The sequence below is a fragment of the Chiloscyllium plagiosum genome, unplaced genomic scaffold (genome assembly GCF_037043375.1).
Source record: "Chiloscyllium plagiosum isolate Xiang-an unplaced genomic scaffold, Cpla_swu_hap1 HiC_scaffold_21, whole genome shotgun sequence".
Taxonomy (NCBI): Eukaryota; Metazoa; Chordata; class Chondrichthyes; order Orectolobiformes; family Hemiscylliidae; genus Chiloscyllium; species Chiloscyllium plagiosum.
The window spans coordinates 97025674-97094287 of NW_028270159.1; positions in this window are offsets into that span (position 1 = coordinate 97025674).

A 68614-nucleotide genomic window follows, 5' to 3' on the forward strand; every position below is an offset into this window, starting at 1 on the left:
ATTCCCAGAGTGTTCCCGGGTGTGTGTGAGTGATAGGGAATCCCACATAGTCCCCGAGTGTGTGTGAGAGGTAGGGAATCCCAGTGTGTGTGTGAGAGTGGGAATCCCAGAGTGTGTGTGAGAGATAGTGAATCCCAGAGAATCCCCGAGTGTGTGAGAGAGATAGGGAATCCCAGAGAGTCCGCTAGTGTGTGAGAGAGATAGGGAATCCGAGAGTGTCCCCGAGTGTGTGTGAGAGAAAGGGAATCCCAGTGTGTGTGTGAGAGTGGGAATCCTAGAGTGTGTGTGAGAGAGGGAATCCCAGAATGTGTGTAAGAGAGGGAATCCCAGAGTGGGTGAGAGAGAAGGGAATCCCAGAGTGTGTGTGAGAGAGGTAATCCCAGAGTGGGTGAGAGAGAAGGGAATCCCAGAGTGTGTGTGAGAGAGGGAATCCCAGAGTGTGTGTGAGAGCGGGAATCCCAGAGTGGGTGAGAGAGAGTGAATCCCCGAGTGTGTGTGAGAGATAGGGATTCCCAGAGTGTCCCCGAGTGTCTGTGAGCGATAGGGATTCCCAGAGTGTCCCCGAGTGTGTGTGAGAGATAGGGATTCCCAGAGTGTCCCCGAGTGTGTGTGAGAGATAGGGATTCCCAGAGTGTCCCCGAGTGTCTGTGAGAGATAGGGAATCCCAGAGTCCCCGAGTGTGTGTGAGAGATAGGGAATCCCAGAGTCCCCGAGTGTGTGTGAGAGATAGGGAATCCCAGAGTGTCCCCGAGTGTGTCAGAGATAGGGAATCCACGAGTGTGTGTGAGAGAGGGAATCCGAAACTGTCCCCGAGTGTGTGTGAGAGATAGGGAATCCCAGAGTGTGTGTGAGAGAGGGAATCCCAGACTGTCCCCAAGTGTATGTGAGAGATAGGGAATCCGAGAGAGTCCCCGATTGTGTGTGAGAGATAGGGAATCCCAGTGTGTGTGTGAGAGTGGGAATCCTAGAGTGTGTGTGAGAGAGGGAATCCCAGACTGTGTGTGAGAGAGGGAATCCCAGAGTGGGTGAGAGCGAAGGGAATCCCTGAGTGTGTGAGAGAGGTAATCCCAGAGTGGGTGAGGGAGAAGGGAATCCCAGAGTGTGTGTGAGAGAGGGAATCCCAGAGTGTGTGTGAGAGCGGGAATCCCAGAGTGGGTGAGAGAGAGTGAATCCCCGAGTGTGTGTGAGAGATAGGGATTCCCAGAGTGTCCCCGAGTGTGTGTGAGAGATAGGGATTCCCAGAGTGTCCCCGAGTGTGTGTGAGAGATAGGGATTCCCAGAGTGTCCCCGGGTGTGTGTGAGTGATAGGGAATCCCACATAGTCCCCGAGTGTGTGTGAGAGATAGGGTATCCCAGTGTGTGTGTGAGAGTGGGAATCCCAGAGTGTGTGTGAGAGATAGTGAATCCCAGAGAATCCCCAAGTGTGTGAGAGAGATAGGGAATCCCAGAGAGTCCCCGAGTGTGTGCGAGAGATAGGGAATCCGAGAGTGTCCCCGAGTGTGTGTGAGAGAAAGGGAATCCCAGTGTGTGTGTGAGAGTGGGAATCCTAGAGTGTGTGTGAGAGAGGGAATCCCAGAATGTGTGAAAGAGAGGGAATCCCAGAGTGGGTGAGAGAGAAGGGAATCCCAGAGTGTGTGTGAGAGAGGTAATCCCAGAGTGGGTGAGAGAGAAGGGAATCCCAGAGTGTGTGTGAGAGAGGGAATCCCAGAGTGTGTGTGAGAGCGGGAATCCCAGAGTGGGTGAGAGAGAGTGAATCCCCGAGTGTGTGTGAGAGATAGGGATTCCCAGAGTGTCCCCGAGTGTCTGTGAGCGATAGGGATTCCCAGAGTGTCCCCGAGTGTGTGTGAGAGATAGGGATTCCCAGAGTGTCCCCGAGTGTGTGTGAGAGATAGGGATTCCCAGAGTGTCCCCGAGTGTCTGTGAGTGAAAGGGAATCCCACAAAGTCCCCGAGTGTGTGTGAGAGATAGGGAATCCCAGAGTGTCCCCGAGTGTGTGTGAGAGATAGGGAATCCCAGAGTCCCGGAGTGTGTGTGAGAGATATGGAATGCCAGAGTGTGTGTGAGAGATAGGGAATCCCAGAGTCTCCCCGAGTGTGTGTGAGAGATAGGGAATCCCCGAGTGTGTGTGAGAGATAGGGAATCTCAGAGCGTCCCCGAGTGTGTGTGAGAGATAGGGAATCCCAGAGCGTCCCCGAGTGTGTGTGAGAGATCGGGAATCCCAGAGAGTCCCCGAGTGTGTGTGAGATATAGGGAATCCCCGAGAGTGTGTGAGAGAATCCCAGAGAGTCACCGAGTGTGTGTGAGAGATAGGGAATCCCCGAGTGTGTGTGAGAGATCCGGGATCCCAGAGTGTCCCTGACTGTGTGTGAGAGATAGGGAATCCCAGAGTGTCCCCGAGTGTGAGTGTGAGGTTGGGAATCCCAGAGAGTCCGAGAGTGTGTGTGAGAGATAGGGAATCCCAGAGAGTCCCCGAGTGTGTGCGAGAGGTTGGGAATCCCCGAGTGTGTATGAGAGAGGGAATCCCAGACTGTCCCCGAGTGTGTGAGAGATAGGGAATCCCAGAGAGTCCCAGAGTGTGTGTGAGAGAGAGGGAATCCCAGAGATTCCCCGGGTGTGTGTGAGAGATAGGGAATCCCAGAGAGTCCCCGTGTGTGTGTGAGAGATAGGGAATCCACGAGTGTGTGCGAGAGAGGGAATCCGAAACTGTCCCCGAGTGTGTGTGAGAGATAGGGAATCCCCGAGTGTATGTGAGAGAGAGAATCCCAGACTGTCCCCGAGTGTGTGTGTGAGAGATAGGGAATCCCCGAGGATGAGTGAGTGATTGGGAATCCCAGACTGTCCCCGAGTGTGTGTGTGAGAGATAGGGAATCCCCGAGGATGAGTGAGTGATTGGGTATCCCAGCGTGTCCCCGAGTGTGTGTGAGAGATAGGGATTCGCAGAGTGTCCCCGAGTGTGTGTGAGAGATAGGGAATCCCAGAGTGTCCCCAGGTGTGAGTGAGATTAGGGAATCCCAGAGAGTCCCCGAATGTGTGTGTTAGGTAGGGAATCCCAGAGTCCCCGAGTGTGTGTGAGAGATAGGGAATCCGCGAGAGTTCCCAAGTGTGTGTGAGAGATAGGGAATCCCCGAGTGTGTGTGAGAGATAGGGAATCCCACATAGTCCCCGAGTGTTTGTGAGAGATAGGGAATCCCAGAGAGTCCCCGAGTGTGTGTGAGAGACAGGGAATCCCAGAATCCCCGAGTGTGTGTGAGAGATAGGGAATCCCAGAATCCCCGAGTGTGTGTGAGAGATAGGGAATCCCAGAGTCCCCGAGTGTGTGTGAGAGATACGGAATCCGCGAGAGTCCCCAAGTGTGTGTGACAGATAGGGAATGCCAGAGTGTGTGTGAGAGATAGGGAATTTCAGAGTGTCCAGGAGTGTGTGTGAGAGATAGGCAATCCCAGTGTGTCCCCGAGTGTGTGTGAGCGATAGGGATTCCCAGAGAGTCCCCGAGTCTGTGTGAGATATGGGGAATCCCCGAGAGTGTGTGAGAGAATCCCTGAGAGTCCTCGCGTGTGTGTGAGAGAATCCCAGAGAGTCCTCGAGTGTGTGTGAGAGATAGGACATCTCCGAGTGTGTGTGAGAGATAAGGAATCCCAGAGTGTCTCTAAGTGTGTGTGTGAGAGATAGGGAATCCCAGAGGGTTCCCGAGTGTGTGCGAGCGATAGGGATTCCCAGAGTGTCCCCGAGTGTGTGTGAGAGATAGGGAATCCCCGAATGTGTGTGAGAGATAGGCAATCCCAGAGCGTCACCGAGTGTGTGTGTGAGATCGGGAATCCCAGAGATTCCCCGAGTGTGTGAGAGAGAATCCCAGAGAGTTCCCGAGTCTGTGTGAGAATTCGGGAATCCCCGAGAGTGTGTGAGAGAATCCCAGAGAGTCCTCGAGTGTGTGTGAGAGATAGGGCATCCCCGAGCGTGTGTGAGATAGGGAATCCCAGAGTGTCCCCTCGTGTGTGTGAGAGATAGGGAATCCCAGAGTGTTCCCGAGAGTGTGTGATATAATCCGAATGTGACCCCGAGTGTGTGTGAGACATAGAGAATCCCAGAGTGTCCCCGAGTGTGTGTGAGAGATAGGGAATCCCAGAGTGTCTCCGTGTGTGTGTGAGAGCGGGAATCCCAGAGTGGGTGAGAGAGAAAGAATCCCAGAGTGTGTGTGAGAGAGTGAATCCCAGAGTGGGTGAGAGAGAGGGAGTCCCGGAGTGTGTGTGAGTGTATCCCAGAGTGTCCCCGAGTGTGTGTGAGATATAGGGAATCCCAGAGAGTGCCCGAGGGTGTGTGAGAGATCGGGAATCCCAGAGAGTCCCCGAGTGTGTGTTAGAGAATCCCAGAGTGTCCCCGAGTGTGTGTGAGAGATAGGGAATCCCAGAGTGTCCCCGAGTGTGTGTGAGAGATAGGGAATCCCAGAGTGTCCCCGAGTGTGTGTGAGAGATAGGGATTCCCAGAGTGTACCCGAGTGTGTGTGAGAGATAGGTTATCCGCGAGTGTGTGTGAGAGATAGGGATTTTCAGAGTGTCCCCGAGTGTGTGTGAGAGATAGGGATTTCCAAGTGTCCCCGAGTGTGTGTGAGATATAGGGAATCCCAGAGATTCCCCGAGTGTGTGTTAGAGAATCCCAGAGTGTCCCCGAGTGTGTGTGAGAGATAGGGAATCCCAGAGAGTCCCCGATTGTGTGTGAGAGATCGGGAATCCCAGAGTGTCCCCGAGTGTGTGTTAGAGAATCCCAGAGTGTCCCCGAGTGTGTGTGAGCGATAGGGAACCCCCAAGTGTGTGTGAGAGGTAGGGAATCCCAGAGAGTCCCCGAGTGTGTGTGAGAGATAGGGATTTCCAGAGAGAACCCCGTGTGTGTGTGAGAGATAGGGATTTCCAAGTGTCCCCGAGTATCTGTGAGAGACAGGGAAACCCTGAGTGTCCCCGAGTGTGTGTGAGAGGTAGGGAATCCCAGAGAGTCCCCGAGTGTGTGTGAGAGGTAGGGAAGCCCAGAGTGTCCCCGAGTGTGTGTGAGAGATAGGAATCCCGGAGAGTCCCCGAGTGTCTGTGAGAGATAGGGATTCCCAGAGTGTCCCCGAGTGTGTGTGAGAGATAGGGATTCCCAGAGTGTCCCCGGGTGTGTGTGAGTGATAGGGAATCCCACATAGTGCCCGAGTGTGTGTGAGAGATAGGGAATCCCAGTGTGTGTGTGAGAGTGGGAATCCCAGAATGTGTGTGAGAGATAGTGAATCCCAGAGAATCCCCGAGTGTGTGTGAGAGATAGGGAATCCCAGAGAGTCCCCGAGTGCGTGTGAGAGATAGGGAATCCGAGAGTGTCCCCGAGTGTGTGTGAGAGATAGGGAATCCCAGTGTGTGTGAGAGTGGGAATCCTAGAGTGTGTGTGAGAGAGGGAATCCCAGAGTGGGTGAGATTTAAGGGAATCCCAGAGTTTGTGTGAGAGCGGCAATACCAGAGTGGGTGAGAGAGAGTGAATGCCCGAGTGTGTGTGAGAGATAGGGATTCCCAGAGTGTCCCCGAGTGTCTGTGAGAGACAGGGATTCCCAGAGTGTCCCCGAGTGTGTGTGAGAGATAGGGATTCCCAGAGTGTCCCCGAGTGTGTGTGAGAGTTAGGGATTCCCAGAGTGTCCCCGAGTGTGTGTGAGTGATAGGGAATCCCACATAGTCCCCGAGTGTGTGTGAGAGATAGGGAATCCCAGAGTCCCCGAGTGTGTGTGAGAGACAGGGAATCCCAGAGTCCCCGAGTGTGTGTGAGAGATAGGGAATCAGAGAGAGTCCCCGAGTGTGTGTGAGAGATAGGGAATACCAGTGTGTGTGTGAGAGTGGGAATCCCAGAGTGTGTGTGAGAGAGGGAATCCCAGAGTGTGTGTGAGAGAGGGAATCCCAGAGTGGGTGAGAGCGAAGGGAATCCCAGAGTGTGTGTGAGAGATAGGGAATCCCCGAGTGTGTGTGAGAGAGGGAATCCCAGACTGTCCCCGAGTGTGTATGGGAGATAGCGAATTCCCGAGGATGAGTGAGAGATTGGGAATCCCACAGTGTCCCCGAGTGTGTGTGAGAGATAGGGACTCCCAGAGTGTCCCCTAGTGTGTCAGGGATAGGGATTCCCAGAGAGTCCCCGAGTGTGTGTGAGAGATAGGGAATCCCCGAGTGTGTGTGAGAGAGGGAATCCCAGACTGTCCCCGAGTGTGTGTGAGAGGTAGGGAATCCCAGAGAGTCCCCAAGTGTGTGTGAGAGAGGGAATCCCAGACTGTCCCGAGTGAATGTGAGAGATAGGGAATACCAGAGAGTCCCCGAGTGTGTGTGAGAGATAGGGAATCCCAGTGTGTGTGTGAGAGTGGGAATCCCAGAGTGTGTGTGAGAGATAGTGAATCCCAGAGAATCCCCGAGTGTGAGTGAGAGGTAGGGAATCCCAGAGAGTCCCCGAGTGTGTGTGAGAGATAGGGAATCCCAGAGAGTCCCCGAGTGTGTGTGAGAGATAGGGAATCCCAGAGTGTCCCCGAGTGTGTCAGAGATAGGGAATCCACGAGTGTGTGTGAGGGAGGGAATCCGAAACTGTCCCCGAGTGTGTGTGAGAGATAGGGAATCCCCGAGTGTGTGTGAGAGAGGGAATCCCAGACTGTCCCCGAGTGTATGTGAGAGATAGGGAATCCGAGAGAGTCCCCGAGTGTGTGTGAGAGATAGGGAATCCGAGAGAGTCCCCGATTGTGTGTGAGAGATAGGGAATTCCCAGTGTATGTGTGAGAGTGGGAATCCCTGAGTGTGTGTGAGAGATAGTGAATCCCAGAGAGTCCCCGAGTGTGTGTGAGAGATAGGGAATCCAAGAGAGTCCCCGAGTGTGTGTGAGAGATAGGGAATCCGAGAGAGTCCCCGAGAGTGTGTGAGAGATAGGGAATACCAGTGTGTGTGTGAGAGTGGGAATCCCAGAGTGTGTGTGAGAGAGGGAATCCCAGAGTGTGTGTGAGAGAGGGAATCCCAGAGTGGATGAGAGCGAAGGGAATCCCAGAGTCTGTGTGAGAGATAGGGAATCCCCGAGTGTGTGTGAGAGAGGGAATCCCAGACTGTCCCCGAGTGTGTATGAGAGATAGCGAATTCCCGAGGATGAGTGAGAGATTGGGAATCCCACAGTGTCCCCGAGTGTGTGTGAGAGATAGGGAATCCCAGAGTGTCCCCTAGTGTGTCAGGGAGAGGAAACCCAGACAGTCCCCGAGTGTGTGTGAGAGATAGGGAATCCCCGAGTGTGTGTGAGAGAGGGAATCCCAGACTGTCCCCGAGTGTGTGTGAGAGGTAGGGAATCCCAGAGAGTCCCCGAGTGTGTGTGAGAGAGGGAATCCCAGACTGTCCCGAGTGTATGTGAGAGATAGGGAATACCAGAGAGTCCCCGAGTGTGTGTGAGAGATAGTGAATCCCAGTGTTTGTGTGAGAGTGGGAATCCCAGAGTGTGTGTGAGAGATAGTGAATCCCAGAGAATCCCCGAGTGTGAGTGAGAGGTAGGGAATCCCAGAGAGTCCCCGAGTGTGTGTGAGAGATAGGGAATCCCAGAGAGTCCCCGAGTGTGTGTGAGAGACAGGGAATCCCAGAGTGTCCCCGAGTGTGTCAGAGATAGGGAATCCACGAGTGTGTGTGAGAGAGGGAATCCGAAACTGTCCCCGAGTGTGTGTGAGAGATAGGGAATCCCCGAGTGTGTGTGAGAGAGGGAATCCCAGACTGTCCCCGAGTGTATGTGAGAGATGGGGAATCCGAGAGAGTCCCCGATTGTGTGTGAGAGATAGGGAATCCCAGTGTGTGTGTGAGAGTGGCAATCCTAGAGTGTGTGTGAGAGAGGGAATCCCTGAGTGTGTGTGAGAGAGGTAATCCCAGAGTGGGTGAGGGAGAAGGGAATCCCAGAGTGTGTGTGAGAGAGGGAATCCCAGAGTGTGTGTGAGAGCGGGAATCCCAGAGTGGGAGAGAGAGAGTGAATCCCCGAGTGTGTGTGAGAGATAGGGATTCCCAGAGTGTCCCCGAGTGTCTGTGAGAGATAGGGATTCCCAGAGTGTCCCCGAGTGTGTGTGAGAGATAGGGATTCCCAGAGTGTCCCCGGGTGTGTGTGAGTGACAGGGAATCCCACATAGTCCCCGAGTGTGTGTGAGAGATAGGGAATCCAAGTGTGTGAGTGAGAGTGGGAATCCCAGAGTGTGTGTGAGAGATAGGGAATCCCAGAGAGTCCCCGAGTGTGTGTGAGAGATAGGGAATCCCAGAGTGTCCCCGAGTGTGTGTGAGAGAAAGGGAATCCCAGTGTGTGTGTGAGAGTGGGAATCCTAGAGTGTGTGTGAGAGAGGGAAACCCAGAATATGTGTAAGAGAGGGAATCCCAGTTTGGGTGAGAGAGGAGGGAATCCCAGAGTGTGTGTGAGAGAGGTAATCCCAGAGTGGGTGAGAGAGAAGGGAATCCCAGAGTGTGTGTGAGAGAGGGAATCCCAGAGTGTGTGTGAGAGCGGGAATCCCAGAGTGGGTGAGAGAGAGTGAATCCCCGATTGTGTGTGAGAGATAGGGATTCCCAGAGTGACCCCGAGTGTCTGTGAGCGATAGGGATTGCCAGAGTGTCCCCGAGTGTGTGTGAGAGATAGGGAATCTCAGAGCGTCCCCGAGTGTGTGTGAGAGATAGGGGATCCCAGAGCGTCCCCGAGTGTGTGTGAGAGATCGGGAATCCCAGAGAGTCCCCGAGTGTGTGTGAGATATAGGGAATCCCCGAGAGTGTGTGAGAGAATCCCAGAGAGTCACCGAGTGTGTGTGATAGATAGGGAATCCCCGAGTGTGTGTGAGAGATACGGGATCCCAGAGTGTCCCTGACTGTGTGTGAGAGATAGGGAATCCCAGAGTGTCCCCGAGTGTGAGTGTGAGGTTGGGAATCCCAGAGAGTCCGCGAGTGTGTGTGAGAGATAGGGAATCCCAGAGAGTCCCCGAGTATGTGTGAGAGACAGGAAATCCCAGAGTGTCCCTGAGTGTGTCAGAGATAGGGAATCCCAGACTGTCCCCGAGTGTGTGTGAGAGATAGGGAATCCCAGAGAGTCCCAGAGTGTGTGTGAGAGATAGGGAATCCCAGAGATTCCCCGGGTGTGTGTGAGAGATAGGGAATCCCAGAGAGTCCCCGTGTGTGTGTGAGAGATAGGGAATCCACGAGTGTGTGCGAGAGAGGGAATCCGAAACTGTCCCGGAGTGTGTGTGAGAGATAGGGAATCCCCGAGTGTGTGTGAGAGAGAGAATCCCAGACTGTCCCCGAGTGTGTGTGTGAGAGATAGGGAATCCCCGAGGATGAGTGAGTGATTGGGAATCCCAGACTGTCCCCGAGTGTGTGTGTGAGAGATAGGGAATCCCCGAGGATGAGTGAGTGATTGGGAATCCCAGCGTGTCCCCGAGTGTGTGTGAGAGATAGGGATTCGCAGAGTGTCCCCGAGTGTGTGTGAGAGATAGTGAATCCCAGAGTGTCCCCAGGTGTGAGTGAGAGGTAGGGAATCCCAGAGTGTCCCCGAATGTGTGTGTGAGATAGGGAATCCCAGAGTCCCCGAGTGTGTGTGAGAGATAGGGAATCCGCGAGAGTTCCCAAGTGTGTGTGAGAGATAGGGAATCCCCGAGTGTGTGTGAGAGATAGGGAATCCCACATAGTCCCCGAGTGTTTGTGAGAGATAGGGAATCCCCGAGTGTGTGTGAGAGAGGGAATCCCAGACTGTCCCCGAGTGTATGTGAGAGATGGGGAATCCGAGAGAGTCCCCGATTGTGTGTGAGAGATAGGGAATCCCAGTGTGTTTGTGAGAGTGGGAATCCTAGAGTGTGTGTGAGAGGGGGAATCCCAGAGTGTGTGTGAGAGAGGGAATCCCAGAGTGGGTGAGAGCGAAGGGAATCCCTGAGTGTGTGTGAGAGAGGTAATCCCAGAGTGGGTGAGGGAGAAGGGAATCCCAGAGTGTGTGTGAGAGAGGGAATCCCAGAGTGTGTGTGAGAGCGGGAATCCCAGAGTGGGAGAGAGAGAGTGAATCCCCGAGTGTGTGTGAGAGATAGGGATTCCCAGAGTGTCCCCGAGTGTGTGTGAGATATAGGGATTCCCAGAGTGTCCCCGGGTGTGTGTGAGTGATAGGGAATCCCACATAGTCCCCGAGTGTGTGTGAGAGATAGGGAATCCCAGTGTGTGTGTGAGAGTGGGAATCCCAGAGTGTGTGTGAGAGATAGGGAATCCCAGAGAGTCCCCGAGTGTGTGAGAGAGATAGGGAATCCGAGAGTGTCCCCGAGTGTGTGTGAGAGAAAGGGAATCCCAGTGTGTGTGTGAGAGTGGGAATCCTAGAGTGTGTGTGAGAGAGGGAAACCCAGAATATGTGTAAGAGTGGGAATCCCAGTTTGGGTGAGAGAGGAGGGAATCCCAGAGTGTGTGTGAGAGAGGTAATCCCAGAGTGGGTGAGAGAGAAGGGAATCCCAGAGTGTGTGTGAGAGAGGGAATCCCAGAGTGTGTGTGAGAGCGGGAATCCCAGAGTGTGTGAGAGAGAGTGAATCCCCGATTGTGTGTGAGAGATAGGGATTCCCAGAGTGACCCCGAGTGTCTGTGAGCGATAGGGATTCCCAGAGTGTCCCAGTGTGTGTGTGAGAGATAGGGATTCCCAGAGTGTCCCCGAGTGTCTGTGAGTGACAGGGAATCCCACAAATTCCACGAGTGCGTGTGAGAGATAGGGAATCCCAGAGTCCCCGAGTGTGTGTGAGAGATAGGGAATCCCAGAGTCCCCGAGTGTGTGTGAGAGATAGGGAATGCCAGAGTGTCCCCGAGTGTGTGTGAGAGATAGGGAATCCCAGAGTCCCGGAGTGTGTGTGAGAGATATGGAATGCCAGAGTGTGTGTGAGAGATAGGGAATCCCAGAGTCTCCCCGAGTGTGTGTGAGAGATAGGGAATCCCCGAGTGAGTGTGAGAGATAGGGAATCTCAGAGCGTCCCCGAGTGTGTGTGAGAGATAGGGAATCCCAGAGCGTCCCCGAGTGTGTGTGAGAGATCGGGAATCCCAGAGAGTCCCCGAGTGTGTGTGAGATATAGGGAATCCCCGAGAGTGTGTGAGAGAATCCCAGAGAGTCACCGAGTGTGTGTGAGAGATAGGGAATCCCCGAGTGTGTGTGAGAGATACGGGATCCCAGAGTGTCCCTGACTGTGTGTGAGAGATAGGGAATCCCAGAGTGTCCCCGAGTGTGAGTGTGAGGTTGGGAATCCCAGAGAGTCCGCGAGTGTGTGTGAGAGATAGGGAATCCCAGAGAGTCCCCGAGTATGTGTGAGAGACAGGAAATCCCAGAGTGTCCCTGAGTGTGTCAGAGATAGGGAATCCCAGACTGTCCCCGAGTGTGTGTGAGAGATAGGGAATCCCAGAGAGTCCCAGAGTGTGTGTGAGAGATAGGGAATCCCAGAGATTCCCCGGGTGTGTGTGAGAGATAGGGAATCCCAGAGAGTCCCCGTGTGTGTGTGAGAGATAGGGACTCCACGAGTGTGTGCGAGAGAGGGAATCCGAAACTGTCCCCGAGTGTGTGTGAGAGATAGGGAATCCCCGAGTGTGTGTGAGAGAGAGAATCCCAGACTGTCCCCGAGTGTGTGTGTGAGAGATAGGGAATCCCCAGGGAGGGGGGGGTGATAGGGATTCCCAGAGTGTCCCAGAGTGTGTGTGAGAGATAGGGATTCCCAGAGTGTCCCCGAGTGTCTGTGAGTGACAGGGAATCCCACAAAGTCCACGAGTGCGTGTGAGAGATAGGGAATCCCAGAGTCCCCGAGTGTGTGTGAGAGATAGGGAATCCCAGAGTCCCCGAGTGTGTGTGAGAGATAGGGAATGCCAGAGTGTCCCCGAGTGTGTGTGAGAGATAGGGAATCCAAGAGTCCCGGAGTGTGTGTGAGAGATATGGAATGCCAGAGTGTGTGTGAGAGATAGGGAATCCCAGAGTCTCCCCGAGTGTGTGTGAGAGATAGGGAATCCCCGAGTGAGTGTGAGAGATAGGGAATCTCAGAGCGTCCCCGAGTGTGTGTGAGAGATAGGGAATCCCAGAGCGTCCCCGAGTGTGTGTGAGAGATCGGGAATCCCAGAGAGTCCCCGAGTGTGTGTGAGATATAGGGAATCCCCGAGAGTGTGTGAGAGAATCCCAGAGAGTCACCGAGTGTGTGTGAGAGATAGGGAATCCCCGAGTGTGTGTGAGAGATACGGGATCCCAGAGTGTCCCTGACTGTGTGTGAGAGATAGGGAATCCCAGAGTGTCCCCGAGTGTGAGTGTGAGTTTGGGAATCCCAGAGAGTCCGCGAGTGTGTGTGAGAGATAGGGAATCCCAGAGAGTCCCCGAGTATGTGTGAGAGACAGGAAATCCCAGAGTGTCCCTGAGTGTGTCAGAGATAGGGAATCCCAGACTGTCCCCGAGTGTGTGTGAGAGATAGGGAATCCCAGAGAGTCCCAGAGTGTGTGTGAGAGATAGGGAATCCCAGAGATTCCCCGGGTGTGTGTGAGAGATAGGGAATCCCAGAGAGTCCCCGTGTGTGTGTGAGAGATAGGGACTCCACGAGTGTGTGCGAGAGAGGGAATCCGAAACTGTCCCCGAGTGTGTGTGAGAGATAGGGAATCCCCGAGTGTGTGTGAGAGAGAGAATCCCAGACTGTCCCCGAGTGTGTGTGTGAGAGATAGGGAATCCCCGAGGATGAGTGAGTGATTGGGAATCCCAGACTGTCCCCGAGTGTGTGTGAGAGAGATAGGGAATCCCCGAGGATGAGTGAGTGATTGGGAATCCCAGCGTGTCCCCGAGTGTGTGTGAGAGATAGGGATTCGCAGAGTGTCCCCGAGTGTGTGTGAGAGATAGGGAATCCCAGAGTGTCCCCAGGTGTGAGTGAGAGGTAGGGAATCCCAGAGAGTCCCCGAATGTGTGTGTGAGATAGGGAATCCCAGAGTCCCCGAGTGTGTGTGAGAGATAGGGAATCCGCGAGAGTTCCCAAGTGTGTGTGAGAGATAGGGAATCCCAGAGTGTGTGTGAGAGATAGGGAATCCCAGAATCTCCGAGTGTGTGTGAGAGATAGGGAATCCCAGAGTCCCCGATTGTGGGTGAGAGATAGGGAATCCGCGAGAGTCCCCAAGTGTGTGTGACAGATAGGGAATGCCAGAGTGTGTGTGAGAGATAGGGAATTTCAGAGTGTCCAGGAGTGTGTGTGAGAGATAGGGATTCCCAGAGAGTCCCCGAATCTGTGTGAGATATGGGGAATCCCCGAGAGTGTGTGAGAGAATCCCTGAGAGTCCTCGCGTGTGTGTGAGAGAATCCCAGAGAGTCCTCGAGTGTGTGTGAGAGATAGGACATCTCCGAGTGTGTGTGAGAGATAAGGAATCCCAGAGTGTCCCTAAGTGTGTGTGAGAGATAGGGAATCCCAGATTGTTCCCGAGTGTGTGTGAGCGATAGGGATTCCCAGAGTGTCCCCGAGTGTGTGTGAGAGATAGGGAATCCCCGAGTGTGTGTGAGAGATAGTAAATCCCAGAGCGTCACCGAGAGTGTGTGTGAGATCGGGAATCCCAGAGATTCCCCGAGTGTGTGAGAGAGAATCCCAGAGAGTTCCCGAGTCTGTGTGAGATATAGGGAATCCCCGAGAGTGTGTGAGAGAATCCCAGAGAGTCCTCGAGTGTGTGTGAGAGATAGGGCATCCCCGAGTGTGTGTGAGAGATAAGGAATCCCAGAGTGTCCCTAATCATGTGTGAGAGATAGGGAATCCCTGAGAGTCCCCGAGCGTGTGTGAGATAGGGAATCCCAGAGTGTCCCCTAGTGTGTGTGAGAGATAGGGAATCCCAGAGTGTTCCCGAGAGTGTGTGATATAATCCGAATGTGTCCCCGAGTGTGTGTGAGACATAGAGAATCCCAGATTGTCCCCGAGTGTGTGTGAGAGATAGGGAATCCCAGAGTGTCTCCGTGTGTGTGAGAGAGCGGGAATCCCAGAGTGGGTGAGAGAGAAAGAATCCCAGAGTGTGCGTGAGAGAGTGAATCCCAGAGTGGGTGAGAGAGAGGGAGTCCCGGAGTGTGTGTGAGTGTATCCCAGAGTGTCCCCGAGTGTGTGTGAGATATAGGGAATCCCAGAGAGTCCCCGAGGGTGTGTGAGAGATCGGGAATCCCAGAGAGTCCCCGAGTGTGTATTAGAGAATCCCAGAGTGTCCCCGAGTGTGTGTGAGAGATAGGGATTGCCAGAGTGTCCCCGAGTGTGTGTGAGAGATAGGGAATCCCAGAGTGTCCCCGAGTGTGTGTGAGAGATAGGGATTCCCAGAGTGTCCCCGAGTGTGTGTGAGAGATAGGTTATCCGCGAGTGTGTGTGAGAGATAGGGATTTCCAGAGTGTCCCCGAGTGTGTGTGAGAGATAGGGATTTCCAAGTGTCCCCGAGTGTGTGTGAGATATAGGGAATCCCAGAGATTCCCCGAGTGTGTGTTAGAGAATCCCAGAGTGTCCCCGAGTGTGTGTGAGAGATAGGGAATCCCAGAGAGTCCCCGATTGTGTGTGAGAGATCGGGAATCCCAGAGTGTCCCCGAGTGTGTGTTAGAGAATCCCAGAGTGTCCCCGAGTGTGTGTGAGAGATAGGGAATCCCCAAGTGTGTGTGAGAGGTAGGGAATCCCAGAGAGTCCCCGAGTGTGTGTGAGAGATAGGGATTTCCAGAGAGACCACGTGTGTGTGTGAGAGATAGGGATTTCCAAGTGTCCCCGAGTATCTGTGAGAGACAGGGAAACCCTGAGTGTCCCCGAGTGTGTGTGAGAGGTAGGGAATCCCAGAGAGTCCCCGAGTGTGCGTGAGAGATAGGGAAGCCCAGAGTGTCCCCGAGTGTGTGTGAGAGATAGGAATCCCGGAGAGTCCCCGAGTGTCTGTGAGAGATAGGGATTCCCAGAGTGTCCCCGAGTGTGTGTGAGAGATAGGGATTCCCAGAGTGTCCCCGGGTGTGTGTGAGTGATAGGGAATCCCACATAGTCCCCGAGTGTGTGTGAGAGATAGGGAATCCCAGTGTGTGTGTGAGAGTGGGAATCCCAGAATGTGTGTGAGAGATAGTGAATCCCAGAGAATCCCCGAGTGTGTGTGAGAGATAGGGAATCCCAGAGAGTCCCCGAGTGTGTGTGAGAGATAGGGAATCCGAGAGTGTCCCCGAGTGTGTGTGAGAGATAGGGAATCCCAGTGTGTGTGTGAGAGTGGGAATCCTAGAGTGTGTGTGAGAGAGGGAATCCCAGAGTGGGTGAGAGAGAAGGGAATCCCAGAGTGGGTGAGAGAGAGTGAATGCCCGAGTGTGTGTGAGAGATAGGGATTCCCAGAGTGTCCCCGACTGTCTGTGAGAGATAGGGATTCCCAGAGTGTCCCCGAGTATGTGTGAGAGACAGGGATTCCCAGAGTGTCCCCGAGTGTGTGTGAGAGATAGGGATTCCCAGAGTGTCCCTGAGTGTGTGTGAGTGATAGGGAATCCCACATAGTCCCCGAGTGTGTGTGAGAGATAGGGAATCCCAGAGTCCCCGAGTGTGTGTGAGAGATAGGGAATCCCAGAGTCCCCGAGTGTGTGTGAGAGATAGGGAATCCCAGAGTTCCCAACGTTTGTGCGAGAGATAGGGAATCCCAGAGTGTCACCGAGTGTGTGTGAGAGATAGGGAATCCCAGAGTCCCGGAGTGTGTGTGAGAGATATGGAATGACAGAGTGTGTGTGAGAGATAGGGAATCCCAGAGTCTCCGCGAGTGTGTGTGAGAGATAGGGAATCCCCGAGTGTGTGTGAGAGATAGGGAATCCCCGAGTGTGTGTGAGAGATAGGGAATCCGAGAGAGTTCCCGATTGTGTGTGAGAGATAGGGAATCCCAGTGTGTGTGAGAGAGTGGGAATCCCAGAGTGTGTGTGAGAGATAGTGAATCCCAGAGAATCCCCGAGTGTGTGTGAGAGATAGAGAATCCCAGAGAGTCCCCGAGTGTGTGTGAGAGATAGGGAATCCGAGAGAGTCCCCGAGTGTGTGTGAGAGATAGGGAATACCAGTGTGTGTGTGAGAGTGGGAATCCCAGAATGTGTGTGAGAGAGGGAATCCCAGAGTGTGTGTGAGAGAGGGAATCCCAGAGTGGGTGAGAGCGAAGGGAATCCCAGAGTGTGTGTGAGAGATAGGGAATCCCCGAGTGTGTGTGAGAGAGGGAATCCCAGACTGTCCCCGAGTGTGTATGAGAGATAGCGAATTCCCGAGGATGAGTGAGAGATTGGGACTCCCACAGTGTCCCCGAGTGTATGTGAGAGATAGGGAATCCCAGAGCGTCCCCTAGTGTGTCAGGGATAGGGAATCCCAGAGAGTCCCCGAGTGTGTGTGAGAGATAGGGAATTTCCGAGTGTGTGTGAGAGAGGGAATCCCAGACTGTCCCCGAGTGTATGTGAGAGGTAGGGAATCCCAGAGAGTCCCCGAGTGTGTGTGAGAGAGGGAATCCCAGACTGTCCCGAGTGTTTGTGAGAGATAGGGAATACCAGAGAGTCCCCGAGTGTGTGTGAGAGATAGGGAATCCCAGTGTGTGTGTGAGAGTGGGAATCCCAGAGTGTGTGTGAGAGATGGTGAATCCCAGAGAATCCCCGAGTGTGAGTGAGAGGTAGGGAATCACAGAGAGTCCCCGAGTGTGTGTGAGAGATAGGGAATCCCAGAGAGTCCCCGAGTGTGTGTGAGAGACAGGGAATCCCAGAGTGTCCCCGAGTGTGTCAGAGATAGGGAATCCACGAGTGTGTGTGAGAGAGGGAATCCGAAACTGTCCCCGAGTGTGTGTGAGAGATAGGGAAGCCCCGAGTGTGTGTGAGAGTGGGAATCCCAGACTGTCCCCGAGTGTATGTGAGAGATAGGGAATCCGAGAGAGTCCCCGAGTGTGTGTGAGAGATAGGGAATCCCAGTGTGTGTGTGAGAGTGGGAATCCTAGAGTGTGTGTGAGAGAGGGAATCCCAGAGTGTGTGTGAGAGAGGGAATCCCAGAGTGGGTGAGAGCGAAGGGAATCCCTGAGTGTGTGTGAGAGAGGTAATCCCAGAGTGGGTGAGGGAGAAGGGAATCCCAGAGGTTGTGTGAGAGAGGGAATCCCAGAGTGTGTGTGAGAGCGGGAATCCCAGAGTGGGTGAGAGAGAGTGAATCCCCGAGTGTGTGTGAGAGATAGGGATTCTCAGAGTGTCCCCGAGTGTCTGTGAGAGATAGGGATTCCCAGAGTGTCCCGAGTGTGTGTGAGAGATAGGGATTCCCAGAGTGTCCCCGGGTGTGAGTGAGTGATAGGGAATCCCACATAGTCCCCGAGTGTGTGTGAGAGATAGGGAAACCCAGTGTGTGTGTGAGAGTGGGAATCCCAGAGTGTGTGTGAGAGATAGTGAATCCCAGAGAATCCCCGAGTGTGTGTGAGAGATAGGGAATCCGAGAGTGTCCCGGAGTGTGTGTGAGAGATAGGGAATCCCAGTGTGTGTGTGAGAGTGGGAATCCTAGAGTGTGTGTGAGAGAGGGAATCCCAGAATGTGTGTAAGAGAGGGAATCCCAGAGTGGGTGAGAGAGAAGGGAATCCCAGAGTGTGTGTGAGAGAGGTAATCCCAGAGTGGGTGAGAGAGAAGGGAATCCCAGTGTGTGTGTGAGAGAGGGAATCACAGAGTGTGTGTGAGTGCGGGAATCCCAGAGTGGGTGAGAGAGAGTGAATCCCCGAGTGTGTGTGAGAGATAGGGATTCCCAGAGTGTCCCCGAGTGTCTGTGAGCGATGGGGATTCCTAGAGTGTCCCCGAGTGTGTGTGAGAGATAGGGATTCCCAGAGTGTCCCCGTGTGTGTGTGAGAGATAGGGATTGCCAGAGTGTCCCCGAGTGTCTGTGAGTGATAGGGAATCCCACAAAGTCCACGAGTGTGTGTGAGAGATAGGGAATCCCAGAGTCCCCGAGTGTGTGTGAGAGATAGGGAATCCCAGAGTCACCGAGTGTGTGTGAGAGATAGGGAATCCCAGAGTGTCCCCGAGTGTGTGTGAGAGATAGGGAATCCCAGAGTCCCGGAGTGTGTGTGAGAGATATGGAATGCCAGAGTGTCTGTGAGAGATAGGGAATCCCAGAGTCTCCCCGTGTGTGTGTGAGAGATAGGGAATCCCCGAGTGTGTGTGAGAGATAGGGAATCCCAGAGTGTCCCCGAGTTTGTGTGAGATATAGGGATTCCCAGAGTGTCCCCTAGTTTGTGTGAGAGATAGGGAATCCCAGAGTGTCCCCGAGTTTGTGTGAGAAATAGGGAATCCCAGAGCGTCCCCGAGTGTGTGTGAGAGATCGGGAATCCCATAGAGTCCCCGATTGTGTGTGAGATATAGGGAATCCCCGAGAGTGTGTGACAGAATCCCAGAGAGTCACCGAGTGTGTGTGAGAGATAGGGAATCCCCGAGTGTGTGTGAGAGATACGGGATCCCAGAGTGTCCCTGACTGTGTGTGAGAGATAGGGAATCCCAGAGTGTCCCCGAGTGTGCGTGTGAGGTAGGGAATCCCAGAGAGTCCGCGAGTGTGTGTGAGAGATAGGGAATCCCAGAGTGTCCCTGAGTGTGTCAGAGATAGGGAATCCCAGAGAGTCCCCGAGTGTGTGCGAGAGATAGGGAATCCCCGACTGTGTATGAGAGAGGGAATCCCAGACTGTCCCCGATTGTGTGTGAGAGATAGGGTATCCCAGAGAGTCCCAGAGTGTGTGTGAGAGATAGGGAATCCCAGAGATTCCCGGGGTGTGTGTGAGAGATAGTGAGTCCCAGAGAGTCCCCGTGTGTGTGTGAGAGATAGGGAATCCACGAGTGTGTGCGAGAGAGGGAATCCGAAACTGTCCCCGAGTGTGTGTGAGAGATAGGGAATCCCCGACTGTGTGTGAGAGAGGGAATCCCAGACTGTCCCCGAGTGTGTGTGTGAGAGATAGGGAATCCCCGAGGATGAGTGAGTGATTGGGAATCCCAGCGTGTCCCCGAGTGTGTGTGAGAGATAGGGATTCGCAGAGAGTCCCCGAGTCTGTGTGAGATATGGGGAATCCCCGAGAGTGTGTGAGAGAATCCCTGAGAGTCCTCGCGTGTGTGTGAGAGAATCCCAGAGAGTCCTCGAGTGTGTGTGAGAGTTAGGGAATCCCAGAGTGTTCCCGAGTGTGTGTGAGCGATAGGGATTCCCAGAGTGTCCCCGAGTGTGTGTGAGAGATAGGGAATCCCCGAGTGTGTGTGGGAGATAGGCAATCCCAGAGCGTCACCGAGTGTGTGTGTGAGATCGGGAATCCCAGAGATTCCCCGAGTGTGTGAGAGAGAATCCCAGAGAGTTCCCGAGTCTGTGTGAGATATAGGGAATCCCCGAGAGTGGGTGAGAGAATCCCTGAGAGTCCTCGCGTGTGTGTGACAGAATCCCAGAGAGTCCTCGAGTGTGTGTGAGAGATAGGGCATCCCCGAGTGTGTGTGAGAGATAAGGAATCCCAGAGTGTCCCTAAGTGTGTGTGAGAGATAGGGAATCCCAGAGAGTCCCCGAGCGTGTGTGAGATAGGGAATCCCAGAGTGTCCCCTAGTGTGTGTGAGAGATAGGGAATCCCAGAGTGTTCCCGAGAGTGTGTGATATAATCCGAATGTGTCCCCGAGTGTGTGTGAGAGATAGAGAATCCCAGAGTGTCCCCGAGTGTGTGTGAGAGATAGGGAATCCCAGTGTGTCTCCGTGTGTGTGTGAGAGCGGGAATCCCAGAGTGGGTGAGAGAGACGGAATCCCAGAGTGTGTGTGAGAGAGTGAATCCCAGAGTGGGTGAGAGAGAGGGAGTCCCGGAGAGTGTGTGAGTGTATCCCAGAGTGTCCCCGAGTGTGTGTGAGATATAGGGAATGCCAGAGAGTCCCCGAGGGTGTGTGAGAGATCGGGAATCCCAGAGAGTCCCCGAGTGTGTGTTAGAGAATCCCAGAGTGTCCCCGAGTGTGTGTGAGAGATAGGGAATCCCAGAGTGTCCCCGAGTGTGTGTGAGAGATAGGGAATCCCAGAGTGTCCCCGAGTGTGTGTGAGAGATAGGGATTCCCAGAGTGTCCCCGAGTGTGTGTGAGAGATAGGTAATCCGCGAGTGTGTGTGAGAGATAGGGATTTCCAGTGTGTCCCCGAGTGTGTGTGAGAGATAGGGATTTCCAAGTGTCCCCGAGTGTGTGTGAGATATAGGGAATCTCAGAGATTCCCCGAGTGTGTGTTCGAGAATCCCAGAGTGTCCCCGAGTGTGTGTGAGAGATAGGGAATCCCAGAGAGTCCCCGATTGTGTGTGAGAGATCGGGAATCCCAGAGTGTCCTCGAGTGTGTGTTAGAGAATCCCAGAGTGTCCCCGAGTGTGTGTGAGAGACAGGGAATCCCCAAGTGTGTGTGAGAGGTAGGGAATCCCAGAGAGTCCCCGAGTGTGTGTGAGAGATAGGGAAGCCCAGAGTGTCCCCGAGTGTGTGTGAGAGATAGGGAATCCCGGAGAGTCCCCGAGTGTCTGTGAGAGATAGGGATTCCCAGAGTGTCCCCGAGTGTGTGTGAGAGATAGGGATTCCCAGAGTGTCCCCGGGTGTGTGTGAGTGATAGGGAATCCCACATAGTCCCCGAGTGTGTGTGAGAGATAGGGAATCCTCGTGTGTGTGTGAGAGTCGGAATCCCAGAGTGTGTGTGAGAGATAGTGAATCCCAGAGAATCCCCGAGTGTGTGTGAGAGATAGGGAATCCCAGAGAGTCCCCGAGTGTGTGAGAGAGATAGGGAATCCGAGAGTGTCCCCGAGTGTGTGTGAGAGATAGGGAATCCCAGTGTGTGTGTGAGAGTCGGAATCCGAGAGTGTGTGTGAGAGGGGGAATCCCAGAGTGGGTGAGAGAGAAGGGAATCCCAGAGTGTGTGTGAGAGCGGCAATCCCAGAGTGGGTGAGAGAGAGTGAATGCCCGAGTGTGTGTGAGAGATAGGGATTCCCAGAGGGTCCCCGAGTGTCTGTGAGAGATAGGGATTCCCAGAGTGTCCCCGAGTGTGTGTGAGAGATAGGGATTCCCAGAGTGTCCCCGAGTGTGTGTGAGAGATAGGGATTCCCAGAGTGTCCCCGAGTGTGTGTGAGTGATAGGGAATCCCACATAGTCCCAGAGTGTGTGTGAGAGATAGGGAATCCCAGAGTCCCCGAGTGTGTGTGAGAGATAGGGAATCCCAGAGTCCCCGAGTGTGTGTGAGAGATAGGGAATCCCAGAGTCCCCGAGTTTGTGTGAGAGATAGGGAATCCCAGAGTGTCCCCGAGTGTGTGTGAGAGATAGGGAATCCCAGAGTCCCGGAGTGTGTGTGAGAGATATGGAATGACAGAGTGTGTGTGAGAGATAGGGAATCCCAGAGTCTCCGCGAGTGTGTGTGAGAGATAGGGAATCCCCGAGTGTGTGTGAGAGATAGGGAACCTCAGAGCGTCCCCGAGTGTGTGTGAGAGATAGGGAATCCCAGAGAGTCCCCGAGTGTGTGTGAGGGATTGGGAATCCCAGAGAGTCCCCGAGTGTGTGTGAGAGAATCCCAGAGTGACCCCGAGTGTGTGTGAGATATACGGAAACCCCGAAAGTGTGTGAGAGAATCCCTGAGAGTCCCCGAGTGTGTGTGAGAGAATCCCAGAGAGTCACCGAGTGTGTGTGAGAGATAGGGAATCCCAGAGTGTCCCCGAGTTTGTGTGAGAGATAGGGATTCCCAGAGTGTCCCCGAGTGTGTGTGAGAGATAGGGAATCCCCGAGTGTGTGTGAGACATAGGGAATCCCAGAGCGTCCCCGAGTGTTTGTGAGAGATAGGGAATCCCAGAGTGTCCCCGAGTTTGTGTGAGAGATAGGGATTCCCAGAGTGTCCCCTAGTTTGTGTGAGAGATAGGGAATCCCAGAGTGTCCCCGAGTTTGTGTGAGAAATAGGGAATCCCAGAGCGTCCCCGAGTGTGTGTGAGAGATCGGGAATCCCATAGAGTCCCCGATTGTGTGTGAGATATAGGGAATCCCCGAGAGTGTGTGACAGAATCCCAGAGAGTCACCGAGTGTGTGTGAGAGATAGGGAATCCCCGAGTGTGTGTGAGAGATACGGGATCCCAGAGTGTCCCTGACTGTGTGTGAGAGATAGGGAATCCCAGAGTGTCCCCGAGTGTGCGTGTGAGGTAGGGAATCCCAGAGAGTCCGCGAGTGTGTGTGAGAGATAGGGAATCCCAGAGTGTCCCTGAGTGTGTCAGAGATAGGGAATCCCAGAGAGTCCCCGAGTGTGTGCGAGAGATAGGGAATCCCCGAGTGTGTATGAGAGAGGGAATCCCAGACTGTCCCCGATTGTGTGTGAGAGATAGGGTATCCCAGAGAGTCCCAGAGTGTGTGTGAGAGATAGGGAATCCCAGAGATTCCCGGGGTGTGTGTGAGAGATAGTGAGTCCCAGAGAGTCCCCGTGTGTGTGTGAGAGATAGGGAATCCACGAGTGTGTGCGAGAGAGGGAATCCGAAACTGTCCCCGAGTGTGTGTGAGAGATAGGGAATCCCCGACTGTGTGTGAGAGAGGGAATCCCAGACTGTCCCCGAGTGTGTGTGTGAGAGATAGGGAATCCCCGAGGATGAGTGAGTGATTGGGAATCCCAGCGTGTCCCCGAGTGTGTGTGAGAGATAGGGAATCGCAGAGTGTCCCCGAGTGTGTGTGAGAGATAGGGAATCCCAGAGTGTCCCCAGGTGTGAGTGAGAGGTAGGGAATCCCAGAGAGTCCCCGAATGTGTGTGTGAGATAGGGAATCCCAGAGTCCCCGAGTGTGTGTGAGAGATAGGGAATCCGCGAGAGTTCCCAAGTGTGTGTGAGAGATAGGGAATCCCCGAGTGTGTGTGAGAGATAGGGAATCCCACATAGTCCCTGAGTGTTTGTGAGAGATAGGGAATCCCAGAGAGTCCGCGAGTGTGTGTGAGAGATAGGGAATCCCAGAGTCCCCGACTGTGTGTTAGAGATAGGGAATCCCAGAATCCCCGAGTGTGTGTGAGAGATAGGGAATCCCAGAGTCCCCGAGTGTGTGTGAGAGATACGGAATCCGCGAGAGTCCCCAAGTGTGTGTGACAGATAGGGAATGCCAGAGTGTGTGTGAGAGATAGGGAATTTCAGAGTGTCCAGGAGTGTGTGTGAGAGATATGGATTCCCAGAGAGTCCCCGAGTCTGTGTGAGATATGGGGAATCCCCGAGAGTGTGTGAGAGAATCCCTGAGAGTCCTCGCGTGTGTGTGAGAGAATCCCAGAGAGTCCTCGAGTGTGTGTGAGAGTTAGGGAATCCCAGAGTGTTCCCGAGTGTGTGTGAGCGATAGGGATTCCCAGAGTGTCCCCGAGTGTGTGTGAGAGATAGGGAATCCCCGAGTGTGTGTGGGAGATAGGCAATCCCAGAGCGTCACCGAGTGTGTGTGTGAGATCGGGAATCCCAGAGATTCCCCGAGTGTGTGAGAGAGAATCCCAGAGAGTTCCCGAGTCTGTGTGAGATATAGGGAATCCCCGAGAGTGGGTGAGAGAATCCCTGAGAGTCCTCGCGTGTGTGTGACAGAATCCCAGAGAGTCCTCGAGTGTGTGTGAGAGATAGGGCATCCCCGAGTGTGTGTGAGAGATAAGGAATCCCAGAGTGTCCCTAAGTGTGTGTGAGAGATAGGGAATCCCAGAGAGTCCCCGAGCGTGTGTGAGATAGGGAATCCCAGAGTGTCCCCTAGTGTGTGTGAGAGATAGGGAATCCCAGAGTGTTCCCGAGAGTGTGTGATATAATCCGAATGTGTCCCCGAGTGTGTGTGAGAGATAGAGAATCCCAGAGTGTCCCCGAGTGTGTGTGAGAGATAGGGAATCCCAGTGTGTCTCCGTGTGTGTGTGAGAGCGGGAATCCCAGAGTGGGTGAGAGAGACGGAATCCCAGAGTGTGTGTGAGAGAGTGAATCCCAGAGTGGGTGAGAGAGAGGGAGTCCCGGAGAGTGTGTGAGTGTATCCCAGAGTGTCCCCGAGTGTGTGTGAGATATAGGGAATGCCAGAGAGTCCCCGAGGGTGTGTGAGAGATCGGGAATCCCAGAGAGTCCCCGAGTGTGTGTTAGAGAATCCCAGAGTGTCCCCGAGTGTGTGTGAGAGATAGGGAATCCCAGAGTGTCCCCGAGTGTGTGTGAGAGATAGGGAATCCCAGAGTGTCCCCGAGTGTGTGTGAGAGATAGGGATTCCCAGAGTGTCCCCGAGTGTGTGTGAGAGATAGGTAATCCGCGAGTGTGTGTGAGAGATAGGGATTTCCAGTGTGTCCCCGAGTGTGTGTGAGAGATAGGGATTTCCAAGTGTCCCCGAGTGTGTGTGAGATATAGGGAATCTCAGAGATTCCCCGAGTGTGTGTTCGAGAATCCCAGAGTGTCCCCCAGTGTGTGTGAGAGATAGGGAATCCCAGAGAGTCCCCGATTGTGTGTGAGAGATCGGGAATCCCAGAGTGTCCTCGAGTGTGTGTTAGAGAATCCCAGAGTGTCCCCGAGTGTGTGTGAGAGACAGGGAATCCCCAAGTGTGTGTGAGAGGTAGGGAATCCCAGAGAGTCCCCGAGTGTGTGTGAGAGATAGGGAAGCCCAGAGTGTCCCCGAGTGTGTGTGAGAGATAGGGAATCCCGGAGAGTCCCCGAGTGTCTGTGAGAGATAGGGATTCCCAGAGTGTCCCCGAGTGTGTGTGAGAGATAGGGATTCCCAGAGTGTCCCCGGGTGTGTGTGAGTGATAGGGAATCCCACATAGTCCCCGAGTGTGTGTGAGAGATAGGGAATCCTCGTGTGTGTGTGAGAGTCGGAATCCCAGAGTGTGTGTGAGAGATAGTGAATCCCAGAGAATCCCCGAGTGTGTGTGAGAGATAGGGAATCCCAGAGAGTCCCCGAGTGTGTGAGAGAGATAGGGAATCCGAGAGTGTCCCCGAGTGTGTGTGAGAGATAGGGAATCCCAGTGTGTGTGTGAGAGTCGGAATCCGAGAGTGTGTGTGAGAGGGGGAATCCCAGAGTGGGTGAGAGAGAAGGGAATCCCAGAGTGTGTGTGAGAGCGGCAATCCCAGAGTGGGTGAGAGAGAGTGAATGCCCGAGTGTGTGTGAGAGATAGGGATTCCCAGAGGGTTCCCGAGTGTCTGTGAGAGATAGGGATTCCCAGAGTGTCCCCGAGTGTGTGTGAGAGATAGGGATTCCCAGAGTGTCCCCGAGTGTGTGTGAGAGATAGGGATTCCCAGAGTGTCCCCGAGTGTGTGTGAGTGATAGGGAATCCCACATAGTCCCAGAGTGTGTGTGAGAGATAGGGAATCCCAGAGTCCCCGAGTGTGTGTGAGAGATAGGGAATCCCAGAGTCCCCGAGTGTGTGTGAGAGATAGGGAATCCCAGAGTCCCCGAGTTTGTGTGAGAGATAGGGAATCCCAGAGTGTCCCCGAGTGTGTGTGAGAGATAGGGAATCCCAGAGTCCCGGAGTGTGTGTGAGAGATATGGAATGACAGAGTGTGTGTGAGAGATAGGGAATCCCAGAGTCTCCGCGAGTGTGTGTGAGAGATAGGGAATCCCCGAGTGTGTGTGAGAGATAGGGAACCTCAGAGCGTCCCCGAGTGTGTGTGAGAGATAGGGAATCCCAGAGAGTCCCCGAGTGTGTGTGAGGGATTGGGAATCCCAGAGAGTCCCCGAGTGTGTGTGAGAGAATCCCAGAGTGACCCCGAGTGTGTGTGAGATATACGGAAACCCCGAAAGTGTGTGAGAGAATCCCTGAGAGTCCCCGAGTGTGTGTGAGAGAATCCCAGAGAGTCACCGAGTGTGTGTGAGAGATAGGGAATCCCAGAGTGTCCCCGAGTTTGTGTGAGAGATAGGGATTCCCAGAGTGTCCCCGAGTGTGTGTGAGAGATAGGGAATCCCCGAGTGTGTGTGAGACATAGGGAATCCCAGAGCGTCCCCGAGTGTTTGTGAGAGATAGGGAATCCCAGAGAGTCCCCGAGTGTGTGTGAGAGATCGGGAATCCCAGAGAGTCCCCGAGTGTGTGTGAGAGAATCCCAGAGAGCCCCCGAGTGTGTGTGAGATATACAGAATCCCCGAAAGTGTGTTAGAGAATCCCTGAGAGTCACCGAGTGTGTGTGAGAGATAGGGAATCCAAGAGTGTCCCTAAGTGTGAGTGTGAGGTAGGGAATCCCAGAGAGTCCGCGAGTGTGTGTGAGAGATAGGGAATCCCAGAGAGTCCCCGAGTATGTGTGAGAGACAGGGAATCCCAGAGTGTCCCTGAGTGTGTCAGAGATAGGGAATCCCAGAAAGTCCCCGAGTGTGTGCGACAGATAGGGAATCGCCGAGTGTGTGTGAGAGAGGGAATCCCAGACTGTCCCCGAGTGTGTGTGAGAGATAGGGAATCCCAGAGAGTCCCAGAGTGTGTGTGAGAGATAGGGAATCCCAGAGATTCCCCGGGTGTGTGTGAGAGATAGGGAATCCCAGAGTGTCCCCTAGTGTGTCAGAGATAGGGAATCCCAGAGAGTCCCCGAGTGTGTGTGAGAGATAGGGAATCCACGAGTGTGTGCGAGAGATGGAATCTGAAACTGTCCCCGAGTGTGTGTGAGAGATAGGGAATCCCCGAGTGTGTGTGAGAGTGGGAATCCCAGACTGTCCCCGAGTGTGTGTGTGAGAGATAGGGAATCCCGAGGATGAGTGAGTGATTGGGAATCCCAGCGTGTCCCTGAGTGTGTGTGAGAGATAGGGAATCGCAGAGTGTCCCCGAGTGTGTGTGAGAGATAGGGAATCCCAGAGTGTCCCCAGGTGTGTGTGAGTGATAGGGAATCCCACATAGTCCCCGAGTGTGTGTGAGAGATAGGGAATCCCAGTGTGTGTGTGTGAGAGTGGGAATCCCAGTGAGTGTGTGAGAGATAGTGAATCCCAGAGTCCCCGAATGTGTGTGTGAGATAGGGAATACCAGAGTCCCCGAGTGTGTGTGAGAGATCGGGAATCCGCGAGAGTCCCCAAGTGTGTGTGAGAGATACGGAATGCCAGAGTGTGTGTGAGAGATAGGGAATCCCAGATTGTCCGCGAGTGTGTCTGAGAGATAGGGAATCCCCGAGTGTGTGTGAGAGATAGGGAATCCCACATAGTGCCCGAGTGTTTGTGAGAGATAGGGAATCCCAGAGAGTCCCGGAGTGTGTGTGAGAGATAGGGAATCCCAGTGTCCCCGAGACTGTGTGAGAGATAGGGAATCCCAGAATCTCCGAGTGTGTGTGAGAGATAGGGAATCCCAGAGTCCCCGAGTGTGTGTGAGAGATACGGAATCCGCGAGAGTCCCCAAGTGTGTGTGAGAGATAGGGAATGCCAGAGTGTGTGTGAGAGATAGGGAATCCCAGAGTGTCCAGGAGTGTGTATGAGCGATAGGGATTCCCAGAGTGTCCCCGAGTGTGTGTGAGAGATAGGGAATCCCCGAGTGTGTGTGAGATAGGGAATCACAGAGCGTCCCCGAGTGTGTGTGAGAGATAGGGAATCCCAGAGCATCGCCGAGTGTGTGTGAGAGATCGGGAATCCCAGAGAGTCCCCGAGTGTGTGAGAGAGAATCCCAGAGAGTCCCCGAGTCTGTGTGAGATATAGGGAATCCCCGAGAGTGTGTGAGAGAATCCCTCAGCGTCCTCGCGTGTGTGTGAGAGAATCCCAGAGAGTCCTCGAGTGTGTGTGAGAGATAGGGCATCTCCGAGTGTGTGTGAGAGATAAGGAATCCCAGAGTGTCCCTAAGTGTGTGTGAGAGATAGGGAATCCCAGAGTGTCCCCGAGCGTGTGTGAGATAGGGAATCCCAGAGTGTCCCCTAGTGTGTGTGAGAGATAGGGAATCCCAGAGTGTTCCCGAGAGTGTGTGATACAATCCGAATGTGTCACCGAGTTTGTGTGAGAGATAGAGAATCCCAGAGTGTCCCCGAGTGTGTGTGAGAGATAGGGAATCCCAGAGTGTCTCCGTGTGTGTGTGAGAGCGGGAATCCCAGAGTGGGTGAGAGAGACGGAATCCCAGAGTGTGTGTGAGAGAGTGAATCCCAGAGTGGGTGAGAGAGAGGGAGTCCCGGAGTGTGTGTGAGTGTATCCCAGAGTGTCCCCGAGTGTGTGTGAGATATAGGGAATGCCAGAGAGTCACGGAGGGTGTGTGAGAGATCGGGAATCCCAGAGAGTCCCCGAGTGTGTGTTAGAGAATCCCAGAGTGTCCCCGAGTGTGTGCGAGAGATAGGGATTCCCAGAGTGTCCCCGAGTGTGTGTGAGAGATAGGGAATCCCCGAGTGTGTGTGAGAGATAGGGAACCTCAGAGCGTCCCCGAGTGTGTGTGAGAGATAGGGAATCCCAGAGAGTCCCCGAGTGTGTGTGAGAGATCGGGAATCCCAGAGAGTCCCCGAGTGTGTGTGAGAGAATCCCAGAGAGTCCCCGAGTGTGTGTGAGATATACGGAAACCCCGAAAGTGTGTGAGAGAATCCCTGAGAGTCCCCGAGTGTGTGTGAGAGAATCCCAGAGAGTCACCGAGTGTGTGTGAGAGATAGGGATTCCCAGAGTGTCCCCGAGTGTGTGTGAGAGATAGGGAATCCCCGAGTGTGTGCGAGACATAGGGAATCTCAGAGCGTCCCCGAGTATGTGTGAGAGATAGGGAATCCCAGAGAGTCCCCGAGTGTGTGAGAGAGATCGGGAATCCCAGAGAGTCCCCGAATGCGTGTGAGAGAATCCCAGAGAGTCCCCGAGTGTGTGTGAGAGATCGGGAATCCCAGAGAGTCCCCGAGTGTGTGTGAGAGAATCCCAGAGAGTCCCCGAGTGTGTGTGAGATATACGGAAACCCCGAAAGTGTGTGAGAGAATCCCTGAGAGTCCCCGAGTGTGTGTGAGAGAATCCCAGAGAGTCACCGAGTGTGTGTGAGAGATAGGGAATCCCAGAGTGTCCCCGAGTTTGTGTGAGAGATAGGGATTCCCAGAGTGTCCCCGAGTGTGTGTGAGAGATAGGGAATCCCCGAGTGTGTGCGAGACATAGGGAATCTCAGAGCGTCCCCGAGTGTGTGTGAGAGATAGGGAATCCCAGAGAGTCCCCGAGTGTGTGAGAGAGATCGGGAATCCCAGAGAGTCCCCGAGTGTGTGTGAGAGAATCCCAGAGAGTCCCCGAGTGTGTGTGAGATATACAGAATCCCCGAAAGTGTGTGAGAGAATCCCTGAGAGTCCCCGAGTGTGTTTGAGTGAATCCCAGAGAGTCAACGAGTGTGTGTGAGAGATAGGGAATCCCCGAGTGTTTGTGAGAGATACGGGATCCCAGAGTGTCCCTGACTGTGTGTGAGAGATAGGGAATCCCAGAGTGTCCCCGAGTGTGAGTGTGAGGTAGGGAATCCCAGAGTGTCCGCGAGTGTGTGTGAGAGATAGGGAATCCCAGAGTTTCCCCGAGTATGTGTGAGAGACAGGGAATCCCAGAGTGTCCCTGAGTGTGTCAGAGATAGGGATTCCCAGAGAGTCCCCGAGTGTGTGCGAGAGATAGGGAATCGCCGAGTGTGTGTGAGAGAGGGAATCACAGACTGTCCCCGAGTGTGTGTGAGAGATAGGGAATCCCAGAGAGTCCCAGAGTGTGTGTGAGAGATAGGGAATCCCAGAGATTCCCCGGGTGTGTGTGAGAGATAGGGAATCCCAGAGTGTCCCCTAGTGTGTCAGAGATAGGGAATCCCAGAGAGTCCCCGAGTGTGTGTGAGAGATAGGGAATCCACGAGTGTGTGCGAGAGATGGAATCTGAAACTGTCCCCGAGTGTGTGTGAGAGATAGGGAATCCCCGAGTGTGTGTGAGAGTGGGAATCCCAGACTGTCCGCGAGTGTGTGTGTGAGAGATAGGGAATCCCCGAGGATGAGTGAGTGATTGGGAATCCCAGCGTGTCCCTGAGTGTGTGTGAGAGATAGGGAATCGCAGAGTGTCCCCGAGTGTGTGTGAGAGATAGGGAATCCCAGAGTGTCCCCAGGTGTGTGTGAGTGATAGGGAATCCCACATAGTCCCCGAGTGTGTGTGAGAGATAGGGAATCCCAGTGTGTGTGTGAGAGTGGGAATCCCAGAGTGTGTGTGAGAGATAGTGAATCCCAGAGAGTCCCCGAATGTGTGTGTGAGATAGGGAATACCAGAGTCCCCGAGTGTGTGTGAGAGATAGGGAATCCGCGAGAGTCCCCAAGTGTGTGTGAGAGATAGGGAAAGCCAGAGTGTGTGTGAGAGATAGGGAATCCCAGATTGTCCGCGAGTGTGTCTGAGAGATAGGGAATCCCCGAGTGTGTGTGAGAGATAGGGAATCCCACATAGTTCCCGAGTGTTTGTGAGAGATAGGGAATTCCAGAGAGTCCCCGAGTGTGTGTGAGAGAGAGGGAATCCCAGAGTCCCCGAGACTGTGTGAGAGATAGGGAATCCCAGAATCTCCGAGTGCGTGTGAGAGATAGGGAATCCCAGAGTCCCCGAGTGTGTGTGAGAGATACGGAATCCGCGAGAATCCCCAAGTGTGTGTGAGAGATAGGGAATGCCAGAGTGTGTGTGAGAGATAGGGAATCCCAGAGTGTCCCCGAGTGTGTGTGAGCGATAGGGATTCCCAGAGTGTCCCCGAGTGTGTGTGGGAGATAGGGAATCCCCGAGTGTGTGTGAGAGTTAGGGATTCCCAGAGTGTCCCCGAATGTGTGTGAGAGATAGGTAATCCGCGAGTGTGTGTGAGATATAGGGAATCCCAGAGATTCCCCGAGTGTGTGGGAGAGATAGGGAATCCCAGAGCATCACCGAGTGTGTGTGAGAGATCAGGAATCCCAGAGAGTCCCCGAGTGTGTGTGAGAGAATCCCAGAGAGTCCCCGAGTCTGTGTGAGATATAGGGAATCCCCGAGAGTGTGTGAGAGAATCCCTGAGAGTCCTCGCATGTGTGTGAGAGAATCCCAGAGAGTCCTCGAGTGTGTGTGAGAGATAGGGCATCTCCGAGTGTGTGTGAGAGATAAGGAATCCCAGAGTGTCCCTAAGTGTGTGTGAGAGATAGCGAATCCCAGAGTGTCCAGGAGTGTGTGTGAGAGATAGGGAATCCCCGAGTGTCCCCGAGTGTGTGTGAGAGATAGGGAATCCCCGAGTGTGTGTGAGAGATAGGGAATCTCAGAGTGTCACCGAGTGTGTGTGTGAGATCGGGAATCCCAGAGAGTCCCCGAGTGTGAGAGAGAATCCCAGCGAGTCCCCGAGTCTGTGTGAGATATAGGGAATCCCCGAGAGTGTGTGAGAGAATCCCTGAGAGTCCTCGCGTGTGTGTGAGAGAATCCCAGAGAGTCCTCGAGTGTGTGTGAGAGATAGGGCATCCCCGAGTGTGTGTGAGAGATAAGGAATCCCAGAGTGTCCCTAAGTGTGTGTGAGAGATAGGGAATCCCAGAGAGTCCCCGAGTGTGTGTGAGAGATAGGGAATCCCAGAGAGTCCCCGAGTGTGTGTGAGAGATAGGGAATCCCAGAGAGTCCCCGAGTGTGTGTGATAGATAGGGAATCCGAGAGTATCCCCGCGTGTGTGTGAGAGAGATAGGGAATCCCAGTGTGTGTGTAAGAGAGAGGGATTCCCAGATTGTGTGTGAGAGAGGGAATCCCAGAGTGGGTGAGAGAGAATGGATTCCCAGTGTGTGTGTGAGAGAGGGAATCCAAGAGTGGGTGATAGAGAAGGGAATCCCAGAGTGTGTGTGAGAGAGGGAATCCCCGAGTGTGTGTGAGAGCGGAAATCCCAGAGTGTGTGAGAGAGAGGGAATCCCCGAGTGTGTGTGAGAGATAGAGATTCCAGGAGTGTCCCCGAGTGTGTGTGAGAGATAGGGATTCCCAGAGTGTCCCCCAGTGTGTGTGAGAGATAGGGATTCCCAGAGTGTCCCCGAGTGTGTGTGTGAGAGATAGGGAATCCCACATAGTCCCTGAGTGTGTGTGAGAGATAGGGAATCCCATAGATTCCCCGAGTGTGTGTGAGAGATAGGGATTCCCAGAGTGTCCATCAGTGTGTGTGAGAGATAGGGAATCCCAGAGTGTCCCCGAGTGTGTGTGAGAGATAGGGAATTCCACATATTCCCCGAGTGTGTGTGAGAATAAGGAATCCCAGAGAGTCCCCGAGTGTGTGTGAGAGATAGGGAATCCCAGAGTCCCCGAGTATGTGTGAGAGATAGGGCATCCCAGAGTCCCTGAGTGTGTGTGAGAGATAGGGAATGCCAGAGTCCCCGAGTGTGTGTGAGAGATAGGGAATCCCAGAGTCCCCGAGTGTGTGTGAGAGATAGGGAAACCGCGAGAGTCCCCAAGTGTGTGTGAGAGATAGGGAATCCCAGAGTGTCCCCGAGTGTGTGTGAGCGATAGGGATTCCCAGAGTGTCCCCGAGTGTGTGTGAGAGATAGGGAATCGCCGAGTGTGTGTGAGAGATAGGGATTCCCAGAGCGTCATCGAGTGTGTGTGAGAGATCGGGAATCCCAGAGAGTCCCCGAGTGTGTGAGAGATAATCCCAGAGAGTCCCCGAGTCTGTGTGAGATATAGGGAATCCCCGAGAGTGTGTGAGAGAATCCCTGAGAGTCCTCGCGTGTGTGTGAGAGAATCCCAGAGAGTCCTCGAATGTGTGTGAGAGATAGGAAATCCCCGAGTGTGTGTGAGAGATAAGGAATCCCAGAGTGTCCCTAAGTGTGTGTGAGAGATTGGGAATTCCAGAGTCCCCGAGTGTGTGAGAGATAGGGAATCCCAGAGTGTCCCCCAGTGTGTGTGAGAGATAGGGAATCCCAGAGTGTCCCCGAGTGTGTGTGAGAGATAGGGAATCCCACATATTCCCCGAGTGTGTGTGAGAATAGGGAATCCCAGAGAGTCCCCGAGTGTGTGTGAGAGATAGGGAATCCCAGAGTCCCCGAGTATGTGTGAGAGATAGGGCATCCCAGAGTCCCTGAGTGTGTGTGAGAGATAGGGAATCCCAGAGTCCCCGAGTGTGTGTGAGAGATAGGGAATCCCAGAGTCCCCGAGTGTGTGTGAGAGATAGGGAATCCGCGAGAGTCCCCAAGTGTGTGTGAGAGATAGGGAATCCCAGAGTGTCCCCGAGTGTGTGTGAGCGATAGGGATTCCCAGAGTGTCCCCGAGTGTGTGTGAGAGATAGGGAATCGCCGAGTGTGTGTGAGAGATAGGGATTCCCAGAGCGTCATCGAGTGTGTGTGAGAGATCGGGAATCCCAGAGAGTCCCCGAGTGTGTGAGAGAGAATCCCAGAGAGTCCCCGAGTCTGTGTGAGATATAGGGAATCCCCGAGAGTGTGTGAGAGAATCCCTGAGAGTCCTCGCGTGTGTGTGAGAGAATCCCAGAGAGTCCTCGAATGTGTGTGAGAGATAGGAAATCCCCGAGCGTCTGTGAGAGATAAGGAATCCCAGAGTGTCCCTAAGTTTGTGTGAGAGATTGGGAATTCCAGAGTCCCCGAGCGTGTGAGAGATAGGGAATCCCAGAGTGTCCCCGAGTGTGTGTGAGAGATAGGGAATCCCAGAGTGTTCCCGAGAGTGTGTGATAGAATCCCAGAGTGTCCCCGAGTGTGCGTGAGAGATAAAGAATCCCAGAGTGTCCCCGAGTGTGTGTGAGAGATAGGGAATCCCAGAGTGTCCCCGTGTGTGTGTGAGAGAGGGAATCCCAGAGTGGGTGAGATAGACGGAATCCCAGAGTGTGTGTGAGAGAGTGAATCCCAGAGTGGGTGAGTGAGAGGGAGTCCCGGAGTGTGTGTGAGTGAATCCCAGAGTGTCCCCGAGTGTTTGTGAGAGAGAGGGAATCCAAGAGAGTCCCCGAGGGTGTGTGACAGATCGGGAATCCCAGAGAGTCCCCGAGAGTGTGTGAGAGAATCCCAGAGTGTCCCCGAGTGTGTGTGTGAGATAGGGAATCCCAGAGTGTCCCCGAGTGTGTATGAGAGATGGGGAATCCCAGAGAGTCCCCGAGTGTGTGTGAGAGATAGGGATTCCCAGAGAGTCCCCGAGTGTGTGTGAGAGATAGGGATTTCCAGAGAGTCCCCGAGTGTGTGTGAGAGATAGGGATTTCCAAGTGTCCCCGACTGTATGTGAGAGATAGGGAATCCCAGAGAGTCCCCGAGTGTGTGTGAGAGATCGTGAATCCCAGAGTGTCCCCGAGTGTGTGTTCGAGAATCCCAGAGTGTCCGCGAGTGTGTGTGAGAGATAGGGAATCCCAGAGTGTACCCGAGTGTGTGTGAGAGATAGGGAATCCCCAAGTGTGTGTGAGAGATAGGGAATCACAGAGAGTCCCCGAGTGTGTGTGAGAGATAGGGAATCCCTGAGTGTCCCCGAGTGTGTGTGAGAGATAGGGAATCCCAGAGAGTCCCCGAGTGTGTGTGAGAGATAGGGATTCCCAGAGTGTCCCCGAGTCTGTGTGACGATAGGGAATCCCGGAGAGTCCCCGAGTGTGTTTGAGAGAATCCCAGAGAGTCCCCGAGTGTGTGTGAGAGATAGGGCTTTCCAGAGTGTCCCCGAGTGTGTGAGAGAGATAAGGAATCCCAGAGAGTTCCCGAATGTGTGTGAGAGATAGTGAATCCCAGAGAGTTCCCGAGTGTGTGTGTGAGAGAGGGAATCCCCGAGTGTGTGTGAGAGATAGTGAATCCCAGAGAATCCCCGAGTGTGTGTAAGAGATAGGGAATCCCAGAGAGTCCCCGAGTGTGTGTGAGAGAGACAGGGAATCCCAGAGTGTGTGTGAGAGAGGGAATCCCAGAGTGTGTGTGAGAGAGGGAATCCCAGAGTGAGTGAGAGAGAAGGGAATCCCAGTGTGTGTGTGAGAGAGGGAATCCCAGAGTGGGTGAGAGAGAAGGGAATCCCAGAGTGTGTGTGAGAGAGGGAATCCCAGAGTGTGTGTGAGAGCGGGAATCCCAGAGTGGGTGAGAGACAGGTAATCACCGAGTGTGTGTGAGAGATAGGGATTCCCAGAGTGTCCCCGAGTGTGTGTGAGCGATAGGGATTCCCAGAGTGTCCCCGAGTGTGTGTGAGAGATAGGGATTCCCAGAGTGTCCCCGAGTGTGTGTGAGAGATTGGGAATGCCAAAGACCCCCAGTGTGTGTGAGAGATAGGGAATCCCAGAGTCCCCAGTGTGTGTGAGATATAGGGAATCCCAGAGTCCCCGAGTGTGTGTGAGAGATAGGGTATCCGCGAGAGTCCCGAAGTGTGTATGAGAGATAGGGAATGCCAGAGTGTGTGAGAGAGATCGGGAATCCCAGAGTGTCCCCGAGTGTGTGTGAGAGATAGGGAATCCGCGAGAGTCTCCAAGTGTGTGTGAGGGATAGGGAATGCCAGAGTGTGTGTGAGAGATAGGGAATCCCAGAGTGTCCCAGAGAGTGTGTGAGAGATAGGGATTCCCAGAGTGTCCCCGAGTGTGTGTGAGAGATAGGGAATCCCCGAGTGTGTGTGAGAGACAGGGAATCTCAGAGCGTCCCCGAGTGTGTGTGAGAGATAGGGAATCCCAGAGCGTCCCCGAGCGTGTGCGAGAGATCGGGAATCCCAGAGAGTCCTCGAGTGTGTGTGAGAGAATCCCAGAGAGTCCCCGAGTCTGTGTGAGAGATAGGGAATCCCCGAGTGTGTGTGAGACAATCCCGGAGTGTCCCTGAGTGTGTGTGAGAAATAGGGAATCCCAGAGAGTCCCCGAGCGTGTGAGAGAGATAGGGAATCCCAGAGTGTCCCCGAGTGTGTGTGAGAGATAGGGAATCCCTGAGTGTCCCCGAGAGTGTGTGATAGAATCCCAGAGTGTCCCCGAGTGTGTGTGAGAGATAGAGAATCCCAGAGTGTCCCTGAGTGTGTGTGAGAGATAGGGAATCCCAGTGTGTCCCCGTGTGTGTGCGAGAGAGGAAATCCCAGAGTGGGTGAGAGAGACGGAATCCCCGAGTGTGTGTGAGAGAGTGAATCCCAGAGTGGGTGAGAGAGAGGGAGTCCCGGAGTGTGTGTGAGTGAATCCCAGAGTGTCCCCGAGTGTGTGTTAGATATAGGGAATCCCAGAGAGTCCCCGAGTGTGTGTGAGAGATCGGGAATCCCAGAGAGTCCCCGAGTGTGTGTTAGAGAATCCCAGAGTGTCCCCGAGTGTGTGTGAGTGATAGGGAATCCCAGAGTGTCACCGAGTGTGTGTGAGAGATAGGGAATCCCCAAGTGTGTGAGAGAGATAGGGAATCCCAGAGAGTCCCGAGTGTGTGTAAGAGATTGGGAATCCCGGAGAGTCCCCGAGTGTGTGTGAGAGATAGCGATTCCCAGCGAGTCCCCGAGTGTGTGTGAGAGATAGGGATTTCCAGAGAGTCCCCGAGTGTGTGTGAGAGATAGAGATTTCCAAGAGTCCCCGAGTGTGTGTGAGTGATAGGGAATCCCAGACAGTCCCCGAGTGTGTGTTAGAGAATCCCAGAGTGTCCACGAGTGTGTGTGAGAGATAGGGAATCCCAGAGATTCCCCGAGTGTGTGTGAGAGATCGGGAATCCCTGAGAGTCCCCGAGTGTGTGTAGAGAATCCCAGAGTGTCCCCGAGTGTGTGTGAGAGTTAGGGAGTCCCAGAGTGTCCGCGAGTGTGTGTGAGAGATAGGGAATCCGCAAGTGTGTGTGAGAGATAGGGAATCCCAGAGAGTCCCCGAGTGTGTGTGAGAGATAGGGAATCCCAGAGATTCCCCGAGTGTGTGTGAGAGATAGGGATTCCCAGAGAGTTCCCGAGTGTGTGTGAGAGATAGGGATTTCCAGAGAGTCCCCGTGTGTGTGTGAGAGATAGGGAATCCCAGAGAGTCCCCGAGAGTGTGTGAGAGATAGGGAATCCCAGAGTGTCCCCGAGTGTGTGTGAGAGATAGAGAATCCCAGAGAGTCCCCGAGAGTGTGTGAGAGATAGGGAATCCCAGAGTGTGTGAGAGAGTTGGGGAATCGCATAGAGTCCCCGAGTGTGTGTGAGAGACAAGGAATCCCCGAGTGTGTGTGAGAGATAGGAATTCCCGAGTGTATGTGAGAGAGAGCGGGAATCACCGAGTGTGTGTGTGTGAGAGAGAGGGAATCCCCGAGTGTGTGTGAGAGAGAGAGGGAATCCCCGAGTGTGTGTGAGAGTTGGGGAATCGCAAAGAGTCCCCGAGTGTGTGTGAGAGATAGGGAATTCCCGAGTGGGTGTAAGAGAGAGCGGGAATCTCCGAGTGTGTGTGTGAGAGAGAGAGGAAATCCCCGAGTGTGTGTGTGTGAGAGAGAGGGAATCCCCGAGTGTGTGTGTGACAGAGAGAGAGAGGGAATACCCGAGTGTGTGTGAGAGAGAGAGGGAATCCCCGAGTATGTGTGAGAGAGACAGGGAATCCCCGAGTGTGTGTGTGAGAGAGAGGGAATCCCCGAGTGTGTGTGAGAGAGAGGGGGAATCCTCGAGTGTGTATGTGAGAGAGAGGGAATCCCCGAGTGTGTGTGTGAGAGAGGGAATCCCCGAGTGTGTGTAAGAGAGAGGGAATCCCAGAGTGCCCCCGAGTGTGTGTGATAGAATCCCAAAATGTCCCCAAGTGTTTGTGAGAGATGGGGATTCCCTATCTCTCACACACACTCGGGGACTCTCTGGGATTCCCTGAGTGTGTGTGAGAGATAGGGAATCCCAGAATGTCCCCGAGTGTGGTATAGAATCCCAGAGATTCCCAGAGTGTGTATGAGAGATAGGGAATCCCAGAGAGTCCCCGAATGTGTGTGAGAGATAGGGATTTCCAGAGAGTCCCCGTGTGTGTGAGAGAGATAGGGATTTCCAAGTGTCCCCGTGTGTGTGTGAGAGATAGGGATTTCCAGAATGTCCCCGAGTGTGTGAGAGAGATAAGGAATCCAAGAGAGTTCCCGAGTGTGTGTGAGAGATAGTGAATCCCAGAGAGTTCCCGAGTGTGTGTGTGAGAGAGGGAATCCCCGAGTGTGTGTGAGAGATAGTGAATCCCAGAGAATCCCCGAGTGTGTGTAAGAGATAGGGAAGCCCAGAGAGTCCCCGAGTGTGTGTGAGAGAGATAGGGAATCCCAGAGTGTGTGTGAGAGAGGGAATCCCAGAGTGTGTGTGAGAGAGGGAATCCCAGAGTGGGTGAGAGAGAAGGGAATCCCAGTGTGTGTGTGAGAGAGGGAATCCCAGAGTGGGTGAGAGAGAAGGGAATCCCAGAGTGTGTGTGAGAGAGGGAATCCCAGAGTGTGTGTGAGAGCGGGAATCCCAGAGTGGGTGAGAGAGAGGTAATCACCGAGTGTGTGTGAGAGATAGGGATTCCCAGAGTGTCCCCGAGTATGTGTGAGCGACAGGGATTCCCAGAGTGTCCCCGAGTGTGTGTGAGAGATTGGGAATCCCACATAGTCCCCGAGTGTGTGTGTGAGAGATAGGGAATCCGAGAGAGTCCCCGAGTGTGTGTGAGAGATAGGGAATCCCAGAGTCCCCGAGTGTGTGTGAGAGATAGGGAATCCCAGAGTCCCCGAGTGTGTGTGAGAGATAGGGAATCCCAGAGTCCCCGAGTGTGTGTGAGAGATAGGGAATCCCAGAGTCAACGAGTGTGTGTGAGAGATAGGGAATCCGCGAGAGTCTCCAAGTGTGTGTGTATGGGATAGGGAATCCCAGAAGGTCCCCGAGAGTGTGTGAGAGATAGGGATTCCCAGAGTGTCCCCGAGTGTGTGTGAGAGATAGGGAATCCCCGAGTGTATGTGAGAGACAGGGAATCTCAGAGCGTCCCCGAGTGTGTGTGAGAGATAGGGAAATCCCAGAGCGTCCACAAGCGTGTGCGAGAGATCGGAATTCCCAGAGAGTCCTCGAGTGTGTATGCGAGAATCCCAGAGAGTCCCCGAGTCTGTGTGAGAGATAGGGAATCCCCGAGTATGTGTGAGAGTTAAGGAATCCCGGAGTGTCCCTGAGTGTGTGTGAGAAATAGGGAATCCCAGAGAGTCCCCGAGCGTGTGAGAGAGATATGGAATCCCAGAGCGTCCCCGAGTGTGTGTGAGAGATCGGGAATCCCAGAGAGTCCCCGAGTGTGTGTGAGAGACAGGGAATCCCAGAGTGTCCCTGAGTGTGTCAGAGATGGGGAATCCCAGAGAGTCCCCGAGTGTGTGCGAGAGATAGGGAATCCCCGAGTGTGTGTGAGAGAGGGAATCCCAGACTGTTCCCGAGGGTGTGTGAGAGAAAGGGAATCCCAGAGATTCCCCGAGTGTGTGTGAGAGATAGGGAATCCCAGAGTGTCCCCGAGTGTGTCAGAGATAGGGAATCCCAGAGAGTCCTAGAGTGTGTGTGAGAGATAGGGAATCCCAGAGATTCCCCGAGTGTGTGTGAGAGATAGGGAATCCCAGAGTGTCCCCGAGTGTGTCAGAGATAGGGAATCCCAGAGAGTCCCCGAGTGTGTGTGAGACGTAGGGAATCCACGAGTGTGTGTGCGAGAGGGAATCCAAAACTGTCCCCGAGTGTGTGTGAGAGATAGGGAATCCCCGAGTGTGTGTGAGAGAGGGAATCCCAGACTGTCCCCGAGTGTGTGTGAGAGATAGGGAATGCCCGAGGATGAGTGAGAGATAGTGAATCCCAGAGAATCCCCGAGTGTGTGTGAGAGATAGGGAATCCCAGAGAGTCCCGAGTGTGTGTGAGAGATAGGGAATCCGAGAGAGTTTCCGAGTGTGTGCGATATATAGGGAATCCCAGAGAGTCCCCGAGTATGTGTGAGAGATAGGGAATCCGAGAGTGTCCCCGCGTGTGTGTGAGAGAGATAGGGAATCCCAGTGTCTGTGTGAGAGAGAGGGAATCGCAGATTGTGTGTGAGAGAGGGAATCCCAGATTGGGTGAGAGAGAAGGGATTCCCAGTGTGTGTGTGAGAGAGGGAATCAAAGAGTGGGTGATAGAGAAGGGAATCCCAGAGTGTGTGTGAGAGAGGGAATCCCAGAGTGTGTGTGAGAGCGGAAATCCCAGAGTGGGTGAGAGAGAGGGAATCCCCGAGTGTGTGTGAGAGATAGGGATTCCCAGAGTGTCCCCGAGTGTGTGTGAGAGAGATAGGGATTCCCAGAGTGTCCCTGAGTGTGTGTGAGAGATAGGGAATCCCACAGAGCCCCCGAGTGTGTGTGAGAGATCGGGATTCCCAGAGTGTCCCCCAGTGTGTGTGAGAGATAGGGATTCCCAGAGTGTCCCCGTGTGTGTGTGAGAGACAGGGAATCCCACATAGTCCCCGAGTGTGTGCGAGAATAGGGAATCCCAGAGAGTCCCCGAGTGTGTGTGAGAGATAGGGATTCCCAGAGTCCCCGAGTGTGTGTGAGAGATAGGGAATCCAGAGTCCCAGAGTGTGTGTGAGAGATAGGGAATCCCGGAGTCCCCGAGTGTGTGTGAGAGATAGGGAATCCCACAGAGTCCCCGAGTGTGTGTGAGAGATAGGGATTTCCAGAGTGTCTCCCAGTGTGTGTGAGAGATAGGGATTCCCAGAGTGTCCCCGAGTGTGTGTCAGAGATAGGGAATCCCACATATTCCCCGAGTGTGTGTGAGAATAGGGAATCCCAGAGAGTCCCCGAGTGTGTGTGAGAGATAGGGAATCCCAGAGTCCCCGAGTGTGTGTGAGAGATAGGGAATCCCAGAGTCCCCGTGTGTGTGAGAGAGATAGGGAATCCCAGAGTCCCCGAGTGTGTGTGAGAGATAGAGAATCCCAGAGTCATCGAGTGTGTGTGAGAGATAGGGAATCCCAGAGTCCCCGAGTGTGTGTGAGAGATAGGGAATCCCAGAGAGTCCCCAAGTGTGTGTGAGGGATAGGGAATGCCAGAGTGTGTGTGAGAGACAGGGAATCCCAGAGTGTCCCCGAGTGTGTGTGAGAGATAGGGAATCTCAGAGCGTCCCCGAGTGTGTGTGAGAGATAGGGAATCCCAGAGCGTCGCCGAACGTGCGTGAGAGATCGGGAATCCCAGAGAGTCCTCGAGTGTGTGTAAGAGAATCCCAGAGAGTCCGCGAGTCTGTGTGAGAGATAGGGAATCCCCGAGTGTGTGTGAGAGATAGGGAATCCCAGAGTGTCCCTGAGTGTGTGTGAGATATAGTCAATCCCAGAGAGTCCCCGAGCGTGTGAGAGAGATAGGGAATCCCAGAGGGTCCCCGAGTCTGTGTGAGAGATAGGGAATCCCAGAGTGTCCCCGAGAGTGTGTGATAGAATCCCAGACTGTCCCCGAGTGTGTGTGAGAGATAGAGAATCCCAGAGTGTCCCGAGTGTGTGTGAGTGATAGGGAATCCCAGAGTGTCCCCGAGTGTGTGTGAGAGATCGGGAATCCCAGAGAGTCCCCGAGTGTGTGTTAGAGAATCCCAGAGTGCCCCGGAGTGTGGGTGAGTGATAGGGAATCCCAGAGTGTCCCCGAGTGTGTGTGACAGAAAGGGAATCCCAAAGTGTGTGTGAGAGATAGGGAATCCCAGAGAGTCGCCGAGTGTGTGTGAGAGATAGAGATTCCCAGACAGTCGTCGATTGTGTGTGAGAGATAGGGATTTCCAGATAGTCCCCGAGTGTGTGTGAGAGATAGGGAACCCCAGAGAGTCCCCAAGTGTGTGTGAGAGAATCCCAGAGAGTCCCCGAGTGTGTGTGAGATATAGGGAATCCCCGATTGTGTGTGCGAGAATCCCAGAGAGTCCCCGAGTGTGTGTGAGAGAATCCCAATGTCTCCCCGAGTGTGTGTGAGAGATCGGGAATCCCCGAGTGTGTGTGAGAGATACGGGATCCCAGAGTGTCCCTGACTGTGTGTGAGAGATAGGGAATCCCAGAGTGTCCCCGAGTGTGAGTGTGAGGTAGGGAATCCCAGAGAGTCCCCGAGTGTGTGTGAGAGATAGGGAATCCCAGAGAGTCCCCGAGTGTGTGTGAGAGACAGGGAATCCCAGAGTGTCCCTGAGTGTGTCAGAGATGGGGAATCCCAGAGAGTCCCCGAGTGTGTGCGAGAGATAGGGAATCCCAGTGTGTGTGTGAGAGAGAGGGAATCACAGATTGTGTGTGAGAGAGGGAATACCAGAATGGGTGAGAGAGAAGGGATTCCCAGTGTGTGTGTGAGAGAGGGAATCCAAGAGTGGGTGATAGAGAAGGGAATCCCAGAGTGTGTGTGAGAGAGGGAATCCCAGAGTGTGTGTGAGAGCGGAAATCCCAGAGTGGGTGAGAGAGCGGGAATCCCCGAGTGTATGTGAGAGATAGGGATTCCCAGAGTTTCCCCGAGTGTGTGTGAGAGATAGGGATTCCCAGAATGTCCCTGAGTGTGTGTCAGAGATAGGGAATCCCAGAGAATCCCCGAGTGTGTGTGAGAGATAGGGAATCCACGAGTGTGTGTGAGAGAGGGAATCCGAAACTCTCCCCGAGTGTGTGTGAGAGATAGGGAATCCCCGAGTATGTGTGAGAGAGGGAATCCCAGACTGTCCCCGAGTGTGTGTGAGAGATAGGGAATGACAGAGGATGAGTGAGAGATTGGGAATCCCAGCGTGTCCCCGAGTGTGTGTGAGACATAGGGAATCCCCGAGTGTGCGTGAGAGAGGGAATCCCAGACTGTCCCCGAGTGTGTATGAGAGATGGTGAATCCCAGAGAGTTCCCGAGAGTGTGTGAGAGATAGTGAATCCCAGAGAGTTCCCGAGTGTGTGTGTGAGAGAGGGAATCCCCGAGTGTGTGTGAGAGATAGTGAATCCCAGAGAATCCCCGAGTGTGTGAGAGAGATAGGGAATCCCAGAGAGTCCCCGAGTGTGTCTGAGAGATAGGGAATCCGAGAGAGCTCCCGAGTGTGTGCGATATATAGGGAATCCCAGAGAGTCCCGAGTGTGTGTGAGAGATAGGGAATCCGAGAGTGTCCCCGCGTGTGTGTGAGAGAGATAGGGAATCCCAGTGTGTGTGTGAGAGAGAGGGAATCACAGATTGTGTGTGAGAGAGGGAATACCAGAATGGGTGAGAGAGAAGGGATTCCCAGTGTGTGTGTGAGAGAGGGAATCCAAGAGTGGGTGATAGAGAAGGGAATCCCAGAGTGTGTGTGAGAGAGGGAATCCCAGAGTGTGTGTGAGAGCGGAAATCCCAGAGTGGGTGAGAGAGCGGGAATCCCCGAGTGTATGTGAGAGATAGGGATTCCCAGAGTTTCCCCGAGTGTGTGTGAGAGATAGGGATTCCCAGAATGTCCCTGAGTGTGTGTGAGAGATAGGGAATCCCACAGAGTCCCCGAGTGTGTGTGAGAGATCGGGATTCCCAGAGTGTCCCCCAGTGTGTGTGAGAGATAGGGATTTCCAGAGTGTCCCCGAGTGTGTGTGAGAGATAGGGAATCCCACATAGTCCCCGAGTGTGTGAGAGAATAGGGAATCCCAGAGAGTCCCCGAGTGTGTGTGAGAGATAGGGAATCCCAGAGTCCCCGAGTGTGTGTGAGAGATAGGGAATCCCAGAGTCCCCGAGTGTGTGTGAGAGATAGGGAATCCCAGAGTCCCCGAGTTTGTGTGAGAGATAGGGAATCCCAGAGTCCCTGAGTGCGTGTGAGAGATAGGGAATCCCAGAGTCCCCGAGTGTGTGTGAGAGATAGGGAATCCCAGAGTCCCCGAGTGTGTGTGAGAGATAGGGAATCCGCGAGAGTCCCCAAGTGTGTGTGAGAGATAGGGAATCCCAGAGTGTCACGAGTGTGTGTGAGAGATAGGGAATCCCAGAGTGTCCCCGAGTGTGTGTGAGCGATAGGGATTCCCAGAGTGTCCCCGAGTGTGTGTGAGAGATAGGGAATCCCAGAGTGTGTGTGAGAGAGAGGGAATCTCAGAGCGTCCCCGAGTGTGTGTGAGAGATAGGGAATCCCCGAGCGTCATCGTGTTTGTGTGAGACATCGGGAATCCCAGAAAGTCCCCGAGTGTGTGAGAGAGAATCCCAGAGAGTCCCCGAGTCTGTGTGAGATGTAGGGAATCCCCGAGAGTGTGTGAGAGAATCCCTGAGAGTCCTCGCGTGTGTGAGAGAGAATCCCAGAGAGTCCTCGTGTGTGTGTGAGAGATAGGAAATCCCCGAGTGTGTCTGAGAGATAAGGAATCCCAGAGTGTCCCTAAGTGTGTGTGAGAGATAGGGAATCCCAGAGAGTCCCCGAGCGTGTGTGAGATAGGGAATCCCAGAGTGTCCCCGAGTGTGTGTGAGAGATAGGGAATCCCAGAGTGTTCCCGAGAGTGTGTGATAGAATCCCAGAGTGTCCCCGCGTGTGTGTGAGAGATGGAGAATCCCAGAGTGTCCCCGAGTGTGTGAGAGAGATAGGGAATCTCAGAGTGTCCCCGTGTGTGTGTGAGAGAGGGAATCCCAGAGTGGGTGAGAGAGACGGAATCCCAGAGTGTGTGTGAGAGAGTGGGTGAGAGCGTGGGAGACCCGGAGTGTGTGTGAGTGAATCCCAGAGTGTCCCCGAGTGTGTGTGAGATATAGGGAATCCCAGAGAGTCCCCGAGTGTGTGTGAGAGATCGGGAATCCCAGAGAGTCCCTGAGTGTGTGTGAGATAGGGAATCCCAGATTGTCCCCGAGTGTCTGTGAGAGATAGGGAATCCCAGAGTGTTCCCGAGGGTGTGTGATAGAATCACAGAGAGTCCCCGAGTGTGTGTGAGGGAATCCCAGAGTGTCCCCGAGTGTGTGTGAGAGATCGGGAATCCCAGAGTGTCCCCGAGTGTGTGAGAGAGATAGGGAATCCCAGTGTGTCCCCGTGTGTGTGTGACAGAGGGAATCCCAGAGTGGGTGAGAGAGACGGATTCCCCGAGTGTGTGTGAGAGAGTGAATCCCAGAGTGGGTGAGAGAGAGTGAGTCCTGGAGTGTGTGTGAGTGAATCCCAGAGTGTCCCCGAGTGTGTGTGAGATATAGGGAATCCCGGAGAGTCCCCGAGTATGTGTGAGAGATCGGGAATCCCAGAGAGTCCCCGAGTGTGTGTTAGAGAATCCCAGAGTGTCCCCGAGTGTGTGTGAGTGATAGGGAATCCCAGAGTGTCCCCGAGTGTGTGTGAGAGATAGGGAATCCCCAAGTGTGTGTGAGAGATAGGGAATCCCAGAGAGTCCCGAGTGTGTGTAAGAGATTGCGATTCCCAGAGAGTCCCCGAGTGTGTGTGAGAGATAGGGATTTCCAGAGAGTCCCCGAGTGTGTGTGAGAGATAGGGATTTCCAAGAGTCCCCGAGTGTGTGTGAGTGATAGGGAATCCCAGACACTCCCCGAGTGTGTGTTAGAGAATCCCAGAGTGTCCCCGTGTGTGTGAGAGATAGGGAATCCCAGAGAGTCCCCGAGTGTGTGTGAGAGATAGAGAATCCCAGAGTGTCCCGAGTGTGTGTGAGTGATAGGGAATCCCAGAGTGTCCCCGAGTGTGTGTGAGAGATCGGGAATCCCAGAGAGTCCCCGAGTGTGTGTTAGAGAATCCCAGAGTGCCCCGGAGTGTGGGTGAGTGATAGGGAATCCCAGAGTGTCCCCGAGTGTGTGTGACAGAAAGGGAATCCCAAAGTGTGTGTGAGAGATAGGGAATCCCAGAGAGTCGCCGAGTGTGTGTGAGAGATAGAGATTCCCAGACAGTCGTCGATTGTGTGTGAGAGATAGGGATTTCCAGATAGTCCCCGAGTGTGTGTGAGAGATAGGGAACCCCAGAGAGTCCCCAAGTGTGTGTGAGAGAATCCCAGAGAGTCCCCGAGTGTGTGTGAGATATAGGGAATCCCCGATTGTGTGTGCGAGAATCCCAGAGAGTCCCCGAGTGTGTGTGAGAGAATCCCAATGTCTCCCCGAGTGTGTGTGAGAGATCGGGAATCCCCGAGTGTGTGTGAGAGATACGGGATCCCAGAGTGTCCCTGACTGTGTGTGAGAGATAGGGAATCCCAGAGTGTCCCCGAGTGTGAGTGTGAGGTAGGGAATCCCAGAGAGTCCCCGAGTGTGTGTGAGAGATAGGGAATCCCAGAGAGTCCCCGAGTGTGTGTGAGAGACAGGGAATCCCAGAGTGTCCCTGAGTGTGTCAGAGATGGGGAATCCCAGAGAGTCCCCGAGTCTGTGCGAGAGATAGGGAATCCCAGTGTGTGTGTGAGAGAGAGGGAATCACAGATTGTGTGTGAGAGAGGGAATACCAGAATGGGTGAGAGAGAAGGGATTCCCAGTGTGTGTGTGAGAGAGGGAATCCAAGAGTGGGTGATAGAGAAGGGAATCCCAGAGTGTGTGTGAGAGAGGGAATCCCAGAGTGTGTGTGAGAGCGGAAATCCCAGAGTGGGTGAGAGAGCGGGAATCCCCGAGTGTATGTGAGAGATAGGGATTCCCAGAGTTTCCCCGAGTGTGTGTGAGAGATAGGGATTCCCAGAATGTCCCTGAGTGTGTGTCAGAGATAGGGAATCCCAGAGAATCCCCGAGTGTGTGTGAGAGATAGGGAATCCACGAGTGTGTGTGAGAGAGGGAATCCGAAACTCTCCCCGAGTGTGTGTGAGAGATAGGGAATCCCCGAGTATGTGTGAGAGAGGGAATCCCAGACTGTCCCCGAGTGTGTGTGAGAGATAGGGAATGACAGAGGATGAGTGAGAGATTGGGAATCCCAGCGTGTCCCCGAGTGTGTGTGAGACATAGGGAATCCCCGAGTGTGCGTGAGAGAGGGAATCCCAGACTGTCCCCGAGTGTGTATGAGAGATGGTGAATCCCAGAGAGTTCCCGAGAGTGTGTGAGAGATAGTGAATCCCAGAGAGTTCCCGAGTGTGTGTGTGAGAGAGGGAATCCCCGAGTGTGTGTGAGAGATAGTGAATCCCAGAGAATCCCCGAGTGTGTGAGAGAGATAGGGAATCCCAGAGAGTCCCCGAGTGTGTCTGAGAGATAGGGAATCCGAGAGAGCTCCCGAGTGTGTGCGATATATAGGGAATCCCAGAGAGTCCCGAGTGTGTGTGAGAGATAGGGAATCCGAGAGTGTCCCCGCGTGTGTGTGAGAGAGATAGGGAATCCCAGTGTGTGTGTGAGAGAGAGGGAATCACAGATTGTGTGTGAGAGAGGGAATACCAGAATGGGTGAGAGAGAAGGGATTCCCAGTGTGTGTGTGAGAGAGGGAATCCAAGAGTGGGTGATAGAGAAGGGAATCCCAGAGTGTGTGTGAGAGAGGGAATCCCAGAGTGTGTGTGAGAGCGGAAATCCCAGAGTGGGTGAGAGAGCGGGAATCCCCGAGTGTATGTGAGAGATAGGGATTCCCAGAGTTTCCCCGAGTGTGTGTGAGAGATAGGGATTCCCAGAATGTCCCTGAGTGTGTGTGAGAGATAGGGAATCCCACAGAGTCCCCGAGTGTGTGTGAGAGATCGGGATTCCCAGAGTGTCCCCCAGTGTGTGTGAGAGATAGGGATTTCCAGAGTGTCCCCGAGTGTGTGTGAGAGATAGGGAATCCCACATAGTCCCCGAGTGTGTGAGAGAATAGGGAATCCCAGAGAGTCCCCGAGTGTGTGTGAGAGATAGGGAATCCCAGAGTCCCCGAGTGTGTGTGAGAGATAGGGAATCCCAGAGTCCCCGAGTGTGTGTGAGAGATAGGGAATCCCAGAGTCCCCGAGTTTGTGTGAGAGATAGGGAATCCCAGAGTCCCTGAGTGCGTGTGAGAGATAGGGAATCCCAGAGTCCCCGAGTGTGTGTGAGAGATAGGGAATCCCAGAGTCCCCGAGTGTGTGTGAGAGATAGGGAATCCGCGAGAGTCCCCAAGTGTGTGTGAGAGATAGGGAATCCCAGAGTGTCACGAGTGTGTGTGAGAGATAGGGAATCCCAGAGTGTCCCCGAGTGTGTGTGAGCGATAGGGATTCCCAGAGTGTCCCCGAGTGTGTGTGAGAGATAGGGAATCCCAGAGTGTGTGTGAGAGAGAGGGAATCTCAGAGCGTCCCCGAGTGTGTGTGAGAGATAGGGAATCCCCGAGCGTCATCGTGTTTGTGTGAGACATCGGGAATCCCAGAAAGTCCCCGAGTGTGTGAGAGAGAATCCCAGAGAGTCCCCGAGTCTGTGTGAGATGTAGGGAATCCCCGAGAGTGTGTGAGAGAATCCCTGAGAGTCCTCGCGTGTGTGAGAGAGAATCCCAGAGAGTCCTCGTGTGTGTGTGAGAGATAGGAAATCCCCGAGTGTGTCTGAGAGATAAGGAATCCCAGAGTGTCCCTAAGTGTGTGTGAGAGATAGGGAATCCCAGAGAGTCCCCGAGCGTGTGTGAGATAGGGAATCCCAGAGTGTCCCCGAGTGTGTGTGAGAGATAGGGAATCCCAGAGTGTTCCCGAGAGTGTGTGATAGAATCCCAGAGTGTCCCCGCGTGTGTGTGAGAGATGGAGAATCCCAGAGTGTCCCCGAGTGTGTGAGAGAGATAGGGAATCTCAGAGTGTCCCCGTGTGTGTGTGAGAGAGGGAATCCCAGAGTGGGTGAGAGAGACGGAATCCCAGAGTGTGTGTGAGAGAGTGGGTGAGAGCGTGGGAGACCCGGAGTGTGTGTGAGTGAATCCCAGAGTGTCCCCGAGTGTGTGTGAGATATAGGGAATCCCAGAGAGTCCCCGAGTGTGTGTGAGAGATCGGGAATCCCAGAGAGTCCCTGAGTGTGTGTGAGATAGGGAATCCCAGATTGTCCCCGAGTGTCTGTGAGAGATAGGGAATCCCAGAGTGTTCCCGAGGGTGTGTGATAGAATCACAGAGAGTCCCCGAGTGTGTGTGAGGGAATCCCAGAGTGTCCCCGAGTGTGTGTGAGAGATCGGGAATCCCAGAGTGTCCCCGAGTGTGTGAGAGAGATAGGGAATCCCAGTGTGTCCCCGTGTGTGTGTGACAGAGGGAATCCCAGAGTGGGTGAGAGAGACGGATTCCCCGAGTGTGTGTGAGAGAGTGAATCCCAGAGTGGGTGAGAGAGAGTGAGTCCTGGAGTGTGTGTGAGTGAATCCCAGAGTGTCCCCGAGTGTGTGTGAGATATAGGGAATCCCGGAGAGTCCCCGAGTATGTGTGAGAGATCGGGAATCCCAGAGAGTCCCCGAGTGTGTGTTAGAGAATCCCAGAGTGTCCCCGAGTGTGTGTGAGTGATAGGGAATCCCAGAGTGTCCCCGAGTGTGTGTGAGAGATAGGGAATCCCCAAGTGTGTGTGAGAGATAGGGAATCCCAGAGAGTCCCGAGTGTGTGTAAGAGATTGCGATTCCCAGAGAGTCCCCGAGTGTGTGTGAGAGATAGGGATTTCCAGAGAGTCCCCGAGTGTGTGTGAGAGATAGGGATTTCCAAGAGTCCCCGAGTGTGTGTGAGTGATAGGGAATCCCAGACACTCCCCGAGTGTGTGTTAGAGAATCCCAGAGTGTCCCCGTGTGTGTGAGAGATAGGGAATCCCAGAGAGTCCCCGAGTGTTTGTGAGAGATAGGGAATCCCTGAGTGTCCCCGAGTGTGTGTGAGAGATAGGGAATCCCAGAGAGTCCCCGAGTGTGTGTGAGAGATAGGGAAGCCCAGAGTGTCCCCGAGTGTGTGTGACGATAGGGAATCCCGGAGAGTCCCCGAGTGTGTTTGAGAGAATCCCAGAGAGTCCCCGAGCATGTGTGAGAGATAGGGATTTCCAGAGTGTCCCCGAGTGTGTGAGAGAGATAGTGAATCCCAGAATGTGTGTGAGAGAGGGAATCCCAGATTGTGTGTGAGAGAGGGAATCCCAGAGTGAGTGAGAGAGAAGGGAATCCCAAAGTGTGTGTGAGAGAGGGAATCCCAGAGTGGGTGAGAGAGAAGGGAATCCCAGAGTGTGTGTGAGAGAGGAATTCCCAGAGTGTGTGTGAGAGCGGGAATCCCAGAGTGGGTGAGAGAGAGGTAATCACCGAGTGTGTGTGAGAGAGAGGGATTCCCAGAGTGTCCCCGAGTATGTGTGAGCGACAGGGATTCCCAGAGTGTCCCCGAGTGTGTGTGAGAGATAGGGATTCCCAGAGTGTCCCCGAGTGTGTGTGAGAGATAGGGAATGCCAGAGACCCCGAGTGTGTTTGAGAGATAGGGAATCCCAGGGTGTCCTCGAGTGTGTCTGAGAGATAGGGAATCCCTGAGTGTGTGTGAGAGATTGGGAATCCCACATAGTCGAAACTTTATTGCTGGAACAGCACAGCAGGTCAGGCAGCATCTAGGGAACAGAAGATTCGACGTTTCGGGCACATGCCCTTCTTCAGGAAGAATCCTCGAAGAATCCCACATAGTCCCCGAGTGTGTGTGTGAGAGATAGGGAATCCCAGAGAATCCCTGAGTGTGTGTGAGAGATAGGGAATCCCAGAGAGTCCCCGAGTGTGTGTGGGAGATAGGGAATCCCAGAGTCCCCGAGTGTGTGTGAGAGATAGGGAATCCCAGAGTCCCCGAGTGTGTGTGAGAGATAGGGAATCCGCGAGAGTCCCCAAGTGTGTGTGAGGGATAGGGAATGCCAGAGTGTGTGTGAGAGATAGGGAATCCCAGAGAGTTCCCGAGTGTGTGAGAGATAGTGAATCCCAGAGAGTTCCCGAGTGTGTGTGTGAGAGAGGGAATCCCCGAGTGTGTGTGAGAGATAGTGAATCCCAGAGAATCCCCGAGTTTGTGTTAGAGATAGGGAATCCCAGAGAGTCCCCGAGTGTGTGTGAGAGAGATAGGGAATCCCAGAGTGTGTGTGAGAGAGGGAATCCCAGAGTGTGTGTGAGAGGGGGAATCCCAGAGTGCGTGAGAGAGAAGGGAATCCCAAAGTGTGTGTGAGAGAGGGAATCCCAGAGTGGGTGAGAGAGAAGGGAATCCCAGAGTGTGTGTGAGAGATTAAATCCCAGAGTGTGTGTGAACGATAGGGATTCCCAGAGTGTCCCCGAGTGTGTGTGAGAGATAGGGATTCCCAGAGTGTCCCCAAGTGTGTGTGAGAGATTTGGAATCCCAGAGTGTCCCCGAGAGTGTGTGATAGAATTCCAGAGTGTCCCCGAGTGTGTGTGAGAGATAGAGAATCCCAGAGTGTCCCTGAGTGTGTGTGAGAGATAGGGAATCCCAGTGTGTCCCCGTGTGTGTGTGACAGAGGGAATCCCAGAGTGGGTGAGAGAGACGGAATCCCCGAGTGTGTGTGAGAGAGTGAATCCCAGAGTCGGTGAGAGAGAGTGAGTCCCGGAGTGTGTGTGAGTGAATCCCAGAGTGTCCCCGAGTGTCTGTGAGATATAGGGAATCCCGGAGAGTCCCCGAGTGCGTGGGAGAGATCGGGAATCCCAGAGAGTCCCCGAGTGTGTGTTAGAGAATCCCAGAGTGTCCCCGAGTGTGTGTGAGTGATAGGGAATCCCAGAGTGTCCCCGAGTGTGTGTGAGAGATAGGGAATCCCCAAGTGTGTGTGAGAGATAGGGAATCCCAGAGAGTCCCGAGTGTGTGTAAGAGTTTGGGAATCCCAGAGAGTCCCTGAGTGTTTGTGAGAGATAGGGATTTCCAGAGAGTCCCCGAGTGTGTGTGAGAGATAGGGATTTCCAAGAGTCCCCGAGTGTGTGTGAGTGATAGGGAATCCCACACAGTCCCCGAGTGTGTGTTAGAGAATCCCAGAGTCCGCGAGTGTGTGTGAGAGATAGGGAATCTAAGAGATTCCCCGAGTGTGTGTGAGAGATCGGGAATCCCTGAGAGTCCCCGAGTGTGTGTAGAGAATCCCAGAGTGTCCCCGAGTGTGTGTGAGAGTTAGGGAGTCCCAGAGTGTCCGCGAGTGTGTGTGAGAGATAGGGAATCCCCAAGTGTGTGTGAGAGATAGGGAATCCCAGAGAGTGCACGAGTGTGTGTGAGAGATAGGGAATCCCAGAGATTCCCCGAGTGTGTGTGAGAGATAGGGATTCCCAGAGAGTTCCCGAGTGTGTGTGAGAGATAGGGATTTCCAGAGAGTCCCCGTGTGTGTGTGAGAGATAGGGATTTCCAAGTGTCGCCGTGTATGTGTGAGAGATAGGGAATCCCACATAGTCCCCAAGTGTGTGAGAGAGATAAGGAATCCCAGAGTGTCCCCGAGTGTGTGTGAGAGATAGGGATTCCCAGAGTGTCCCCGAGTGTGTGTGAGAGATAGGGAATGCCAGAGACCCCGAGTGTGTGTGAGAGATAGGGAATGCCAGAGTGTCCTCGAGTGTGTCTGAGAGATAGGGAATCCCTGAGTGTGTGTGAGAGATTGGGAATCCCACACAGTCCCCGAGTGTGTGTGTGAGAGATAGGGAATCCCAGAGAGTCCCCGCGTGTGTGTGAGAGATAGGGAATCCCAGAGTCCCCGAGTGTGTGTGAGAGATAGGGAATCCCAGAGTCCCCGAGTGTGTGTGAGAGATAGGGAATGCCAGAGTGTGTGTGAGAGATAGGGAATCCCAGAGAGTACCCGAGTTTGTGTGAGAGATAGGGAATCCCAGAGTGTCCCCGAGAGTGTGTGAGATAGGGATTCCCAGAGTGTCCCCGAGTGTGTGTGAGAGATAGGGAATCCACGAGTGTGTGTGAGAGACAGGGAATCTCCGAGCGTCCCCGAGTGTGTGTGAGAGACAGGGAATCCCAGAGCGTCCCCGAGCGTGTGCGAGAGATCGGGAATCCCAGAGAGTCATCGAGTGTGTGTGAGAGATGGGGAATCCCCGAGTGTGTGTGAGAGATAGGGAATCCCAGAGTCTCCCTGAGTGTGTGTGAGAAATAGGGAATCCCAGAGAGTCCCCGAGCGTGTGAGAGAGATAGGGAATCCCAGAGTGTCCCCAAGTGTGTGTGAGAGATAGGGAATCCCAGAGTGTCCCCGAGAGTGTGTGATAGAATCCCAGAGTGTCCCCGAGTGTGTGTGAGAGATAGGGAATCCCAGAGTGTCACTGAGTGTGTATGAGAGATAGGGAATCCCAGTGTGTCCCCGTGTGTGTGTGACAGAGGGAATCCCAGAGTGGGTGAGAGAGACGGATTCCCCGAGTGTGTGTGAGAGAGTGAATCCCAGAGTGGGTGAGAGAGAGTGAGTCCTGGAGTGTGTGTGAGTGAATCCCAGAGTGTCCCCGAGTGTGTGTGAGATATAGGGAATCCCGGAGAGTCCCCGAGTATGTGTGAGAGATCGGGAATCCCAGAGAGTCCCCGAGTGTGTGTTAGAGAATCCCAGAGTGTCCCCGAGTGTGTGTGAGTGATAGGGAATCCCAGAGTGTCCCCGAGTGTGTGTGAGAGATAGGGAATCCCCAAGTGTGTGTGAGAGATAGGGAATCCCAGAGAGTCCCGAGTGTGTGTAAGAGATTGGGATTCCCAGAGAGTCCCTGAGTGTTTGTGAGAGATAGCGATTCCCAGAGAGTCCCCGAGTGTGTGTGAGAGATAGGGATTTCCAGAGAGTCCCCGAGTGTGTGTGAGAGATAGGGATTTCCAAGAGTCCCCGAGTGTGTGTGAGTGATAGGGAATCCCAGACAGTCCCCGAGTGTGTGTTAGAGAATCCCAGAGTGTCCCCGTGTGTGTGAGAGATAGGGAATCCCAGAGATTCCCCGAGTGTGTGTGAGAGATCGGGAATCCCTGAGAGTCCCCGAGTGTGTGTAGAGAATCCCAGAGTGTCCCCGAGTGTGTGTGAGAGTTAGGGAGTCCCAGAGTGTCCGCGAGTGTGTGTGAGAGATAGGGAATCCCCAAGTGTGTGTGAGAGATAGGGAATCCCAGAGAGTCCCCGAGTGTGTGTGAGAGATAGGGAATCCCAGAGATTCCCCGAGTGTGTGTGAGAGATAGGGATTCCCAGAGAGTTCCCGAGTGTGTGTGAGAGATAGGGATTTCCAGAGAGTCCCCGTGTGTGTGTGAGAGATAGGGATTTCCAAGTGTCGCCGTGTATGTGTGAGAGATTGGGAATCCCTGAGTGTCCCCGAGTGTGTGTGAGAGATAGGGAATGCCCGAGTGTGTGTGAGAGACAGGGAATCCCCGAGTGTGTGTGTGTGAGAGAGAGGGAATCCCCGAGTGTGTGTGAGAGAGAGAGGGAATCCCCGAGTGTGTGAGAGAGAGAGAGGGAATCCCCGAGTGTGTGTGTGAGAGAGAGGGAATCCCCGAGTGTGTGTGAGAGAGACAGGGAATCCCCGAGTGTGTGTGAGAGTTGGGGAATCGCAAAGAGTCCCCGAGTGTGTGTGAGAGATAGGGAATTCCCGAGTGTGTGTGCGAGAGAGAGGGAATTCCCGAGTGTGTGTGAGAGAGAGAGAGGGAAACCCCGAGTGTGTGTGTGAGAGAGAGAGGGAATCCCCGAGTGTGTGTGTGTGAGAGAGGGAATCCCCGAATTTGTGTGCGAGAGACAGGGAATCCCCGAGTGTGTGTGTGAGAGAGACAGGGAATCCCCGAGTGTGTGTGAGAGAGAGGGGGAATCCTCGAGTGTGTGTGTGAGAGAGAGGGAATCCCCGAGTGTGTGTGTGAGAGAGGGAATCCCCGAGTGTGTGTCAGAGAGAGGGAATCGCAGATTTCCCCCAAGTGTGTGTGATAGAATCCCAGAATGTCCCCGAGTGTTTGTGAGAGATGGGGATTCCCTATCTCTCACACACACTCGGGGACTCTCTGGGATTCCCTGAGTGTGTGTGAGAGATAGAGAATCCCAGATTGTCCCCCAGAGTGTGTGAGAGATAGGGAATGCCCGCGAGTGTGTGTGAGATAGCGAATCCCAGAGTGTCCACGAGTGTGTGTGAGATATAGGGATTTCCTGGGTTTGTGTGAGAGATAGGGAATCCCCGAGAGTGTGTGAGAGATAGGGAATCCCAGAGTGACCCCGAGTGTGTGATGGAATCCCAGAGAGTCCCCGAGTGTGTGTGAGAGATAGAGAATCCCAAAGTGTCCCCGAGAGTGTGTGTTAGAATGCCAGAGTTTCCCCGAGAGTGTGTGATAGAATTCCAGAGTGTCCCCGAGTGTGTGTGAGAGATAGGGAATCCCAGAGTGTCCCCGAGTGTGTGAGAGATAGGAAATGCCCGAGAGTGTGTGAGAGATAGGGAATCCCTGAGAGTCCCCGAGTGTGCTTGAGAGATAGGGAATCCCTGAGAGTGTGTGAGAGATAGGGAATCTCAGAGAGTGTGTGAGAGATAGGAAATCCCAGAGTGTCCCCGAGAGTGTGTGAGAGAAAGGGAATCCCAGAGTGTCCCCGAGTGTGTGTGAGATAGGGAATCCCAGAGTGTCCCCGAGAGTGTGTGATAGAATTCCAGAGTGTCCCCGAGAGTATGTGTGAGATAGGGAATCCCAGAGAGTCCACGAGTGTGTGTGAGACATAGGGAATGCCCGAGAGTATGTGAGAGAAAGGGAATCCCAGAGTGTCCCCGAGTGTGTGCGAGAGATAGGGAATCCCAGAGTGTCCCCGAGTGTGTGTGAGAGATAGGGAATCCCAGAGTGTCCCCGAGTGTGTGTGAGAGATAGGGAATCCCAGAGCTGCCCCGAGTGTGTGTGAGCGATAGGGAATCCCAGAGTGTCCCCGAGTGTGTGTGAGAGATAGGGAATCCCAGAGTGTCCCCGAGTGTGTGTGTGAGATAGGGAATCCGAGAGTGTCCCCGAGTGTGTGAGAGAGATAAGGAATCCTCGGGTGTGTGTGTGAGAGATAGGGAATCCCAGAGAGTTCCAGAGTGTGCGTGTGAGATCAGGAATCCCACAGTGTCCCCGAGTGTGTGTGAGAAATAGGGAATCCCAGAGTGTCCCTGAGTATGTGTCAGAGATGGTGAATCCCACAGTGTCCCCGAGTGAGAGTGAGAGATAGGGAATCCCAGAGAGTCCACGAGTGTGTGTGAGAGAGAGGGAATTCCCGGGTTTGTGTGAGAGATAGGGATTCGCCGAGAGTGTGTGAGAGATTGGGAATCCCAGAGTGTCCCGGAGTGTGTGTGAATGATACGGGATCCCAGAGAGTCCCCGAGAGTGTGTGATAGAACCCCAGAGAGTCCCCGAGAGTGTGTGAAGTATAGCGAATCACCGAGTGTGTGTGAGAGATTGGGAAACCCAGAAGTTCCCCGAGTGTGTGTGAGAGAGAGAATCCCTGTGATTCCCAAAGTGTGTGTGAGAGATAGGGAATTCCCGGTTTTGTGTGAGAGATAGGGAATCTCCGAGAGTATGAGAGAGATAGGGAATCCCAGAGTGTTCCCGAGTGTGTGAGAGAGATAGGGAATCCCAGAGTGTCCGCGAGTGTGTGTGAGAGATAGGGAATCACAGAGTGTGTTTGTGAGATAGGGAATCCCAGAGAGTCCCCGAGTGTGTGTGAGACATAGGGAATCCCCGAGAGTGTGTGAGAGATTGGGAATCCCAGAATGTCCCCGAGTGTGTGTGAGTGATAGGGAATCCCATAGAGTTCCCGAGTGTGTGTGAGAGATCGGGAAACCCAGAGTGTCCCTGAATGTTTGTGATAAAATCCCAGAGTGTTCCCGAGAGTGTGTGGGAGATAGCGAATCCCAGAGTGTCCCCGAGAGTGTTTGATAGGATCCGAGAGTGTCACCGAGAGTGTGTGAGAGATCGGGAATCCCAGAGTGTCCCCGAGAGTGTGTGATAGGATACGAGAGAGTCAGCGAGAGTGTGTGAGATATAGGAAATGACAGTGTGTCCGCCAAAGTGTGTGTTAGAATTCCAGAGAGTCCCCGAGAATGTGTGAGAGATAGGGAATCCCAGGGTCTTCCCGAGAGTGTGTGAGAGATAGGGAATCCCAGAGAGTCCCCGAGAGTGTGTGAGAGATAGGGAATCCCAGAGTGTCCCCGAGAGTGTGTAAGAGATAAGGAATCCCAGAGATTCCCCGAGTGGGTGTGAGGAATAACGAATCCCAGAGAGTCCCCGAGAGTGTGTGATACAATTCCAGAATGTCCCCGAGTGTGTGTGTTAGAATGCCAGAGAGTCCCCGAGTGTGTCTAATTGAATTCCAGAGTGTCCTCGAGAGTGTGTGAGAGATAGGGAATCCCAGAGTCCGCGAGTGTGTGTGAGAGATAGGGAATCCCAGAGTCCACGAGTGTGTGTGAGAGATAGGGAATCCCAGAGTCCCCGAGTGTGTGTGAGAGATAGGGAATCCCAGAGTCCCCCAGTGTGTGTGAGAGATAGGGAATCCCAGAGTCCCCGAGTGTGTGTGAGAGATAGGGAATCTGCCAGAGTCCCCAAGTGTGTGTGAGGGATAGGGAATGCCAGAGTGTGTGTGAGAGATAGGGAATCCAAGAGTGTACCCGAGTTTGTGTGAGAGATAGGGAATCCCAGAGTGTCCCGGAGTGTTTGTGAGAGAGAGGGATTCCCAGAGTGTCCCCGAGTGTGTGTGAGAGATAGGGAATCCCCGAGTGTGTGTGAGAGATAGGGAATCTCGGAGCGTCCCCGAGTGTGTGTGAGAGATAGGGAATCCCAGAGCGTCCCCGAGCGTGTGCCAGAGATCGGGAATCCCAGAGAGTCCTCGAGTGAGTGTGAGAGAATCCGAGACAGTCCCCGAGTCTGTGTGAGAGATAGGGAATCCCCGAGTGTGTGTGAGAGATAGGGAATCCCAGAGTGTCCCTGAGTGTGTGTGAGAAATAGGGAATCCCAGAGAGTCCCCGAGCGTGTGAGAGAGATAGGGAATCCCAGAGTGTCCCCGAGTGTGTGTGAGAGATAGCGAATCCCAGAGTCCCCGAGTGTGTGTGAGAGATAGGGAATCCCAGAGTCCCCGAGTGTGTGTGAGAGATAGGGAATCCCAGAGTCCCCGAATGTGTGTGAGAGATAGGGAATCCCAGAGTCCCCGAGTGCGTGTGAGAGATAGGGAATCTGCGAGAGTCCCCAAGTGTGTGTGAGGGATAGGGAATGCCAGAGTGTGTGTGAGAGATAGGGAATCCCAGAGTGTACCCGAGTCTGTGTGAGAGATAGGGAATCCCCGAGTGTGTGTGAGAGATAGGGAATCCCAGAGTGTCCCTGAGTGTGTGTGAGAAATAGGGAATCCCAGAGAGTCCCCGAGCGTGTGAGAGAGATAGGGAATCCCAGAGTGACCCCAAGTGTGTGTGAGAGATAGGGAATCCCAGAGTGTCCCCGAGAGTGTGTGATAGAATCCCAGAGTGTCCCCGAGTGTGTGTGAGAGATAGAGAATCCCAGAGTGTCCCTGAGTGTGTGTGAGAGATAGGGAATCCCACTGTGTCCCCGTGTGTGTGTGAGAGAGGGAATCCCAGAGTGGGCGAGAGAGACGGAATCCCCGAGTGTGTGTGAGAGAGTGAATCCCAGAGTGGGTGAGAGAGAGGGAGTTCCGGAGTGTGTGTGAGTGAATCCCAGAGTGTCCCCGAGTGTGTGTGAGATATAGGGAATCAAAGAGAGTCCCCAAGTGTGTGTGAGAGATCGGGAATCCCAGAGAGTCCCCGAGTGTGTGTTAGAGAATCCCAGAGGGTCCCCGAGTGTGTGTGAGAGATAGGGAATCCCAGAGTGTCCCCGAGTGTGTGTGAGAGATAGGGAATCCCCAAGTGTGTGTGAGAGATAGGGAATCCCAGAGAGTCCCGAGTGTGTGTAAGAGATTGGGAATTCCAGAGAATCCCCGAGTGTGCGTGAGAGATAGCGATTCCCAGAGAGTCCCCGAGTGTGTGTGAGAGATAGAGATTTCTAGAGAGTCCCCGATTGTGTGTGAGAGATAGGGATTTCCAAGAGTCCCCGAGTGTGTGTGAGAGATAGGGAATCCCAGACAGTCCCCGAGTGTGTGTTAGAGAATCCCAGAGTGTCCCCGAGTGTGTGTGAGACATAGGGAATCCCCGAGAGTGTGTGAGAGATTGGGAATCCCAGAGAGTCCCCGAGTGTGTGTGAGACATAGGGAATCCCCGAGAGTGTGTGAGAGATTGGGAATCCCAGAATGTCCCCGAGTGTGTGTGAGTGATAGGGAATCCCATAGAGTTCCCGAGTGTGTGTGAGAGATCGGGAAACCCAGAGTGTCCCTGAATGTTTGTGATAAAATCCCAGAGTGTTCCCGAGAGTGTGTGGGAGATAGCGAATCCCAGAGTGTCCCCGAGAGTGTTTGATAGGATCCGAGAGTGTCACCGAGAGTGTGTGAGAGATCGGGAATCCCAGAGTGTCCCCGAGAGTGTGTGATAGGATACGAGAGAGTCAGCGAGAGTGTGTGAGATATAGGAAATGCCAGTGTGTCCGCCAAAGTGTGTGTTAGAATTCCAGAGAGTCCCCGAGAATGTGTGAGAGATAGGGAATCCCAGAGTCCGCGAGTGTGTGTGAGAGATAGGGAATCCCAGAGTCCACGAGTGTGTGTGAGAGATAGGGAATCCCAGAGTCCACGAGTGTGTGTGAGAGATAGGGAATCCCAGAGTCCCCGAGTGTGTGTGAGAGATAGGGAATCCCAGAGTCCCCGAGTGTGTGTGAGAGATAGGGAATCTGCCAGAGTCCCCAAGTGTGTGTGAGGGATAGGGAATGCCAGAGTGTGTGTGAGAGATAGGGAATCCAAGAGTGTACCCGAGTTTGTGTGAGAGATAGGGAATCCCAGAGTGTCCCGGAGTGTTTGTGAGAGATAGGGATTCCCAGAGTGTCCCCGAGTGTGTGTGAGAGATAGGGAATCCCCGAGTGTGTGTGAGAGATAGGGAATCTCGGAGCGTCCCCGAGTGTGTGTGAGAGATAGGGAATCCCAGAGCGTCCCCGAGCGTGTGCGAGAGATCGGGAATCCCAGAGAGTCCTCGAGTGAGTGTGAGAGAATCCCAGAGAGTCCCCGAGTCTGTGTGAGAGATAGGGAATCCCCGAGTGTGTGTGAGAGATAGGGAATCCCAGAGTGTCCCTGAGTGTGTGTGAGAAATAGGGAATCCCAGAGAGTCCCCGAGCGTGTGAGAGAGATAGGGAATCCCAGAGTGTCCCCGAGTGTGTGTGAGAGATAGGGAATCCCAGAGTCCCCGAGTGTGTGTGAGAGATAGGGAATCCCAGAGTCCCCGAGTGTGTGTGAGAGATAGGGAATCCCAGAGTCCCCGAGTGTGTGTGAGAGATAGGGAATCTGCGAGAGTCCCCAAGTTTGTGTGAGGGATAGGGAATGCCAGAGTGTGTGTGAGAGATAGGGAATCCCAGAGTGTACCCGAGTCTGTGTGAGAGATAGGGAATCCCCGAGTGTGTGTGAGAGATAGGGAATCCCAGAGTGTCCCTGAGTGTGTGTGAGAAATAGGGAATCCCAGAGAGTCCCCGAGCGTGTGAGAGAGACAGGGAATCCCAGAGTGACCCCAAGTGTGTGTGAGAGATAGGGAATCCCAGAGTGTCCCCGAGAGTGTGTGATAGAATCCCAGAGTGTCCCCGAGAGTGTGTAAGAGATAAGGAATCCCAGAGATTCCCCGAGTGGGTGTGAGGAATAACGAATCCCAGAGAGTCCCCGAGAGTGTGTGATACAATTCCAGAATGTCCCCGAGTGTGTGTGTTAGAATGCCAGAGAGTCCCCGAGTGTGTCTAATTGAATTCCAGAGTGTCCTCGAGAGTGTGTGAGAGATAGGGAATCCCAGAGTCCGCGAGTGTGTGTGAGAGATAGGGAATCCCAGAGTCCACGAGTGTGTGTGAGAGATAGGGAATCCCAGAGTCCCCGAGTGTGTGTGAGAGATAGGGAATCCCAGAGTCCCCCAGTGTGTGTGAGAGATAGGGAATCCCAGAGTCCCCGAGTGTGTGTGAGAGATAGGGAATCTGCCAGAGTCCCCAAGTGTGTGTGAGGGATAGGGAATGCCAGAGTGTGTGTGAGAGATAGGGAATCCAAGAGTGTACCCGAGTTTGTGTGAGAGATAGGGAATCCCAGAGTGTCCCGGAGTGTTTGTGAGAGAGAGGGATTCCCAGAGTGTCCCCGAGTGTGTGTGAGAGATAGGGAATCCCCGAGTGTGTGTGAGAGATAGGGAATCTCGGAGCGTCCCCGAGTGTGTGTGAGAGATAGGGAATCCCAGAGCGTCCCCGAGCGTGTGCGAGAGATCGGGAATCCCAGAGAGTCCTCGAGTGAGTGTGAGAGAATCCGAGACAGTCCCCGAGTCTGTGTGAGAGATAGGGAATCCCCGAGTGTGTGTGAGAGATAGGGAATCCCAGAGTGTCCCTGAGTGTGTGTGAGAAATAGGGAATCCCAGAGAGTCCCCGAGCGTGTGAGAGAGATAGGGAATCCCAGAGTGTCCCCGAGTGTGTGTGAGAGATAGCGAATCCCAGAGTCCCCGAGTGTGTGTGAGAGATAGGGAATCCCAGAGTCCCCGAGTGTGTGTGAGAGATAGGGAATCCCAGAGTCCCCGAGTGTGTGTGAGAGATAGGGAATCCCAGAGTCCCCGAGTGTGTGTGAGAGATAGGGAATCTGCGAGAGTCCCCAAGTGTGTGTGAGGGATAGGGAATGCCAGAGTGTGTGTGAGAGATAGGGAATCCCAGAGTGTACCCGAGTCTGTGTGAGAGATAGGGAATCCCCGAGTGTGTGTGAGAGATAGGGAATCCCAGAGTGTCCCTGAGTGTGTGTGAGAAATAGGGAATCCCAGAGAGTCCCCGAGCGTGTGAGAGAGATAGGGAATCCCAGAGTGACCCCAAGTGTGTGTGAGAGATAGGGAATCCCAGAGTGTCCCCGAGAGTGTGTGATAGAATCCCAGAGTGTCCCCGAGTGTGTGTGAGAGATAGAGAATCCCAGAGTGTCCCTGAGTGTGTGTGAGAGATAGGGAATCCCACTGTGTCCCCGTGTGTGTGTGAGAGAGGGAATCCCAGAGTGGGCGAGAGAGACGGAATCCCCGAGTGTGTGTGAGAGAGTGAATCCCAGAGTGGGTGAGAGAGAGGGAGTTCCGGAGTGTGTGTGAGTGAATCCCAGAGTGTCCCCGAGTGTGTGTGAGATATAGGGAATCAAAGAGAGTCCCCAAGTGTGTGTGAGAGATCGGGAATCCCAGAGAGTCCCCGAGTGTGTGTTAGAGAATCCCAGAGGGTCCCCGAGTGTGTGTGAGAGATAGGGAATCCCAGAGTGTCCCCGAGTGTGTGTGAGAGATAGGGAATCCCCAAGTGTGTGTGAGAGATAGGGAATCCCAGAGAGTCCCGAGTGTGTGTAAGAGATTGGGAATTCCAGAGAATCCCCGAGTGTGCGTGAGAGATAGCGATTCCCAGAGAGTCCCCGAGTGTGTGTGAGAGATAGAGATTTCTAGAGAGTCCCCGATTGTGTGTGAGAGATAGGGATTTCCAAGAGTCCCCGAGTGTGTGTGAGAGATAGGGAATCCCAGACAGTCCCCGAGTGTGTGTTAGAGAATCCCAGAGTGTCCCCGAGTGTGTGTGAGACATAGGGAATCCCCGAGAGTGTGTGAGAGATTGGGAATCCCAGAGAGTCCCCGAGTGTGTGTGAGACATAGGGAATCCCCGAGAGTGTGTGAGAGATTGGGAATCCCAGAATGTCCCCGAGTGTGTGTGAGTGATAGGGAATCCCATAGAGTTCCCGAGTGTGTGTGAGAGATCGGGAAACCCAGAGTGTCCCTGAATGTTTGTGATAAAATCCCAGAGTGTTCCCGAGAGTGTGTGGGAGATAGCGAATCCCAGAGTGTCCCCGAGAGTGTTTGATAGGATCCGAGAGTGTCACCGAGAGTGTGTGAGAGATCGGGAATCCCAGAGTGTCCCCGAGAGTGTGTGATAGGATACGAGAGAGTCAGCGAGAGTGTGTGAGATATAGGAAATGCCAGTGTGTCCGCCAAAGTGTGTGTTAGAATTCCAGAGAGTCCCCGAGAATGTGTGAGAGATAGGGAATCCCAGAGTCCGCGAGTGTGTGTGAGAGATAGGGAATCCCAGAGTCCACGAGTGTGTGTGAGAGATAGGGAATCCCAGAGTCCACGAGTGTGTGTGAGAGATAGGGAATCCCAGAGTCCCCGAGTGTGTGTGAGAGATAGGGAATCCCAGAGTCCCCGAGTGTGTGTGAGAGATAGGGAATGCCAGAGTGTGTGTGAGAGATAGGGAATCCAAGAGTGTACCCGAGTTTGTGTGAGAGATAGGGAATCCCAGAGTGTCCCGGAGTGTTTGTGAGAGATAGGGATTCCCAGAGTGTCCCCGAGTGTGTGTGAGAGATAGGGAATCCCCGAGTGTGTGTGAGAGATAGGGAATCTCGGAGCGTCCCCGAGTGTGTGTGAGAGATAGGGAATCCCAGAGCGTCCCCGAGCGTGTGCGAGAGATCGGGAATCCCAGAGAGTCCTCGAGTGAGTGTGAGAGAATCCCAGAGAGTCCCCGAGTCTGTGTGAGAGATAGGGAATCCCCGAGTGTGTGTGAGAGATAGGGAATCCCAGAGTGTCCCTGAGTGTGTGTGAGAAATAGGGAATCCCAGAGAGTCCCCGAGCGTGTGAGAGAGATAGGGAATCCCAGAGTGTCCCCGAGTGTGTGTGAGAGATAGGGAATCCCAGAGTCCCCGAGTGTGTGTGAGAGATAGGGAATCCCAGAGTCCCCGAGTGTGTGTGAGAGATAGGGAATCCCAGAGTCCCCGAGTGTGTGTGAGAGATAGGGAATCTGCGAGAGTCCCCAAGTTTGTGTGAGGGATAGGGAATGCCAGAGTGTGTGTGAGAGATAGGGAATCCCAGAGTGTACCCGAGTCTGTGTGAGAGATAGGGAATCCCCGAGTGTGTGTGAGAGATAGGGAATCCCAGAGTGTCCCTGAGTGTGTGTGAGAAATAGGGAATCCCAGAGAGTCCCCGAGCGTGTGAGAGAGATAGGGAATCCCAGAGTGACCCCAAGTGTGTGTGAGAGATAGGGAATCCCAGAGTGTCCCCGAGAGTGTGTGATAGAATCCCAGAGTGTCCCCGAGTGTGTGTGAGAGATAGAGAATCCCAGAGTGTCCCTGAGTGTGTGTGAGAGATAGGGAATCCCACTGTGTCCCCGTGTGTGTGTGTGAGAGAGGGAATCCCAGAGTGGGCGAGAGAGACGGAATCCCCGAGTGTGTGTGAGAGAGTGAATCCCAGAGTGGGTGAGAGAGAGGGAGTTCCGGAGTGTGTGTGAGTGAATCCCAGAGTGTCCCCGAGTGTGTGTGAGATATAGGGAATCAAAGAGAGTCCCCAAGTGTGTGTGAGAGATCGGGAATCCCAGAGAGTCCCCGAGTGTGTGTTAGAGAATCCCAGAGGGTCCCCGAGTGTGTGTGAGAGATAGGGAATCCCAGAGTGTCCCCGAGTGTGTGTGAGAGATAGGGAATCCCCAAGTGTGTGTGAGAGATAGGGAATCCCAGAGAGTCCCGAGTGTGTGTAAGAGATTGGGAATTCCAGAGAATCCCCGAGTGTGCGTGAGAGATAGCGATTCCCAGAGAGTCCCCGAGTGTGTGTGAGAGATAGAGATTTCTAGAGAGTCCCCGATTGTGTGTTAGAGAATCCCAGAGTGTCCCCGAGTGTGTGTGAGAGATAGGGAATCCCAGACAGTCCCCGAGTGTGTGTTAGAGAATCCCAGAGTGTCCCCGAGTGTGTGTGAGAGATAGGGAATCCCAGAGATTCCCCGAGTGTGTGTGAGAGATCGGGAATCCCAGAGAGTCCTCGAGTGTGTATAGAGAATCCCAGAGTGTCCCGAGTGTGTGTGAGAGTTAGGGAGTCTCAGAAAATCCGCGAGTGTGTGTGAGAGATAGGGAATCCCAGAGAGTCCCCGAGTGTGTGTGAGAGATAGGGAATCCCAGAGATTCCCCGAGTGTGTGTGAGAGATAGGGATTCCCAGAGAGTCCCCGAGTGTGTGTGAGATATAGGGATTTCCAGAGAGTCCCCGAGTGTGTGTGAGAGATAGGGAAACCCAGAGAGTCCCCGAGAGTGCGTGAGAGATCGGGAATCCCATAGTGTGTGTGCGAGTTGGGGAATCGCATAGAGTCCCCGAGTGTGTGTGAGAGACAGGGAATCCCCGAGTGTGTGTGAGAGATAGGAATTCCCGAGTGTGTGTGTGAGAGAGAGGGAATCCCCGAGTGTGTGTGTGTGAGAGAGACTGGGAATCCCCGAGTGTGTGTGTGAGAGAGAGAGGGAATCCCCGAGTGTGTGTGTGAGAGAGAGGGAATCCCCGAGTGTGCGTGTGAGAGAGAGGGAATCCCCGAGTGTGTGTGAGAGAGACAGGGAATCCCCGAGTGTGTGTGAGAGTTGGGGAATCGCAAAGAGTCCCCGAGTGTGTGTGAGAGAGAGCGGGAATCCCCGAGTATGTGTGTGTGAGAGAGAGGGAATCCCCGAGTGTGTGTGAGAGAGAGAGGGAATCCCCGAGTGTGTGTGAGAGAGAGCGGGAATCCCCGAGTGTGTGTGTGAGAGAGAGAAAGGGAATCCCCGAGTGTGAGTGAGAGAGAGAGAGGGAATCCCATAGAGTCCCCGAGTGTGTGTGAGAGATCGGGAATCCCAGAGTGTCCTTGAGTGTTCGTGATAAAATCCCAGAGTGTTGCCGAGAGTGTGTGATAGGGTCCGAGAGAGTTACCGAGAGTGTGTGAGATATAGGAAATGCCAGTGTGTCCCCGAAAGTGTGTGTTAGAATTCCAGAGAGTCCCCGAGAGTGTGTGAGAGATAGGGAATCCCAGGGTCTTCCCGAGAGTGTGTGCGAGATAGGGAATCCCAGAGAGTCCCCGAGAGTGTGTGAGAGATAGGGAATCCCAGAGTGTCCCCGAGAGTGTGTGAGAGATAATGAATCCCAGAGATTCCCCGAGTGTGTGTGAGAAATAACGAATCCCAGAGAGTCCCCGAGAGTGTGTGATACAATTCCAGAATGTCCCCGAGTGTGTGTGGTAGAATGCCAGAGAGTCCCCGAGAGTGTCTAATTGAATTCCAGAGTGTCCTCGAGAGTGTGTGAGAGATAGGGAATCCCAGAGTCCCCGAGTGTGTGTGAGAGATAGGGAATTCCAGAGTCCCCGAGTGTGTGTGAGAGATAGGGAATCCCAGAGTCCCCGAGTGTGTGTGAGAGAAAGGGAAACCCAGAGTCGCCGAGTGTGTGTGAGAGATAGGGAATCCCAGAGTCCCCGAGTGTGTGTGAGAGATAGGGAATCTGCGAGAGTCCCCAAGTGTGTGTGAGGGATAGGGAATGCCAGAGTGTGTGTGAGAGATAGGGAATCCCAGAGTGTATCTGAGTTTCTGTGAGAGATTGGGAATCCCAGAGTGTCCCGGAGTGTGTGTGAGAGATAGGGATTCTCAGAGTGTCCCCGAGTGTGTGTGAGAGATAGGGAATCCCAGAGTGTGTGTATGAGAGATAGGGAATCTCGGAGCGTCCCAGAGTGTGTGTGAGAGATAGGGAATCCCAGAGCGTCCCCGAGCGTGTGCGAGAGATCGGGAATCCCAGAGAGTCCTCGAGTGTGTGTGAGAGAATCCCAGAGAGTCCCCGAGTCTGTGTGAGAGATAGGGAATCCCCGAGTGTGTGTGAGAGATACGGATTCCCAGAGTGTCCCTGAGTGTGTGTGAGAAATAGGGAATCCCAGAGAGTCCCCGAGCGTGTGAGAGAGATAGGGAATCCCAGAGTGTCCCCGAGTGTGTGTGAGAGATAGGGAATCCCAGAGTGTCCCCGAGAGTGTGTGATAGAATCCCAGAGTGTCCCCGAGTGTGTGTGAGAGATAGAGAATCCCAGAGTGTCCCTGAGTGTGTGTGAGAGATAAGGAATCCCAGTGTGTCCCCGTGTGTGTGAGAGAGAGGGAATCCCAGAGTGGGTGAGAGAGACGGAATCCCCGAGTGTGTGTGAGAGAGTGAAACCCAGAGTGGGTGAGAGAGAGGGAGTCCCAGAGTGTGTGTGAGTGAATCCCAGAGTGTCCCCGAGTGTGTGTGAGATATAGGGAATCAAAGAGAGTCCCCGAGTGTCTGTGAGAGATCGCGAATCCCAGAGAGTCCCCGAGTGTCTGATAGAGAATCCCAGAGTGTCCCCGAGTGTGTGTGAGAGATAGGGAATCCCCAAGTGTGTGTGAGAGATAGGGAATCCCAGAGAGTCCCGAGTGTGTGTAAGAGATTGGGAATTCCAGAGAGTCCCCGAGTGTGTGTGAGAGATAGCGATTCCCAGAGAGTCCCCGAGTGTGTGTGAGAGATCAGGATTTCCAAGAGTCCCCGAGTGTGTGTGAGAGATAGGGAATCCCAGACAGTCCCCGAGTGTGTGTGAGAGATAGGGAATCCCAGAGATTCTCCGAGTGTGTGTGAGAGATCGGGAATCCGAGAGAGTCCCCGAGTGTGTGTAGAGAATCCCAGAGTGTCCCGAGTGGGTGTGAGAGTTATGGAGTCCCAGAGTGTCCGCGAGTGTGTGTGAGAGATAGGGAATCCCAGAGAGTCCCCGAGTGTGTGTGAGAGATAGGGATTTCCAGAGAGTCCCCTTGTGTGTGTGAGAGATGGGGATTTCCAAGTGTCGCCGTGTATGTGTGAGAGATCGGGAATCCCTGAGAGTCCCCGAGTGTGTGTGAGAGATAGGGAATCCCAGAGAGTCCCCGAGAGTGTGTGAGAGAGAGGGAATCCCAGAGTGTGTGTGAGAGTTGGGGAATCGCATAGAGTCCCCGAGTGTGTGTGAGAGATAGGGAATCCCAGAGTGTGTGTATGAGAGATAGGGAATCTCGGAGCGTCCCAGAGTGTGTGTGCGAGATAGGGAATCCCAGAGCGTCCCGGAGTGTGTGTGAGAGATAGGGATTCTCAGAGTGTCCCCGAGTGTGTGTGAGAGATAGGGAATCCCAGAGTGTGTGTATGAGAGATAGGGAATCTCGGAGCGTCCCAGAGTGTGTGTGAGAGATAGGGAATCCCAGAGCGTCCCCGAGCGTGTGCGAGAGATCGGGAATCCCAGAGAGTCCTCGAGTGTGTGTGAGAGAATCCCAGAGAGTCCCCGAGTCTGTGTGAGAGATAGGGAATCCCCGAGTGTGTGTGAGAGATACGGATTCCCAGAGTGTCCCTGAGTGTGTGTGAGAAATAGGGAATCCCAGAGAGTCCCCGAGCGTGTGAGAGAGATAGGGAATCCCAGAGTGTCCCCGAGTGTGTGTGAGAGATAGGGAATCCCAGAGTGTCCCCGAGAGTGTGTGATAGAATCCCAGAGTGTCCCCGAGTGTGTGTGAGAGATAGAGAATCCCAGAGTGTCCCTGAGTGTGTGTGAGAGATAAGGAATCCCAGTGTGTCCCCGTTTGTGTGAGAGAGAGGGAATCCCAGAGTGGGTGAGAGAGACGGAATCCCCGAGTGTGTGTGAGAGAGTGAAACCCAGAGTGGGTGAGAGAGAGGGAGTCCCCGAGTGTGTGTGAGAGATAGGAATTTCGGGTGTGTGTGAGAGAGAGCGGGAATCCCCGAGTGTGTGTGTGAGAGAGAGAGGGAATCCCCGAGTGTGTGTGTGAGAGAGAGGGGGAATCCCCGAGTGTGTGTGTGAGAGAGAGGGAATCCCCGAGTGTGTGTGAGAGAGACAGGGAATCCCCGAGTGTGTGTGAGAGTTGGGGAATCGCAAAGAGTCCCCGAGTGTGTGTGAGAGACAGGGAATCCCCGAGTGTGTGTGTGAGAGAGAGGGAATCCCCGAGTATGTGTAAGAGAGAGGGAATCCCAGAGTGCCCCCGAGTGTGTGTGATAGAATCCCAGAGAGTCCCCGAGTGTTTGTGAGAGATGGGGATTCCCTATCTCTCACACACACTCGGGGACTCTCTGGGATTCCCTATCTCTCACACACACTCGGGGACTCTCTGGGATTCCCTGAGTGTGTGTGAGAGATAGGGCATCCCAGAATGTCCCCGAGTGTGGTATAGAATCGCAGAGATTCCCAGAGAGTGTGTGAGAGATAGGGAATCCCAGAATGTCCCCGAGAGATAGGGAATGCCCGCGAGTGTGTGTGAGATAGCGAATCCCAGAGTGTCCACGAGTGTGTGTGAGATATAGGGAATTCCTGGGTTTGTGTGAGAGATAGGGATTCCCCGAGAGTGTGTGAGAGATAGGGAATCCCAGAGTGACCCCGAGTGTGTGATGGAATCCCAGAGAGTCCCCGAGTGTGTGTGAGAGATAGAGAATCCAATAGTGTCCCCGAATGTGTGTGAGAGATAGGGAATCCCAGAGTGTCCCCGAGTGTGTGTGAGAGATAGGGAATCCCTGAGAGTCCCCGAGTGTGCTTGAGAGATTGGGAATCCCTGAGAGTGTGTGAGAGATAGG